Genomic DNA, 72,089 nt, shown 5'->3' with positions numbered 1-72,089 from the left:
AGTTTCCTCAACCCAAAGATGGAGAGGTTGTTGTTTTCACAGATCATATGAACCGGGGTTTCACTCCTCCTGGCTCAAAATTCTTCAAAGACGTGCTGAATTTCTTCGATCTTCACCCACAAGACATCTGACCCAATTCCGTGTCTAATATCTGCAATTTCCAAGTATTCAGTGAAGTATACCTTGGAGAAGAACCCAATCTGTTGCTCTTCAGAGAACTGTTTTATTTGAACCACTAGAATGAATGTGCTAGCGGTCAGAGCTTAAAGCTTGGCGGTGTCTCAATCCAGTGCCGTAGGGATGTGATCTTCCCTTATGCCAATCCGCCAAGCCACCCCAAAGATTGGAACATGACATGGTTTTACCGCAAAGATACCTCTCCAGCTGGTGAAAATCCTCTGCCCGTCTTTCGTGCTCTTCATCTCTGGCCCAACCATCACTTGCCTGACAAGATTACAGCCGCCGAACGCAAATCACTTGCCCCCACTTTGGCCAAGATCAAGGCTCTTCTCGGGAACGGGCTAACATGCATCGATCTGTTCCAGGTTTGGCTTGCCTGGCGGGTTATTCCATTGAGCCGCCACCACGGCTTGATGTGCGAGTACACTGGTGCAAAGAATGATCCTCTGCGTCACAACCCTGATGACTTGCCTGATGATGTCATTGACGATATGACTAAGTCTCTTTTGAACAAAAGCCTGGTGGAATGTGGCAAGGTGGGCTTAGCCCCCTTCTGCAAAGCTAACGCGACTCCAAAGGTAAACAGCCCATGTGAAATGACTACTTTAATTTTTCAATGTTTCACCCATACTCATGCATATGCTAATCTTTGCAGGGCGGTGATAAATTCTGGAAGGTCAAATATGACCATGAAGCTGCCACGAAAGCTAGGAAAGAGAAGAAAGCCGCCAGGAAAGAAGCTGCCAAAAGGAAGTGCAAGAAGGCCACCGCCTCTGACCTGCTTCGGCTAGTAGACTCTTTTGAGTAGGAGGTAGCCCTTGATTCCCTTGGCTCATTTTTTAACCATCTTATTGACACGGATTATTAGCAGGAGGACACAGGAGCAAGCCGTAACAAGGCAGATGAGGTAACTATCCTTTCCTACGACTCGGAGCCTTTGCCAAGACGAAAAATCCGCAGAGTGACCCGAAAAGTAAGGTTTGCCCATCCTTTAGCTCATCACGATCCTCAATTTCTTTTGAAGCGGCAAATTCACGAGAGCCGGAGGCAGACTCGGACCAGCAAGGATGCGGATCTCTCCTCCGGCTTACCAAACACCCCAAGGAAACGCCGAAATGAGGTCACTTTTGTTTTAATTATCTTTTATCCCTTGGTGGGTCTCATTCGTCAACTGCTCAATTCTTCTGACTCAGATTACCAGGACACTTCCCCTTCCTCCGGCGACTCACTGGAGTCCAACCTGCCGACTTTCAAGACTGCACCAGGGTATGATAATTTGCTTATCTTGTATTTACTTTAATCCCTTGCATCTGTACTAACCTTTATTTTGACGCAGTGGACAAGCCAAGCCCAGCAAACGGGTTAGGAAAAGCAAACCAGCTGAAGACACAGTCGTGACTGAGTCGGTTCTTGAAACATCTATGCCGGACTCGACCACTCATGAGCCTCCATCTGAGCCAGCTTAAGACTTACCCACTCCCGCAACTGACCTGCCCACTGAACGAGCTGCCGACGAATCAGAAAACCCAGAAGCCCCTATCCCGGTCAGGATTGATGACCCTCAAAATTTTGATGTTGAGATCACCAGAACCGGCTTTGTTGAGCTGGGAAGACCGACTGTACTGACCAAGTGCCCCGCCAAGGAAGAACTTCTGGACCACCGCCAAGCCAAGCTGGATGTTGCAAACTATGCTCATATGAGTATTGGAGACATCTTTTCTGGCTACATGAGCCAAGTGCACAGCAGCCAGAACCTCGAGATTGATATGGTGAAGCAGATGCACCAAAAATTCGAAGTATAACCTATTTCCTCTTATTCATTAATCTTTACTATGCTAGCCCCCAAGTATACTGCTTATGATGTATATGCTGTATACTTAGAAACAAACTTAATGAGATTAGTAACATAGATGAATAAAACATATAAGAAGTCCGGCTTACTCAGTAGTCCCCAAGGTGCGGCTTAACCAACTTGGTTGAGCCAGTCCTTAATATATAAAAAATACTTACAAATCTTTGAACAACAATATGCATTAGCCCCCAAGTGCCAAGTATTATTGCTCGCAAAATGCTTGGGACTTACTCTTATGAGTTGCCGTCCTATGAACCGCCATTGAAAATAAAATTCTTAGGTAACATTAGCCCCCAAGTGCCAAGTGTTGTTGCTGGCAAAAGACTTGGGACTTTAATATTACATAAAAATTGGCTTGATTTTGACTCTGTATTTGTATAGGCCACCACGAGCCAACTCGAATACGAGGTGACTGATCTGAAGAGCCACCTTGAAGCCCAAGAGACGGAAATCCAAAAGGCGGACACCAAGTTCAAATTCAGCATTTCTGAAGAAGAAAAACTGAAGAAAGAATTTGAAGCTCAAAAGAAAGCCTGGGCTGATGAAAAGACTGCATTGATTAACCGAGCTAAAAAGGCAGAGGCGGCTCTGGAAGAAGCCACCGGTGAATTAACCGGTTTAAAGCGCCATGTCTCTCAGATGGTTTCAGCGATCTTTGGTAAGTCTTCCTGCAAGTGTTTAAATATTTAAGCCTTTCATTTGATTATAAAACTGGAATTAACTCACCTGATCACGCTTATGCAGGCCCCAGAAGCTCAAATTTGAACGAAGATCTGTTGGTCAAACTGAAGGCAGTGTACACCTTGGTGGAGAAATTGTACACCGGGTCTCAACGTGCATTAGCCACGGTGGCTTTGTCGAATGAAGTGCCAACCCTCCTGGTAGAGGTCTTGAAGAAGCTTTCCGTGCTCCCTCAACGGTTCAATGAACTGAGGTGGTCAGCTGCAAGAGCCAGAGCGGTAAATGCTTTAAGTCGGGCTAAGGCTTGGCTACCAGAGTTAGACCCGGGCGACATTGCCCCTGGCTACCCAAGCTTGAAGGATGATGGCACCCCGTTTGAAGAAAACGACTTCACCGCGTGCTTAAAGGAGATACACCCCGTGGCTACCCTTATAGCGAATGAAGTAGATCTTACCAAATACCAGGCGGGTTATGATGAAGAAAACCGGAGAATTCCAACGCCTCATTATGAAGTAACCAGTCTGATCCCCCCACTCCGTAAGCACACCTTCGCCCCTGAAGTTGACCCGACAGACCTAGTTGATGGTGAAGGTGAATTTTAAGCTTTGAGCAACATTGACTGGTCATCGTCAACCTTCCAGGAAAGGGAGCAGGACAAAAACGTGGAGAGGGCTAATTCGGACGCTTCAGGACAATCATGAAGGCTAACCTGCCATGGCGGCTCATAGCTGGGATGTACTGAAAAAACAATGTGAATCATTTGGACTCAGGGAGTCATGTAATAGAATAGAAATAACTTAATTTTGGTCGTGCCATCGTGCATGTTTTAATACTTAACGTCATTAAGCTGCCGTGTTATATCCACCCGTGTTACTTTTCATCTGCTTACCGTATGCTTGATCTGACCTTTTTATCTGTCCTGCATATGAAAATAGACTACAAGATCCCTTGGCGGCTTACCACTAGACGGGTAAAAAGAACTTAAAAAGAGTCATAGATTAACTTGTTGTAAAAACACAACTATGATCTTACACCTGTGACTTCTTAAATTTGCAGCGCTGACTCATATGACCCGGTGGGTAAGGGTGATAACCCAGTCTTCGGACACCCAAAATTTTAAAGGTATAATGATGCTCATATCTCGGTGACTCATCAGTCAATATTAAGCCGGGTTAAAAACAACCCTACTTATACTTGTAAACCTCAGAAAAGTCTCAAGTCGAATAAAGGGTGCTTCCAAAGAAAACTTAAACCAAAATAGAATATAAAAAATTTCAAGGCTGCTGATTTGAATATGATCAGTAAACCGTTCCAAAGGGGTTAAGCTAGGATTCGAATACGATCATGTAGCCCCCAGTGGCTTTGGCATTGCGCCGATCAAGAGGGTACTGATAACTGTGTTCTCTTTGGTTCGAATACGACCTATGTTTGAAAAGGAAGCCCCCTAATGACCTTGAGAGTTTTTTAACGACTCTGATTCGAATACGATCAAAGTCGGTTCCCAAAAGGGGTTAAGCTATGATTCGAATACAATCAAGAAGCCCCGTAGTGAGCTCGGCAGTGTGCCAATCAAAAGGGTACCGATAGCTATGTTCTCTTCGGTTCAAATATGACCTATATTTGAATAGGAAGCCCCCTAATGACCTTGAGAGTTTTTTAACGACTCTAATTCGAATACGATCATAAGCCGGATCAAACGGGTTAAGCCAGATCAAATGTGATTAGCCCCCAAGTGATCATGTTAGATGATAATAATAATGACAAATTTACCTTTGAGGAAGGGAAAAAGGACAGAGGTCCTGCTTTATTATTTATCATAATATATACATTGTCGAAATATGTACATTAGGAGAGCCTATGGCTTAAGTGTGGTAAGGCCGAAGATGAGCGATATTTCACGGCCGGTGGGTCTCCTCCTCCGACTTACGTGAGTCTTTGCACTCTTGAACATCGATAAGGTAATATGACCCATTGTTCAAGTTCTTGCTGACCACAAAGTACCCTTCCCAAGGTGGGGATAACTTGTACGCATCAGTTTGATCCTGGATGAGACGAAGCACCAAATCACCTTCCTGGAAGGTCCTGGACTTAACCCGGTGGCTGTGATATCGGTGTAAGTCCTGTTGGTAAATCACCGAACGAGCTGCTGCTAAGTCCCGCTATTCATCCAATTGGTCAAGAGCATCTTGACGCGCCTTTTCATTGTCTGCTTCGACATAAGCCGCCACGTGAGGTGAGTTATGACGGATGTCACTAGGGAGAACCACCTCAGCTCCGTAGACCATGAGGAAAGGCGTATAACCCGTATATCTGTTAGGAGTAGTGTTGATGCTCCATAACACAGAAGGTAACTCCTCAACCCAGCAACCGGCGTCCGCTGCAGGGGGACCAAAAGCCGGGGCTTGATGCCTTTCAAGATCTCCCGATTGGCTCTCTCGGCTTGATCATTGGACTAGGGGGTGAGCCACTGATGAAACATCAAGCCGAATATGCTCACGTTGACAAAATTCTTCATGGCGCCTTTAGACAGATTAGTACCATTGTCAGTTATAATGCTGTGTGGAAAGCCGAAGCGAAATATCACCATCTTCATGAACTGAACCGCCGTAGCTGCATCACACTTACTGACTGGCTCTGCCTCAACCCACTTTGTAAATTTATCAATCGCCACCAAGAGGTGGGTCTTTTTATCTTTGGACCTCTTAAAAGGCCCAAACATGTCAAGCCCCCAGACTGCAAATGGCCATGTAATTGGAATCATCCTCAATTCTTGAGCCGGCACATGAGCCCGTCTTGAGAACTTCTGACAACCTTCACATTTACTAACCAAGTCCTCTGCATCAACATGAGCCGTCAGCCAATAGAACCCATGACAGAAAGCCTTAGCCACGAGGGATTTTGACCCGGCGTGATGACCACAATCCCCTTCATGAATCTCATGAAGAATTTCTTGGCCTTCTTCAGGAGAGACGCAACGCTGAAACACCCCTGTAACACTGCGATGATGCAACTCGCCACTAACAATCGTCATAGACTTAGGCCGCCAGGTTATCTGCCTGGCCAAGGTTTCATCCTCAGGCAACTCGCCCCGGGTCCAGTCTAGAATGATGTGAAGAGCCGCCACCAATTGTGCTTCCGGGTCAGGAGCAGCCAAGTCCTCCTCTGTGAGTAACCTGACAGAAGGGTTATGGAGAATATCCAAGAAAGTATTAGGCGGCACCGACTTACGCTGAGATCCCAATCGGCTTAAAGCATCAGCCGCCTTGTTCTTTCTCCGGTCAATGTGCTCCACTTGATACCCCTTGAAGTGTCCAGCAATTGCAACGACCTCACGGTGATAAGCCGCCATGAGAGGATCCTTAGAATCCCACTTGCCTGATACCTGCTGAGCCACCAGATCTGAGTCGCCGAAACATCTTACCCGGCTTAAGCTCGTCTCCTTAGCCATTCGGAGACCATGGAGTAAGGCTTCGTACTCAGCTGCATTGTTAGTACAGGGAAACATCAACCGTAGCACATAACAAACTTTGTCACCTCAAGGGGAAGCTAAAACAACTCCAGCCCCCGAGCCCTCCAATTGCCTCGACCCGTAAAGTGAATAGTCTAATATGTGTTGTCCGACTTTTCTTCAGGCATCTGCAGCTCTATCCAATCATTGATGAAATCCACTAGCACTTGTGTAGGATCGAAAGTATGTCTAGAGGGGGGGGGGTGATTAGACTACTTGACCAAATAAAAACTTATCCTTTTCCCAATTTTAGTCTTTGGCAGATTTTAGCTATCTTAGCACAAGTCAAGCAATCTCAACACAATTCAAGCAAGCATGCAAAGAGTATATGAGCAGCGGAAAGTAAAGCATGCAACTTGCAAGAATGTAAAGGGAAGGGTTCGGAGAATTCAAACGCAATTAGAGACACGGATGTTTTTGTCGTGGTTCCGATAGGTGGTGCTATCATACATCCACGTTGATGGAGACTTCAACCCACGAAGGGTAACGGTTGCGCGAGTCCATGGAAGGCTCCACCCACGAAGGGTCCACGAAGAAGCAACCTTGTCTATCCCACCATGGCCGTCGCCCACGAAGGACTTGCCTCACTAGCGGTAGATCTTCACGAAGTAGGCGATCTCCTTGCCCTTACAAACTCCTTGGTTCAACTCCACAATCTTGTTGGAGGCTCCCAAGTGACACCTAGCCAATCTTGGAGACACCACTCTCCAAGAAGTAACAAATGGTGTGTTGATGATGAACTCCTTCCTCTTGTGCTTCAAATGATAGTCTCGCCAACACTCAACTCTCTCTCACAGGATTTGGATTTGGTGGAAAGAAGATTTCAGTGGAAAGCAACCTGGGGAAGGCTAGAGATCAAGATTCATATGGTAGGAATGGAATATCTTGACCTCAACACAAGTGTAGGTGGTTCTCTCTCAGAAAATGTATGCCGGAAGTGTAGGTTCATTCTGATGGCTCTCTCCACGAATGAAGAGGAGGTGGAGGGGTATATATAGCCTCCACACAAAATCTAACTATTACACACAACTTGCCAAACTCGGTGGGACCGAATTGATAAACTCGGTCAGACCGATTCAGCAAATTTAGTGACCGTTAGGATTTTTGGTGGGACCGACATGCAACTCGGTAGGATCGATATGGTTAGGGTTAGGGCATAACATAATCTCGGTGAGACCGATTACACCAACTCGGTAGGACCGATTTTGGTAATAAGCTAACCAGAGAGTTGGTCAGGAAAACTCGGTGAGACCGATTACACAAACTCGGTGGAACCGATTTTGGTAATAAGCTAACCAGAGAGTTTGCATTGTAATCTCGGTAGTACCGATTACTCAAACATGGTGAGACCGATTTTGGTGATGGACATACACAGAGAGATTACAATCCCATCCTGGTGAGACCGAGATCCCTATCGGTGAGACCGATTTGCCTAGGGTTTGTGGCAGTGGCTAAGACATCTGAACTCGGTGGCGCCGGATGGAAAGAATCGGTGGGGCCGAGTTTGACTTTTGGTTGAGGTCATATGTGGATGTGGGAAAGTTATTGAGCGTTTTGGAGCATATCACTAAGCACTATGAAGCAAGAACCTCATTAAGCAACACATCATCCCTCCTTGATTGTATTTACTTTTCCTATAGACTCAATGTGATCTTGGATCACTAAAATATAAAATGTAGAGTCTTGAGCTTTGATCTTGAGCCAATCCTTTTATCCTTGGTATTTTGAGGGGTCCACTTTTCTCATCCATGCCATGCCATTCATTGAGCTTTTCCTGAAGTACTTATCTTGGAATAATGTTAGCTCAATGAGCTATATGTTGTTAGGAATTACCAAAACCAACTAGGGATAGTTGCACTTTCAATCTCCCCCTTTTTGGTAATTGATGACAACATATAGATCAAAGCTTCGACAAATGATAATAAGAGTGAAAAACATTGTCTCTTTGAGAAGTATGTGATAAGCAAGAGCTCCCCCTAAATTTGTGCATAGTTTAAGATTTGCTTTGGACTGCAAATGCACAAAGAGTTAGTCTCATGGGTTACTCTTCCATGTCACATACATCTTCGTGGAGCGCTCAAAATGATAACAATTGAATACATGCACTCATCACCAAGCAAAATGAATGATCATATAGAGATAAAAGGATAATGTCATCCAACAAGCATTAATGTAGCATATGATCAAACACATGATCATCCAAGTATCACACAGACATAAGGTATCTTAATCAAGCAAATAAAGTTTAACCACCAAAGCAAGAGAGAATAAAAAGCAACACTCTCTCTCGAAGCCTATGATCTATATATTTTTCTCCCCCTTTGGCAACAAGTTACCAAAAAGTTCATAGAAAATGCATAGCACTAAATCGTCTCTCAGGCTTGATCTTCAGGTGGTGGTGTAGAGATGGCTCCTTGGACAAAGACTTCAGTAGATGTGGATGGAGCTGGTGGAGTAGGTGCTGGAGCTGGTTGCACTAGGGCTGTAGCTGGTGCAGATGAAGTGGCTCTGGTGTCTGTCACTGGCACTGCAGCTGATCTCTGAGCTCTAGGAACTCTGGCAAAAGCCTCAGTGGTTGTCTTGCCCTTCCTCTCCTGCATATCATCCTAGAATTGCTCAACAACAGATTGGATCTCAGTTACCTTCACATCCAAGTCATAGACCTTCTGCTCCATGATCCTCTCCAGGCTCTCATGGTTTTGAGTCAGGGTGGCCAGCCCCTTCTCAATCCTCAGAGTGGATGCAATGAAGTAGCCAAGCTGATCCTGTTTGCTCTTCAAGAAGTATTGAGATGCCTCTTCCATTTGTTGGCATCTTGGCAGCCTTCCCAATCCTTGCCTTCTCCTTCTTTGCTTGTGCTTGCACAGAAGATGGTTCATCTTCATCCATAACCACTTGGTTGTCCTCAAAGTCTGGATAGATAGGCGTGTGATCCTTGTCCAACAAGTATGTGCCAGTGCCCATCTTGGAGTTAATCAGCTCCTAGATCTGTGGGGCATACCCACAACTTCTCTTTTGGTCAGCAGCTGTCCTCTTGATAGTTTCAACTATAAGACTCATGACCTTGAACTTTTGTGGCACATCAAATAAGTGTAGTAGATTTATTGCATGGCCTCTAATCATGTTGTGATCACCTGACTTGGGCAAGAGAGTGTGCTTGAGGATCCAGTTGATGGTTGGCAGTCCTGACAGAAGGTAATGTACTGATCCAAATTTGTATGTTTCAACAGCAGCATCTGGGATCTTCTTGTACATATGTGCCATAGTGTTGTGATCCATCTTCTTCTTGGCATAGACATCCAAGTCATCCTCTTTCTCCTTAGGTGCATTGATCAGATATATTGCAAACACTGACAACAGACACTGTGAATAGATTTAGTTGAGATAGAGTGGACGAGCATCACAAAATACATAGGTTTTTGCAAAAGAATGAGTCAAAAACTTAGTTTTAGTTTTCCACAGAAAGCATTTCGGATCTACCGATTTGTAAACTCGGTGATACCGAAGCCGCATTTGGAACCTAAACTAGTGAACTCGATCGGACCGAGTCACAGTTCGGTGGCATCGAGACTGCTAGGGTTTCACAAAGTCCTGAACTCGGTAACACCGATTTGCAATTCTCGGTCAGACCGAGAATTACATTTGCAATGGCCTTAGCCGAATCGGTGGTACCGAGTTCTACAACTCGGTTGGTCCGAGATGGTTTTGGCGGAAACCTAACCCTAAATTTTCAATTCATCTCTAATCTACGGAGTGTTTTGACTAGATAAGATAGTTTCAATTGTGGCAAGATTCATGGCGAACACAATGTGCTAGGAATCAGATAGGGATAGCACAGTGATCGAGTCGATACCCTAGTTCGGCGATGAACTCACTACGGTGGCAATGGCGGAGATGATTCCCGTTGACGGCGGCGGAGACCAGTGGCAGGAGGCAGCTGGCGACGAGGAGGACGATCCGGAGACCTTGGAGGCAGAGCGGGCTGAGCGTGGGCGAAAGAGTTCGGAGAAAATTTCCAAAGTTTTGCCCGTGGGTATATATATCCCGACCCTGTTGGTGTGACCGAGTGGAACAACTCGGTGGCACCGAGATGCATAACTGCTAGCATTTACAACAACTCGGTGTGACCGAAAGGTTCAAATCGGTTGCACCAAGATTGAAAACCTAGATCGACTTAGTGATCTCGGTATGACCGAAATGGGAATCGGTCAGACTGAAACGCACAAAGAAGTTTTGGAAGTTTAAGTCTATGACTAATCGGGGACTCCGAGTGCTCATCACACAGAGTGGTTCGAATCTGACTTGATCAAATTTTGTGATGTAGCATGAATAGAGTTTGAGACAAGAAAAGCATAGATAGCTAGAGAAGGTTCTTAGGCATTCTTGTCCATCCACTTGGCAAAATAAAAAGAAACCAATCAATCAAAACAACAAGTGGATGTCCTCGAATGAGTAAAATATGCAACCAACATGCTCACACAATAAGATGGCAAATGAAATATGTGGCAAAGCATGCACAACCAATTCTAGCATCTATCAAGCAATTGGCGATGACTAGGTCATCTATATATGAGTATATTTGACTTAGGAGTCGAATGAGAAAATTTGATCATAGGTCATACTCATCGTTTAAGCTCAAGTGGGTTACCACTTTTACATACTGCATTGATGCGTTCACACCATTAGAGTTGCTTTGACTGAATTCTTAGAGTAAAGCTCCCCCTAGATGTGAGATCCCCCCTTAGAGGGATGAACTAACCTTGGGTTTTTTCGTTGATGACTTCATGTAGGTGTGAAGATGTGGATGCTCAATGTTGATGTAGATCATTTGGAGCAATCCTTTGGAGTGAGTTGCACTTTCAATACCTACACGGGTTAGTCCCACAAGGAATAAACAAGGATATCCATAGATATAGAGTGATGCACACACAAGAGGATGTCCATGAGAGCATTAGGTTACCTTGTCCCTTGTCTTACCAACAAGAGGGTTTGTGACTCCTTGAACTAGTGCAAGATGTGGAAGTTGATTGCACTTGTTATTGCCAAAATGATATGAGTGAAATATGTTGGCAGAGTCACCCTCAAGAACTCTCTAGTTCTTCTTCTTCGGGACCCACACCATGTTGATGGGAATCCTTGGAGTTGTTGTCGTACTTGATGAAGTAGAGCTTGATGTAGTCTTGGGAACCCACTTGACCAAGGCCTTAGGAGCTTCTTCAAATGCATCAATCTCCTCTTAAAGCTTGTCCTTGCCTTTTTGCTTGTGGTCTTGTGGTGGAAGATCATCTTGGGCTTGTGTCCCTTTGAAGTAAGTAGGATCATACTTCTCTTGTTGAGGAAGAAACTTTGTCTTGGGCTATTGATCTTCTTCCCACTCAACTCCATTGGCATTGAACTTTCATTCAAAACCAACACCTTGGTTCTTCCGGTGCCTTCCTTGCTTGCGTACAATTTCCTCAAATTGCTTACTCCCGGCAAGGCTCTTGTAAACACCTTTCTCTATAATTCCCTTCAATAACCTATTTTCTTGCTCAAGTGTAACTTGTTTAAGAGAATCATTAGTGGAATCAAGAGAACTACTAGAAGCAACAACATTGGATTTAGAATGATTATTGTTACTACTAGAGGAAGAATCCTTCTTGTTCTTGTTACTATACTTGACTTGAGGCATGTAAGTAGATAAGAGTAAAGTAAACGCTTGGCAATGTAAGAAGAACTTTTCTTACCAAGATCATCATTTATTGCCTTTAAGAACTCATGCTCTTGCTCAAGGTTGAGCTTTTCAAAGTGTAACTTCTCATGAGTCCTTAAAAGTTCTCGATGATCTTCTAAGATAGTTTCATGAGCTAACTTAAGAGTGTTTAGTTCTTTAGTTAGAAGCTCAATCTTCTCCTTATCATTGTCATTCGTTTTATCTTGATTAGCATGATTAATTGACGTTTCATCATAGTATTCATCACTAGAGTTGTCAACAAGTAAATCATCATCACCTAACAAGTCATCTTCATCATTATTGAAATCAACATACTCGGGGTGTGTTACCTTTGGGCCTTTAGCCATGAAGCATCTTCCAAGTCCTTCATTTGGCGAATCAAATATGTCGTAGGAGTTGGTTGACGCAAGTGCTAGACCGGCAACACCTTCATCTTGAGTATATTCGGAGTCAGAGTGATAGCTTCTCTTAGATTGATTGTCGGAGTCGGAGCCGGATATCCATTCACCAACATGAGCTTGATGTCTTCGTTTTGTGTAGCTCCTTGATGACTTGTCCCACTACAAGAAATATGTCAACTTATGACCTTATGTCAGTGACCCTCAAAGAATTGGTCATAAATTTATGACCATTTTAGACCAATTGGTCAAAAGCTGTCTGGGGGGCTCCAAACCCTAAACCATTGCGACCATTTTGGTCAGAAAGGTCATAATTTCCTTACACGAAATGGTCATAAAGCAAACAGCGCTAGTCTGCTGCCTTATTTCTAGTTGTTAACGACCAATATAGATGGTCATAGCCTTGTAAATTGTGGTGGGTTGCGATGACTAGGCGCCATCTCATCAGTTTTGCCTATGTGTCATGTCCATGTGGCAGTTTTTGCCCTAGGTTGTGAAGCAACCTATATTTCTGTCATGGCCAAAATTCCCAAACAAATCTCATAAATTCTTTGGGTCATATCTTCGTCAAATATGTAAAAACCTTCCTTGCCTAGTTCAAAAATAATTCAAAAATATTCATTTTCCTATTCTGTTCAAAACAACAGTTTGTGAAGGAAGTACCACTTTGGCATGTCCAAATAGCATCCATTTTCTACAGTGCTTTCCTATGCCCAAATAACCATCCTCCACCAAATGCCAGCTCAATCCATTCATTATTTTGAGCCGAGCTTCAACATTCGTAGTTATGTCCAGTGTGGTAGTTTGCAAAGCAAGTACCACCTAGGCTCCTCCTTTTGAGCTGAAAATTTGTGAAAGCGGTCTTCTTAGTAACTGATCATCCTCAGCCAAAACTCACGCCCATTAGCCATGTACATTTCCCGTACCGCTAATCAAACACTTGGCTGCTAATTCATGTTTGAGCATCGATTGGTCTCCTCGTGAGAATCTTATGTTGTAATTTTCTTCCTAGCACCAACCTGGGGAGTGCCCAACCCACTAGACATGCCTAGGCCGCCCAGAACACATGGCAATGCCACGGTCACGCGGTGACCACGCGGCGGGCATGCGAGTTTACGCGCTCTAGAGTTGGGGCCCTCGGCCACCGCCCAAACCTCGACGTATCGCCACCAAACCATGTATTTATGATTAAATAGGTCCTTATGTAACTAGAAATGATTTTTGGAAAAAATAAATAGCAAACTATGAGGCAGCTGCAGTTCAAATTTGACCCGCTTCCAACTGAATCGGCGGAATTTGTCTTTTTCACCGAGAGGTGGATCAAAAATTTTGACACCCAACCATTTTGTCAATTGTGCATTAAATATGGCCTAGTATTTTATAAAAATGATTTGGTCCAATTTTGCAACAATTATTTGGTAGTTCCTTCACAAAAAAACCTCCTTTCGGGTACTCGAAAAATGGAAAATGGTTTTTTCGTCCAACGAAAATGAAAACTTCCTTAGGCAACATTGTTTGCCATTCCAATATGCACCCTTGTGCACAATATGAGATCATTTGAACAAACTATGCCATGAATGTGGCCATAAGATTGATCATTTGGCTTGAAAGCCATGAATCTTCACACTTGATAGCTCATTTCTGAGAACACTTTTTAAAATAATTACCATATTACAATTTTATTTTTTTTCCTGGAAACTTGTTCACATATAATGACACAATGCGAAGGTTTTCCAATTTTTTGATTTTTTTTGAATTTTTTATGCCCGTTTCAACATGCGGTCAAAACGGCGGGCTTGACCGTTCCTAGCTAGTGGTTGAATATTGGATTTTTTGGTGTTTCTCTGATTAAATAGATACTTATGTACCTAGAAATGATTTTTGGAAAAAATAAATAGAAAACTATGAGGCAGCTGCAGTTCAAATTTGACCCGCTTCCACCTGAATCGGCGGGAATTTGTCTTTTTCACCAGAGGTGGATCAAAAATTTTGACACCCAACCATTTTGTCAATTGTGCATTAAATATGGCCTAGTATTTTATAAAAATGATTTGGTCCAATTTTGCAACAATTATTTGGTAGTTCCTTCACAAAAAAACCTCCTTTCGGGCACTCGAAAAATGGAAAATGGTTTTTTCGTCCAACGAAAATGAAAACTTCCTTAGGCAACATTGTTTGCCATTGCAATATGCACCCTTCTGCACAATATGAGATCATTTGAACAAACTATGTCATGAATGTGGCCATAAGATTGATCATTTGGCTTGAAAGCCATGAATCTTCACACTTGATAGCTCATTTCTGAGAACACTTTTTTAAAATAATTACCGTATTACAACTTTTATTATTTTTCCTGGAAACTTGTTCACATATAATGACACAATGCGAAGGTTTTCCAATTTTTTGATTTTTTTTGAATTTTTTATGCCCGTTTCAAAATGCGGTCAAAACGGCGGGCTTCACCGTTCCTAGCTAGTGGTTGAATCTTGGAATTTTTTGGTGTTTCTCTGATTAAATAGATACTTATGTACCTAGAAATGATTTTTTGGAAAAAATAAAGAGAAAACTATGAGGCAGCTACAGTTCAAATTTGACCCGTTTCCAACTGAATCGATGACAATTTGCCTTTTTCACGAGAGGTGGATCAAAACTTTTTACACCCAACCATTTGGTCAATTGTGCATTAAATATGGCCTAGTATTTTAGAAAAATGATTTGGTCCAATTTTGCAACAATTATTTGGGAGGTCCTTCACAAAAAAACCTCCTGTTGGGCACTCGAAAAATAGAAAATGGTTTTTTCGTCCAAAGAAAATGAAAACTTCCTTAGGCAACATTGTTTGCCATTCCAATATGCACCCTTGTGCACAATATGAGATCATTTGAACAAACTATGCTATGAATATGGCCATAAGATTGATCATTTGGCTTGAAAGCCATGAATCTTTAGAGATGATAGCTCATTTCTGAGAACACTTTTTTAAAATAATTGTCGTATTACAAGTTTGTTATTTTTCCTGGGAACTTGGTCACATATGATGACACAATGCGAAGGTTTCCCAATTTTTTGATTTTTTTTGAATTTTTTATGCCCGTTTCAAAATGCGGTCAAAACGGCGGGAATGACCGTTCCTAGCTAGTGGTTGAATCTTGGAATTTTTTTGGTGTTTCTCTGATTAAATAGATACTTATGTACCTAGAAATGATTTTTGACAAAAATAAATAGCAAACTATGAGGCAGCTGCAGTTCAAATTTGACCCGCTTCCAACTGAATCGGCGGAAATTTGCCTTTTTCACGAGAGGTGGATCAAAACTTTTTACACCCAACCATTTGGTCAATTGTGCATTAAATATGGCCTAGTATTTTATAAAAATGATTTGGTCCAATTTTGCAACAAATATATTGTAGATCCTTCACAAAAAAACTTAGTTTGGACACTCAAAAAATGATTAAAAATAGCTAGAAAGATCAGAAATGCATACAAATTGGTGCTCATCCATAAAATGTGGTCTAGCTTGAGTGAAAATTTGTATAATGCCCTTTTGCAAAATATTTTTGATAGTTGCTTCACAAAATAGCTCTATCTTTAGTAGTTGGAAATTATTTTAAATCACAAATTTCTCGGACCAATCAGAACACTTCTCACGGATCACGCCACTCTATGTGATCTGAACCGTCCATACCAGGGGAATCCAACGACTCTCACTCCACTCCTCAGCGGGCCAACCCAAACCCTAACTCCACTCCTCTCCCCTCTCGCCCCCGATTCAGATCCACTCTCTCTCCCCGATCCAGATCGACGTCATCTCCCTCCCTCTCTCTCTCCCCGATCCAAATCGACGTCGTCTCCCTCTCTCTCTCACTTCCCGTCACCAGCGGCGGTGCCCTCCTTCCCTCACCCTCTCCTCTTCCCCACCTCACCCTGCAAATCCAGACCAGAGGACCACACCCTAGCCAGCTCGCTCGCTCGCCCCCCGCCGCGCGCCTCCCCAGATCTCGCCGTTGAGCCCCGACCCCCGATGGCCGCTTCCCCCGCCGGCCGCCTCGCCGGCTTCTAGTTCGCCAGCCGCGCGTAGATCGGGCCGCACACAGCAGGCATGGAGGAGGACGCGGCGGCTACTGCTGCCGCGGCGCCGGACTCGTGGGAGATGACCGACCTCGACGGGAGCACCTCCCCCTCGGCCTCCCCCGCCGCGCGCCGGGTCTCCTCCTCGCCCGACCTCGCCGACGACCGCCAGGCCACGGACGCGCAGTAGGAGCAGGACCCCGCGCGCGAGGACGATCCGGTCGCGCAGGTCGACCAGTTCCTCCACGAGGCCCTCGAGAAGCCCCGCGAGTGCCTCCAAGGTACGGCCTCGTCTCCGTGCTCCTCCTCTTCTTACTAGACACACGGCGTCTGCTCCCTAGTTTTGGTTGCTTCAAGTCGCACTATCTAGCTTTCAGGTGGATTTGTAGCTACTCGTGTGCAGGACGAGGAATTTGGGAACCGTGCAAATTTCTCAATCAGGAGTATTATGCCTAGACAAAGCATGGTTTCTCAATCAAGTTTCTTGCTGCACACACTACATTCTAAATAGATTTATTAACTTGATCTTAGAGCTATTTATGCAACAATATCACAAAACTGACAGTGATGTGAATTTGTTAAGGGAGGTAGCTGCTTTTATGTGATCAGAGGCATAAACAGTGCAGTTTTAATTTTCCAGTATGTCTTTGAGGTAATAACGTCATGGAAGTCCTTGGTAATACTCATATGAGTGCTTAGTATACTCACATCATGGTCTACACGGTGTCGGTTATCAACTAGCTGTAACCCATATTACTGCTTAGTATACTCATGAAAAGGGTTATTTCTCCACCTGGAGTTCACGGTTTATGCAACAGCTGTTCTTCTACCAATATGTTGCTCGATTGTGTCGCAGATTCATATGATATTGGTGTACACTCAATTTGGTTATTTCTTGCTAGTTCTGCTACTAGTTGCTGTGTAATCCTAGTACTACAGGTGGATCAATCTCCCCCTCCCTCTCACCCCCGTCTTTGTCTCTGCAGGTAGGACAGGAGGAACAACGACAACCGACGGGATGAAGCCCGGCCATGGAAACCCACCGCATTGCACTCTTCCTCTTGCTCTGTTCTTGGGCTGATGCTAGCGGCGGTGCAGGGGATCCTGATCAACATGCAGTTCCCGGGGCCGCAGATCGACGCCGTCACCAACGACAACATCGTCATCAACGTCTTCAACAACCTGATCTGATATTGTTCTAAGATCCAGTGGCATCTCTATCCTCTTACAACTAATAACATTTTTTTAACTTCTTTTGGCTGTGCTTTCACTTTCACTATAGACCAGATCAGTGGTGAACGAAAGAAAAAAGTGCACAACTAGTATCAGTGGGCTTGTATTTTTCTTGTGTAGCTGCTCTGCACTTGTTGTACAACAAGTTGATCACTATCTACCTTGCTGGGAATTTTCACTTTATATAAAAATTTAAGAGGCAAATGCTGGGAGTTCCAGTCTTGTCTGATGGCTAGGAACTCAACTCTGCTTCTTGTTGTTGGAGTTTCAGGCTTGTTGCATAGTTCGTAGCTTCAAGTGTACTCTGGCTTCTAGCCGCAGTGCACTACAAATTATTATAGAATTACAAAGTGTACACAACATTGCACCTTACACATTCTTCTCTTGTGAAATCAAATGCCATGACTGGGCATTCTTTTATCAACTTGCTGTACACTTGCTCTGCTTTAGGTTACTGTATAACTTGTGCCTTTTAACTTGATGTACATAGCATGCAATTTTTTACTGTATCACATTCACACTTGCTGTACACTTGCTCTGCTTTAGGTTAATGTTGGTGGTTTTGTTCTACTTGGATGCATTGGTACCCATCATCGAGCGAACGGATGCAACAGCGGCAAGAAGCTCATGGCTGTGTGCATCTAAAGCACACCATGGACACCATCCACTTCCTCATCAATGCTAACTCAATCCAGATCATCGTCGACACTATCATCCACAGGTATCTTCCTTGGTTCCCTTTATTCTCTCCTGCCTTTGTGAAGTTTAGTATGCGTGTGCTGACGAGTATTGTTAGATCTTGCCAGTTGAATGTATGGTCGTGATAGTAGAGTGGTATTTTGTTTTAGGCGCAATGTGTTGTAGTGCAGTTTTTTGCACAACCTGCATATGTGCCATGCATATTCATATTGTGTCTCTGTTTCTTATATGAACTACTATCTCATTTTAACTAGCTCGACAACAAAAAACATGGTACTAGCTGAATGTTGAATGGTCTGTTCTTGAATGGTCTGTTCATAATATATTTGCCCCAGTTTTTCTCATTCTTTTCTGATTCATGTAACAGGATGACAGAGGAAGCCATGTTGCTGTTTTGTTTGGTCTCAGCCCTGACTATCGCCGTCGAGCGAGTCCGGCGTGTTGTTCATCTGATTATGGTTCCAACGCTGACTACCAAAGTTTTTGTCCTGTTGAAGTTGCATAGAAATATGAGAGAGTCCGGCGAGTCCAGGAGCTTGTGAAGTAGTACTATATTACACTTGTAGAGCTTGTAAAGTATTGTATTATACATGGCCCTTTGTAATGGCACGGATAGAGCTTGTAAAGTATTGTGTTATGTGATCTGGTTGCTCTTCTTTAAGTATTATGTGTGTTTTTTGTCTCTGTGAATCTAAATACTGCTTGATAGATGGATGGGACCTACTTACCTGACAAATGGAAACCTGTTACCAGAACCTAACAATTGGGACCCATCTGACTAGTGGACCCATTTAATAAAAAAGAAATGAAATTGTTTAGCCAAAATGGCCGCGGCCCAATAATAAAAAAGGCTGCCATATTGGGCTTGGCCCATGATCCTGACCAAAAATTGATGGAAAAAATATAAAAAAGGCCGAATTGTTGGGCTCGGCCCATGTAGAAAATCGAATTGGACCGGGCTGAATCTTGTGCCACGTCAGCTTGCCATGCTGGATGCCTACGTGGCCTGGGGGAGGTTGCTAGTGACCAAAACGCCACAGTAGGAATATTTTGGTCATAAACGTCTTTGACCATTCCAGAAGAAAGGTCGCTATAGTCAGTTTACGACCGCCAGCTTTTGACCTTCTGTTTTTGGTCACAAAAAGGTCGTAAATGGAAATTTGTGACCTTTCAGTGACCAATAGTGGTGGTCACAAGTTGACATATTTCTTGTAGTGTCCTTACTTTCTGAATCCTTGCTTCTCCGGGATGTTCTTTGTTCATAACGATCATCTCTACTCCTTCTCTCTCTCTTGGTGGTGATTCTTCTCTTCTACTTCTCCTCTTAGGTGATTCTTCTCTTCTTTTGTAGGGTTTCGTACACTCATTGGAATAGTGTCCAGGTCTTCCACAATTGTAGCAATTACTCTCTCGACTAGAAGATCTTTTGTCATTGTAGGACCTTGACTTGGAGCTTTTCTCTTTGCTTCTACTCTTGTAGAACTTGTTGAAGTTCTTCACCATTAAGCTCAATTCTTCATTGAAGGTTTGTTTCTCACTTGATGATGTGGGGGCTTCACATGAGGCTTTGTAAGCACCACTTGACTTGTTGTGAAGTTCTTCCTTATCCTTGAGTGACATCTCATGAGCAACAATTCTTCCAATGACTTCCATTGGCTTGAGATCTTTGTAATTGGGCATGATTTGGATCAATGTGCACACGGTATCATATTTTCCGTCCAATGGTCTTAGGATATTCTGGATGATGAATTTTTCAGTCATCTCTTCACTTCCTAAGCCGGCAATCTCATTTGTGATAAGAGCAAGCCTAGAGTACATTTCAGCGACACCTTCACCATCCTTCATTTTGAACTTGTCAACTTGACTTTGAAGCACATCCAACTTGGATTCCTTGATGGAGTCGGTACCTTCATGCATATCAATCAAAGTATCCCAAATTTCCTTTGCATTCTCAAGACGGCTAATTTTGTTGAATTCTTCGGGGCACAATCCGTTGAAGAGGATATCACAAGCTTGAGCGTTGTATTGCAGCATATTCAACTCTTCCGCACTAGCTTCACGGTTCAGTTCTCTCCCATCAAAGAATTCACCTTGCAAGCCAATACACACCATAGCCCAAACGGTGGGGTTATGTCCAAGAATATGCATTTTCATCTTATGCTTCCAACTAGCAAAATTAGTACCATCAAAGAAAGGACCTCTATGGTGATAATTTCCCTCGCTAGACGCCATACTCTCCTAGGTTGTGAAACCAAGGCTATGACCACCAAAAGCTATGGAAATCAAAGCTAATGGAGACCAAAGCTCTGATACCACTTGTAGGTTCGAAAGTATGTCTAGAGGGGGGTGATTAGACTACTTGACCAAATAAAAACTTATCCTTTTCCCAATTTTAGTCTTTGGCAGATTTTAGGTATCTTAGCACAAGTCAAGCAATCTCAACACAATTCAAGCAAGCATGCAAAGAGTATATGAGTAGCGGAAAGTAAAGCATGCAACTTGCAAGAATGTAAAGGGAAGGGTTTGGAGAATTCAAATGCAATTGGAGACATGGATGTTTTTGTCATGGTTCCGATAGGTGGTGCTATCGTACATCCACGTTGATGGAGACTTCAACCCACGAAGGGTAACAGTTGCGCGAGTCCACGGAATTCTCCACCCACGAAGGGTCCACGAAGAAGCAACCTTGTCTATCCCACCATGTCCGTCGCCCACGATGGACTTGCCTCACTAGCGGTAGATCTTCACGAATTAGGTGATCTCCTTGCCCTTACAAACTCCTTGGTTCAACTCCACAATCTTGTCGGAGGCTCCCAAATGACACCTAGCCAATCTAGGAGACACCACTCTCCAAGAAGTAACAAATGGTGTGTTGATGATGAACTCCTTGCTCTTGTGCTTCAAATGATAGCCTCCCCAACACTCAACTCCCTCTCATAGGATTTGGATTTGGTGGAAAGAAGATTTGAGTGGAAAGCAACTTGCTAGACATCAAGATTCATATGGTAGGAATGGAATATCTTGACCTCAACACAAGTGTAGGTGGTTCTCTCTCAGAAAATGTATGCTGGAAGTGCAGATTCGTTCTGATGGCTCTCTCCACGAATGGAGAGGAGGTGGAGGGGTATATATAGCCTCCACACAAAATCTAACCGTTACACACAACTTGCCAAACTCGGTGGGACCGAATTGATAAACTCGGTTAGACCGATTCAGCAAATTTAGTGACCATTACGATTTTAGGTGGGACCGACATGCAACTCGGTAGGACCGATATGGTTAGGGTTAGGGCATAACGTAATCTCGGTGAGACCGATTACACAAACTCGGTAGGATCGATTTTGGTAATAAGCTAACCAGAGAGTTGGTCAGGCAAACTCGGTGAGACCGATTACACAAACTCGGTGGGACCGATTTTGGTAATAAGCTAACCAGAGAGTTTGCATTGTAATCTCGATAGTACCGATGACTCAAACTCGGTGAGACCGATTTTGGTAATGGACATACACAGAGAGATTACAATCCCATCTCGGTGAGACCAAGATCCCTATCGGTGAGACCGATTTGCCTAGGGTTTGTGGCAGTGGCTAAGACATCTGAACTCGGTTGCGCCGGATGGAAAGAATCGGTGGGGCCGAGTTTGACTTTTGGTTTAGGTCATATGTGGATGTGGGAAAGTAGTTGAGGGTTTTGGAGCATATCACTAAGCACTATGAAGCAAGAACCTCATTAAGCAAGACATCATCTCTCCTTGATAGTATTTACTTTTCCTATAGACTCAATGTGATCTTGGATCACTAAAATATAAAATGTAGAGTCTTGAGCTTTGAGCTTGAGCCAATCCTTTTATCCTTAGTATTTTGAGGGGTCCACTTTTCTCATCCATGCCATGCCATTCATTGAGATTTTCCTGAAATATTTATCTTGGAATAATGTTAGCTCAATGAGCTATATGTTGTTAGGAATTACCAAAACCACCTAGGGATAGTTGCACTTTCAGCTTGAGATTTGATAGCAGTGCGTGGCACATATCATAACCCATGAGACCCAAGTTCAATGGCCCACTTGGCGACTTATCCTGTGGCTTCTCTGTTTTGAATGATATCCCCGAAAGGAGCAGAACTAACCAAAGTGATGGCGTGGCCTAGGAAGTATTGCTTAAGCTTCTGGCTTGCCATGAACACCCCATAAACAAGCTTCTGCCAATGCGGATACCGTTGCTTTGTAACACCCCGAATGTAACTTTCCATATTTGTAACTCCAACTCTTGCCATTTTCGGCTATGTGTGATATTCTCTCCGTGGTTGGGTTTTTGTCTTTCGTTTTGCTTTTGTTCATGTCATGCATCTCATATCATGTCATCATGTGCATCTCATTTGCATATGTGCTCGTCTCATGCATCCGAGCATTTTCCCTGTTGTCCGTTTTGTAATCCGACACTCCCACATGCACCGGCGCACCCCTCTTGTCTCTTTTCGTGAGCGGGCGTTAAACATTCTCGGAATGGACCGAGGCTTGCCAAGTGGCCTTGGTACACCACCGGTAGACCACCTGTCAAGTTTCGTTCCATTTGGAGATCGTTTCATGCTCCAACGGTTAACCGGGTAACCGCAAAGGCCTTTTGTGTGTTGCAGCCCAACACCCCTCCAAAACAGCCCAATAACCCATCTAAGTCACTTCCATGCTCTCCGTCGTTGGATCACAATCGTTTGGGCGAAAACCGCACCTCAATTAGAGCCTCCTAGCTCCGTCTACCTATAAATATGTGCTTTCCCCCGGATTTTTCGCGCAGTCCAACCCTAGCGCCGTTCCCTCTCCGCGGCCGGACACGTCCGGCCCGAGCCGGACGAAACCACCGCCGCGCCTGCACCAACCGCCACCTGCCACGTGGCCTCAGCCAGCCGCCCACCGCCGCAGCTGGCAGGGCCCGCGGGAGGCCCTCCCGGCCTGGATCGGCCACCGCCTCCGCCAGGATCCGCCGCCGCATTTCGCCCTCGGCTGCCGCCTCCGCCGACCCACCGCCGTCCGCCACCGCCGGTCGCCGCCGGTCGCCGCCCTGCCGCGGCACGACGCCGCCGCCTGACCCGGCGCCCACCGCGCCCGAGGCGCGACTCCCGCTGCCGGCCGGCGCCGGATCCACGCCGACCTGACCCCGGCAACCTCCCACAAGCCCTTCTCCGGCCGCCGCGCGCCCCATCTCTGGCGAGGACCCGGCCCCGCCTCGATCCGCGCCCGATCCAGATCTGGAGACGGTTGACTTCTTTCCCCCTCTATTTTTCTGCTAAGTCCCGAACTTATCATATTATGTGGTTCTGTTCGTTGCATCATATCTCCTTGCATACTGATCAGTTTCATGCGCATGATATGTCAGAATGTTCACCAGGTTATCCTCTTCATTTTCTTCCACTGAGCAATGTTCATTTGAGGTTATCTCGATGCCCAAATCTCTGACACAAAAGTGCTATATGATGTTTACTACTGTGTGTTAACAGAACTTGATGTTTTGTCATTTTTGTTGCATTTGATGTGTGCGTCTTATGAGCATGAGATCTACATATGTTTTTTACTATGCCATGTCTTCTTTACAGAGGTTCTTTCCATGTATTTTTTTGATTTATGTGGTGACTAGAACAAGCATGCAAACTGGGCTTCATGGTGTTGCTGATTTCAGTCCCTGTTCTGCTGTTATTTTGATGCCATGTAAACTTGATGCTACAGAGAGATCCATGCTTATTTTGAGATACTTCAGTAAGGATGTTTTGAACATATGGTTATGCTCTATACATCCTTTCCCCTGTTTGCAGTTATGGAGTAATCTAGCATGTCATTTTCTTGCTCTACTTTTGCTATAAAATGTTTCTTGGCAGATTGTTTACATGTTATTCAATTTTGCCAAGGTTGTTGTAGTTGATCCTTGCGTGCTATGAGCTTGTTCTTGCCATGTTTAGTTTCATAAACATGTCTTATTGCTGGGGCTATGCTTATCTTGTCATGCAATGACTTGTGATGGGTGAATCAAGCTCGCAAAGATGCCTTCATGATTCTGTTAACGCCATGCTCTGTTTGCTGAATCTGTTAACGAAACTTGCTATGTTTAGATGGGTGCCATCATATCTTAGGATCCTTTTTGGCTCATGGTCAGTAAGGGACTTTTGTTCTATGCTTTGAGTAGAATCATACCGTGCCTTGCTTTGCTATTATAAGTTCCCATAGCATGTTGATTAATTGCTCTGAACATTGCTACCTGATGTTGTTTCTGCCATGTTCAGTATTTGCACCAAGTCTGTGAAGCTGATATCTTTTGCACTTTTGCCATGTTTGTTTGAACCTGTTAATGTGTGAATTAGCCGTAGGTCAGTGTTCATCTTTTGTCAAGAATCTCTTGTAGATCACTGTCCTATGCTTTGTTGTTATGTTGGGGTTCTGTAGCATAGTTTGTTGATGTATTCCAAGTGCTATCATGCTGTTAATCACAGAATTGTGCCATCCTTGTTTTGCTTGCCATTTGCAAACCGTGCATCCGATTCTGGTGATCTTTATATCGATTTCAACCAAAATCATATCATCTTTCCAGCAGCATACTTGGGTTGCCAAGTTGATGCCCTGCTCATCATTTTTCTTCTGGAGCACGCATATGCATTGCATATCACATCTCGCATATCATGCCATGTATTGCGTCATGTTGCTTGTGCATTGCACCGTGGTTGATTATGATTCCATTGCTTGTGTTCTTGCTTTGGGTAGAGCCGGGAGACGAGTACGTGCACGAGGAACCTGTTGAGTACGCTAACGAGGATCAAGCTTTTGACAACTCTGAGAACCTTGCAGGCAAGATGACCATACCCTCGATATCACTTCTATCTTTGCTTTGCTAGTTGCTCACTCTATCGCTATGGTTGCTCAACCTACCATTTGTTTATCATGCCTCCCATATTGCCATGTCAAGCCACTAACAATCCTTTCCTAGCAAACCGTTGTTTGGCTATGTCACCGCTTTTGCTCAGCCCCTTTTATAGCGTTGCTAGTTGCAGGCGAAGGTGAAGTTTGTTCCTTGTTGGAACATGGATATTTTGGGATATCACAATATCTCTTGTTTAATTAATGCACCTATATACTTGGTAAAGGGTGGAAGGCTCGGCCTTATGCCTGGTGTTTTGTTCCACTCTTGCCGCCCTAGTTTCCGTCATACCGGTGTTATGTTCCTTGATTTTGCGTTCCTTACGCGGTTGAGTGATTTATGGGACCCCCTTGACAGTTCGATTTGAATAAAACTCCTCCAGCAAGGCCCAACATTGGTTTTACCATTTGCCACCTAAGCTTTTTTCCCTTGGGTTTTCATGAGCCCGAGGGTCATCTTTATTTTAACCCCCCCGGGCCAGTGCTCCTTCGAGTGTTGGTCCGAACTAGACCCACTTGCAGCGCCAACTCAGGGAAACTTGGGGTCTAGTTTTAGTTGTACGTAGTGTTCATCCGGTGTGCCCTGAGAACGAGCTATGTGCAGCTCCTATCGGGATTTGTCGGCACATCGGGCGGTCTTGCTAGTCTTGTTTTACCATTGTCGAAATGTCTTGTAAACCGAGATTCCGAGACTGATCGGGTCTTCCTGGGAGAAGGAATATCCTTCATTGACCGTGAGAGCTTGTGATGGGCTAAGTTGGGACACCCCTGCAGGGTATTATCTTTCGAAAGCCGTGCCCGCGGTTATGAGGCAGATGGGAATTTGTTAATGTCCGGTTGTAGAGTACTTGACACTTGACTACATTAAAATGCATCAACCGCGTGTGTAGCCATGATGGTTTCTTTTCGGTGGAGTCAGGGAAGTGAACACGGTTTGGGTTATGTATGAACGTAAGTAGTTTCAGGATCAGTTCTTGATCACTTCTAGCATCTTGATCGATGCGTTGCTTCTCTTCTCTCTCTCACTTGCGTATGTTAGCCACCATATATGATTAGTGCTTGCTGCAGCTCCACCACCTTACTCCTTTCCTACCCATGAGCTTAAATAGTCTTGATCTCCTGGGTGTGAGATTGCTGAGTCCTCGTGACTCACAAATTCTACCAAAACAGATGCAGGTGCCGAGGATACCAGTGCAATTGGCACAATAGATCTCAAGTGGGATTTTCACGAGGACCTTGGTCGTTACTATGTTTCGTTTCCTGATGATCAGTACTGGAGGCCAGTTGGGACGATCGGGGATCTAGCATTTGAGGTTATCTTCTTTTCATTTGGATTTGACCGTAGTCGGTCTATGACTGTATTTTGGATGATGTATGAATCTATTTATGTATTGTGTGAAGTGGCGATTGTAAGCCAACTCTCTTTATCCCATTCTTGTTCATTACATGGGATTGTGTGAAGATGGCCCTTCTTGCGACAAAACCTACAATGCGGTTATGTCTCTAAGTCGTGCCTCGACACATGAGAGATATAGACGCATCGTGGGCGTTACAAGTTGGTAATCAGAGCCATCCCTGACTTAGGAGCGCCTGCTTGATTGAATCGCTGGCGTTGTTGAGTCTAGAACAAAAATGTTTTGAGTCTTAGGATTATATATATCGGAGAGTAGGATTCTTTTTACTCCTCAATCCCTTCGTCGCTCTGGTGAGGTCTCCTGACATAGATGTTTTGACTTTGCTCTCCTCAAATTTCACTAATTTTTTTAGGATCACGTGGGTATCTTGGAATCGTTCCGATGGTTTTGTGACGAGAACATTGTTCTTGGTGCCTCCTGACATTTAGGGGTTGTGGCAGTGTCCCGGGGAGTTGAGCTCCGAGGTGTTGTCGTCACAATTTTATCGTTGCAGTTCTGGAATCCCTGAGTTTTGCCGACATCGAAAATCTCTTTTATGCAGTTGTTGGTGAGATAACCTCGACGTCACCCAGTACTGGGGAGTTTGGGAGTATTGCCATAACTTGTATAACGGATGCTTTTTGAAGGTTGAGGTACACGATTTCCGAAGGTTTCTTGGTTATGTGTTGACGGATGGATACAGTTGGATGTAGGGATTGTTAGTTTGGGTGAGATATATTGCTTCCCCTGTATCCCCAACACCTGATTATATAACCAGAAAGTTTCGCGAGTTTATAGGTGGGATTCAAGTAGCTCTATCATTTCTTCCCGCAGATATTTGGTTTGTGATTGGGTAATCCTTACCACTTATTTGTTCCACTCATACCTTGTTTTTTTCTTTCATCAATCTCTTATCAAGTGGCTTCTCACCTTAATGGACGTGTGATGTTAGCTTTGGAATTCATTTGTTCATCCTTGTTCGAATGTTTATTGTGAAGAATATATGTTGCAATTTCTATCCGTTGATTCAACTTGTCTATGTGTCTATCAAGATGCTAACGGATGTCACCCTCTTCAAGATGGCTCCGCCAACGCTCAGAATCCGGAACACAATGATGGGAGTCAGGCGAACCCTCCACCTCCACCTCCGCCTCCGGAGGCATGGCAAGCTTTGATGGCAGCCACAAACGCCAACGCTTAGATGGTGATTTAGCTCATGCAAGAGCGCAACCGAGGCCAAGGCAACCAAGGGAATCAAGGTCAAGTGCAGTTCAATCATCAGCCTCAGTTTCCTACCCTCAACCTGTTCCTTGCAAATCAGCCGAAGTCATTCAGCTACTGTGCCGAGGCCACAGACGCCGATGATTGGCTCGTGGATATCAACAAGCATTTTGAATGTAGCAATGTTAGGCCTGAGGACTACATTAAGTTCGCTTCTTTTCAGCTCAAGGACCAAGCAGCTGATTGGTTCCAGCAATACAGAGATTCCAGAGGAGGTAGAGTGATTACTTGAACTGACTTCTGTCGGGACTTTAAAGCTCACCACATTCCTACCAGTGTTGTTGAGAGCAAGCGTGAGGAGTTCCGCAATCTCAAGCAAGGCAGCATGTCTGTGTACGAATACAACAAGCAGTTTCAGAAACTTGCTCACTTCGCTAAACAAGACGTTCCTGATGAAAAGAGTATGATCTATCAATTCAGAGGTGGCCTTAGAGAGGATCTGCAGTTATCTCTCTTTCTTGTTGAGCCTACTCAGTTTGATCAATTCTACAATATGGCCCTCAAGGAAGAAGGTGCTCAGCTCAAGTGTGAGGCTTCTAAGAAGAGAATCAGGGATGCAGTTCAGTCTTCGTCTTCCTCACAAGTGGCAGCTAAGCAGCAGAAGTTCTACCTTCCTCCTCCTCCGTTTCGTCAGCCGTACCAGCAGAAGAACTTAGGTGGTCATGGATCTTCCCACCCACCCAACCCAGGCTATCAGAACAAGTCAAATTCTCAAGCTCCAAGGTCAAATGCTCCTTATCGTCGTCCGCTCTCAGAGGTGACTTGCAACAAGTGCCAGCAGAAAGGTCACTACGCAAACAAGTGCTTCAACCAAAGGCGCCTTCCGCTTCCTCCTCCTGTGAGATCTTCAAGCAATGCAGTGGTCAAGCATAATCCAAAGCATGGAAAGGTGAACATGATGAATGCAGCTCAGGCAAAGGATTCTTTAGATGTGATCATGGGTAACCTTCCAGTTAACTCTATTCCTGCAAAAGTCTTATTCGATACTGGTGCATCACTTTCTTTCATTTCAAGACCTTTTGTTGTCAAGCATGAGTTTGTGACGGAAAAGATTCCTATCCCGTTGAAGATTGTGTCCCCGGGTAAGAAAATGTCATCTAATAATTGCATCCCGGATGTTTCTATCAAGATGGGGAACTATAAATTTCTGGCTAAACCAATTGTCCTTGGTGACTCGTATATTGATCTAATTCTCGGGATGGACTGGCTTTCTCAGCACAAAGCTCAACTTGATTGTCCTGCCAGAGAGATTCAATTGACACACTCTTCTGAGGATGTTATCATCTATGCCGCTCATGATGAAACCATTCGGTTGTTTTCTCTCAATGAGAAGGGCGAGCTAGACGCTATCTCTCATATTCCAGTCGTTTGTGAGTACCAAGATGTCTTTCCGGAAGAGCTTCCGGGTATGCCTCCGCACCGGCCAGTCGAGTTCGTTATCGATCTTGAGCCTGGTACTGAACCCGTTTGCAAGGGTCCATACAAGCTTGGACCTGAAGAGCTGAAGGAATTGAAGAAACAGCTCGATGAACAAGAGCATCTTGGTTTGATCAGAGCGAGTTCATCTCCATGGGGTTGTGGAGTTCTTTTTGTCCACAAGAAGGATGGCACGGACCGACTGTGTGTCGATTACCGTCCATTGAACAAGAAGACAATCAAGAACAAGTATCCACTTCCCAACATCAATGAGATATTCAAGCAACTCAAAGGTGCTAAAGTTTTCTCCAAGCTTGACCTCCGTATGGGTTATCATCAGATTCGCATTCGTGAACAAGATATTCCCAAGACAACTTTCAGAACAAGCTATGGTTCTTATGAATATATGGTCATGTCTTTCGGCCTTGTCAATGCTCCTCCAACATTTTCTCGAATGATGAACTTCATCTTCAACCCCTACACCAATGAATTCATTCTGGTGTATCTCGATGATATTTTGGTCTTCTCCAAGAATAAGAAGGATCATGCCAAACATTTGCGATTGGTGCTCAACAAGCTCAGAGAGCATCAATTCTATGTGAAGTTTTCCAACTGTGAGTTCTGGCTTGATGAAGTTCTTTATCTTGGTCACATCATCTCCGCCAAGGGCATTGTTGTTAATCCTGAGAAGGTGTCTGTAATTGTGAATTGGGAACCTCCTCAGAATGTCAAGCAGCTCCGCAGTTTTCTTGGTCTTGCAAGCTATTGCCGAAGATTCATTGAGACTTTCTCTAAGATTGCAAAGCCTCTTTCCAACCTCCTCTAGAAGCATGTCAAGTATGTCTAGACGCCTGAGTGTGATGTTGCTTTCAACACCCTCAAAGAGAAGCTAGTCACAGCTCCTGTCTTGACTCCTCCTGATGAATCCAAGCCATTCGAAGTTTTCTGTGATGCTTCTCTTCAAGGTCTCGGTGCCGTGTTAATGCAAGAGAAGAAAATTGTGGCCTATACCTCTCATCAGTTGAAGCCCAACGAAAAGAACTACCCCACTCACGATCTTAAGTTTGTGGCAGTTGTCCATGCATCAATAACATGGAGACATCTCTTGTTGGGAAGGAAAGTGGACATATTCACCGATCACAAGAGCCTCAAGTATATCTTCACTCAACCCAACCTCAACCTCAGGCAAACTCGATGGGTCGAAATGATTCAAGAGTACAATCCAAGTATTGAATATACTCTAGGCAAGGCAAATGTGATTGCAGATGCTCTGAGCAGAAAGGCTTATTGCAACAGCTTAATTCTCAAGCCCTTCCAACCAAACCTTTGTGCAGCTTTCTGCAAACTGAATCTTCAAGTTGTTCCTCAAGGCTTTCTTGCCAATCTCATAGTCTCTCCTACTTTGGAAGATCAAATTCGTGAGGCACAACTCCTGGATACCATGGTGAAAAAGGTGAACGTGGTATCGACAAGGGCATTTCCAAATACAAGTGCTTCCACATTGATGGCAAAGATACTCTTTTCTTCGAGGATTGTATTGTGGTTCCTAAAGGCGATCTGAGAAAAGTCATTATGAACGAGGCACACAATTCCCTTCTATCCATTCATCCTGGAAGTACGAAGATGTACCATGACCTCAAGCAGTCGTATTGGTGGACTCGAATGAAGCGAGAAATTGCTCAATTCGTGAATGAATGTGACGTCTGCAGAAGGGTGAAAGCAGAACACCAATGACCAGCTGGTCTCCTCCAACCTCTTGCTATTTCAGAATGGAAGTTTGATCATATCGAGATGGACTTCGTGACTCGATTTCCTAAGTCCAAGCGTGGAAATGATCCTATCTTCATTGTCATTGACAAGCTTACCAAAATGGCTCATTTCCTTCCTATCAAAGAATCTATCACAGCAGCTCAGCTGGCAGAGTTATACACCTCTAGAATTGTCTCCTTGCACGGTATTCCGCAATTGATCTCTTCAGACCATGGAAGCATTTTCACCTCTAAGTTTTGGGACTCCACTCAGAAGGCCATGGGCACCAACATTCGCTTCAGCACAGCTTTCCATCTTCAAACAAGCGGCCAAGTCGAGCGAGTCAAGCAAATCCTTGAAGACATGCTCAGGACTTGTGTCATCTCTTTGGGTATGAAGTGGGAAGATTGTCTTCCATATGTCGAGTTCTCCTACAACAACAGCTTCCAAGCGAGTTCGGGCAAGGCCCCATTCGAAATTCTCTATGGGGCCCCATTCGAAATTCTCTATGGTAGAAAGTGCCGTACTCCTCTCATTTGGTCCGAGACAGGTGAACGCCAACTTCTTGGCAACGACTTGATCACAGAAGCTGAAGAAATGTGCAAAGTCATACGTGAGAATCTCAAGGCTGCACAATCGCGCCAGAAGAGCTATTATGATGACAAGCACCGTGATGTGGCTTTTGAAATCGGAGACCATGTCTACCTCTAGGTCTCTCCAATGAAAGGCACTCGTCGCTTCGGTATCAAAGGGAAGCTTGCCCCTAGATACGTGGGTCCTATCAAGATCATTGGCAAAAGAGACGATCTCACCTATCAACTTGAGCTTCCGTCCAACTATGCAAATGTGCATGATGTGTTTCACGTGTCACAGCTTCAGAAGTGCTTCAAGACTCCTGAGCGCACTATCAAGTTCGAAGAAATTGACCTCCAAGAAGATTTCTCTTATCATGAGCACCCCATTGCTATTCTTGAAGAAACCGAGCGCAAGAATCGTAACAAGTCAATCAAATTCCTGAAAGTGAAGTGGTCACACCATTCCGGCCGAGAAGCCACCTGGGAGCGCGAGGATAACCTCCGTTCCGAATATTCGGAGTTCTTTCAGTCCTAGATCTCGGGACGAGATCCTCTTGTAGTGGTGGAGTGTTGTAACACCCAGGATGTAACTTTCCATATTTGTAACTCCAACTCTTGCCATTTTCGGCTATGTGTTATGATATTCTCTCCGTCGTTGGGTGTTTGTCTTTCATTTTTCTTTTGTTCATGTCATGCATCTCATATCATGTCATCATGTGCATCTCATTTGTATACGTGCTCGTCTCATGCATCCGAGCATTTTCCCCGTTGTCCGTTTTGCAATCCGACACTCCCACATGCACAGGCGCACCCCTCTTGTCTCTTTTCGTGGGCGGGTGTTAAACGTTCTTGGAATGGACCGAGGCTTGCCAAGTGGCCTTGGTACACCACCGGTAGACCACCTGTCAAGTTTCGTTCTATTTCGAGGTCGTTTGATGCTCCAACGGTTAACCGGGTAACCGCAAAGGCCTTTCGTGTGTTTCAGCCCAACACCCCTCCAAAACAGCCCAATAACCCATCTAACTCACTTCCATGCTCTCCGTCGTTGGATCACGATCGTGTGGGCGAAAACCGCACCTCAATTGGAGCCTCCTAGCTCCCTCTACCTATAAATATTTGCTTTCCCCCGGATTTTTCGCGCAGTCCAACCCTAGCGCCGCTCCCTTTCCGCGGACGGACACGTCGGGCCCGAGCCGGAAGAAACCACCGCCGTGCCCGCACCAACCGTCGCCCGCCATGTGGCCTCCGCCGGCCGCCCGCCACCGCAGCCTGCAGGGCTCGCGGGAGGCCCTCCCGGCCCGGATCGGCCACCGCCTCCGCCCGGATCCGCCACCGCCCGTCACCCTCGGCCGCCGCCTCCGCCGACCCGCCGCCGTCCGCCACCGCTCGTCACCGCCGGACGACGCCTTGCCACGGCACGCTGCCGCCGCCCGACCCGGCGCGCCCCGCACCCGAGCCGCGACACCCGCCGCCGGCCGGCGCCGGCCCGACCCCGGCAACCTCCCCCAAGCCCTTCTCCCGCCGCCGCTCGCCCCATCTCCAGCGAGGGCCCGATCCAGATCTGGAGACAGTTGACTTCTTTCCCCCTCTATTTTTCTGCCAAGTCCCGAATTTATCATATTATGTGGCTCTGTTCATCACATCATATCTCCTTGCATACTGCTCCGTTTCGTGCGCATCATATATCAGAATGTTTATCAGGTTGTGCTATTCATTTTGTTTCATTGGGCCATGTTCATTTGAGGTCATCTAGGTGCCCAAATCTTTGATGCAAGAGTGCTATATGATGTTTACTGCTGTCTGTTAACAGAACTTGATGTTTTGTCATTTTTGTTGCATTTGATGTGTGCGTCTTATGAGCATGACCTCTACATGTGTTTTGAACTATGACATGTCTTATTTAAGGTGGTGCTTGACATGTATTTTTTTGATTTATGTGGTGACTAGGACAAGCATGCAAATTAGGCTTTGTGGTGTTGCTGATTTCTGTCCCTGTTCTGCTGTTATTTTGATGTCATGTAAACTTGACGCTACAGAGATATCCATGCTTATTTTCAGATACTTCAGTAAGGATGTTTTGAACATATGGTTATGATCTATACATCGATGCCCATTTTTGCAATTATGGAGTAGTCTAGCATGTCATTTTCTTGACCTACTTTTGCTATAAAATGTTTCCTGGCAGATTGTTTACATATTATTCAATTTTGCCAAGGTTGTGGTAGTTGATACTTGCATGCTATGAGCTTGTTCTTGCAATATTTTGTTTCATAAACATGTCTTCTTGCTGGGGCTATGCTTATCTTGTCATTCAATGACTTTTGATGAGTGAATCGAGCTCGCAAAGATGCCTTCATGATTCTGTTAACGCCATGCTCTGTTTGCTGAATCTGTTAATGAAACTTGCTATGTTTTCATGGGTGCCATCATATCTTCGTGTCCTTTTTGGCTCATGGTCAGTAAGGGACTTTTGTTCTATGCTTTGAGTAGAATCATGCCATGCCTTGCTTTTCTATTATAAGTTCCTATAGCATGTTGATTTCTTGCTCTGAACATTGCTACCTGATGCTGTTTCTGCCATGTTCAGTATTTGCACTGTCTGTGAAGCTGATATCTTTTGCACTTTTTCCATGTTTGTTTGAACCTGTTAATGTATGAATTAGCCGTAGCTCAGTGTTCATCTTTTGTCAAGTATCTCTTGTAGATCACTGTCATATGCTTTGTTGTTATGTTGGGGTGTTGTAGCATATTTTCTTGATGTATTCCAAGTGCTATCATGCTATTAATCGCAGAGTTGTGCCATCCTTGTTTTGCTTGCCATTTGCAAACCGTGCATCCGATTCCGGTGATCTTTATATCGATTTCAACCAAAATCATATCATCTTTCCAGCGGCATACTTGGTTTGCCAAGTTGATGCCTTGTTCATCATTTTCCTTCTGGAGCACGCATATGCATTGCATATCACATCTCGCATATCATGCCATGTATTGCATCATGTTGCTTGTGTATTGCACCGTGGTTGTTGTGATTCCATTGCTTGTGTTCTTGCTTTGGGTAGAGCCGGGAGAGAAGTGCGTGCATGAGGAACCTGTTGATTACGCTAACGTGGATCAAGCTTTCGACAACTCCGAGAACCTTGCAGGCAAGATGACCATACCCTCGATATCACTTCTATCTTTGTTTTGCTAGTTGCTCGCTCTATCGCTATGGTTGCTCTACCTACCATTTGTTTATCATGCCTCCCATATTTCCATGTCAAGCCTCTAACCATCCTTTCCTAGCAAACCGTTGTTTGGCTATCTCACCGCTTTTGCTCAGCCCCTATTATAGCGTTGCTAGTTGCAGGCGAAGGTGAAGTTTGTTCCTTGTTGGAACATGGATATTTTGGGATATCACAATATATCTTGTTTAATTAATGCACCTATATACTTGGTAAAGGGTGGAAGGCTCGGCCTTATGCCTGGTGTTTTGTTCCACTCTTGCCGCCCTAGTTTCCATCATACCGGTGTTATGTTCCTTGATTTTGCGTTCCTTACGCGGTTGGGTGATTTATGGGACCCCCTTGATAGTTCTCTTTGAATAAAACTCCTCCAGCAAGGCCCAACCTTGGTTTTACCATTTGCCACCTAAGCTTTTTTCCTTTGGTGTTTTGCATGCCCGAGGGTCATCTTTATTTTAATCCTCCCGGGCCAGTGCTCCTTCGAGTGTTGGTCTGAACTAGAGCCACTTGCAGCGCCACCTCGGGGAAACTTGGGGTCTAGTTTTAGTTGTACGTAGTGTTCATCCGGTGTGCCCTGAGAACGAGATATGTGCAACTCCTATCGGGATTTGTCGGCACATCGGGCGGTCTTGCTGGTCTTGTTTTACCATTGTTGAAATGTCTTGTAAACCGGGATTCCGAGACTGATCGGGTCTTCCTGGGAGAAGGAATATCCTTCGTTGACCATGAGAGCTTGTGATGGGCTAAGTTGGGACACCCCTACAGGGTATTATCTTTCGAAAGCCGTGCCCGCGGTTATGAGGCAGATGAGAATTTGTTAATATCTGGTTGTAGAGTACTTGACACTTGACTACATTAAAATGCATCAACCGCGTGTGTAGCCGTGATGGTCTCTTTTCGGCGGAGTCCGGGAAGTGAACACGGTTTGGGTTATGTATGAACATAAGTAGTTTCAGGATCACTTCTTGATCACTTCTAGCGTCTCGACCGATGCGTTGCTTCTCTTCTCGCTCTCACTTGCGTATGTTAGCCACCATATATGCTTAGTGCTTGCTGCAGCTCCACCACCTTACTCCTTTCCTACCCATGAGCTTAAATAGTCTTGATCTCCCGGGTGTGAGATTACTGAGTCCTCGTGACTCATAGATTCTACCAAAACAGATGCAGGTGTCGAGGATACCAGTGCAAGTGGCGCAATCGAGCTCAAGTGGGAGTTTGACGAGGACCTTGGTCGTTACTATGTTTCATTTCCTGATGATCAGTAGTGGAGCCCAGTTGGGATGATCGGGGATCTAGTATTTGGGTTTATCTTCTTTTCATTTGGATTTGATCGTAGTCGGTCTATGAGTGTATTTTGGATGATGTATGAATCTATTTATGTATTGTGTGAAGTGGCGATTGTAAGCCAACTCTCTTTATACCATTCTTGTTCATTACATGGGATTGTGTGAAGATGACCCTTCTTGCAACAAAACCTACAATGCGGTTATGCCTCTAAGTCGTGCCTCGACACGTGAGAGATATAGTCGCATCGTGGGCGTTACATGCTTGGACTCAATCAGCACCTCACTGATGTAGTAAACCGGCCGCTGAACCCGGTGTTCCTTGCCAGCCTCCTTGCTCTCCACCAAGATGGCCACGCTGACGGCACGCGTGTTAGCAGCCACATATAATAACAAGGGCTCCTTATCAATTGGAGCAGCAAGAACCGGCGGCTCAACCAGCTGTCTCTTCAGATCTTCAAAAGCAGTGTTGGCAGCGTCACTCCAGACGAAGTTATCTGTCTTCTTCATCATTTGATACAGTGGTATGGCCTTCTCACCTAACCAGCTTATGAACAGACTTAAAGCAGCGATACGACCCACCAAACGCTGAATGTCATTGACACATGCTGGTTTGGCCAGAGAGGTGATGGCCTTGATCTTGTCCGGGTTAGCCTCGATGCCCTTGTTAGAAACCAGAAAACCCAAAAGCTTACCTGCAGGCACACCAAAAACACACTTCGTCAGGTTAAGCATCATCTTGTAAACCCAAATATTGTGAAAGGTTTCCTTGAGATCATCGATCAAGGTCTCCTTCTCTCTGGATTTCACCACTATGTCATCCACACAAGCATGAACATTGCGCCCAATTTGATTATGAAGACAATTCTGCAAACTTCGCTGATAAGTCGCCTGGGCACTCTTGAGCCCAAAAGGCATTGATACATAGCAGAAGGCTCCAAACAGAGTAATGAACGCCGTCTTCTCCTGGTCCTTAACTGCCATCATGATCTGATGATAACCAGAGTAAGCATCCAAAAAACTCAATACGAGGGAGAGCAAAAGGATCAGCCATCACAACCCGCTGTAGCATCAATGATTTGATCAATACGAGGGAGAGCAAAAGGATCAGCTAGACAAGCCTTGTTTAAATCCGTGTAATCCACACACATACGCCAAGTGTCGTTTTTCTTAAGCACAAGTACTGGGTTAGCCAACCACTCTAGAAGAAAAACTTCAATGATGCACCCAGCTGCTAAGAGCCAGGCCACCTCCTCACCAATGTCCTTCCGCCTTTCCTCATTGAACCACCGAAGAAATTTCTTGACCGGCTTAAACTTTGGATCAATATTAACAGTGTGCTCAATGAGTTCTCTCGCTACACCTTGCATGTTAGAAGGTTTCCATGCAAAGATATCCCGGTTCTCACGGATGAACTCAATGACCGCGCTTTCCTATTTGGGATCCAAATTAGCACTGATAATGAACTGCTTGGATGAGTCGCCTGGAACAAAGTCAACAAGCTTAGTATCATCGGCCGACTTAAACTTCATGACCGGCTCATGCTTTCTGGTTGGCTTCTTCAAAGATGTCATATACGCTGGATCAACATTATCCTAGTAGAATTTTAACTCTTCTGTTGCACAGACCGACTCAGCATAAGCCACATCACCTTCTTCGCATTCCAAGCCTACCTTCCGGCTTCCATGCACCGTAATGGTTCCCTTATGACCCGACATTTTGAGCTGCAAATACACATAACACGGCCGTGCCATGAACTTGGCATAATCCGGCCGCCCAAACAGAGCATGATATGGGCTATTGATCTTGACTACTTCAAATGTCAATTTCTCAGCCCTGGAGTCATATTCATCCCCAAAGGCTACCTCCAATTCGATCTTACCAACTGGATATGCCGACTTACCGGGCACGACGCCACGGAAGACAGTGCTGGACTGCTTAAGGATTTTATCAGTTAACCCCGTGCGACGGAAGGTCTGATAATATAGGATGTTGATGCTGCTGCCTCCATCCATGAGTACCTTGGTGAATTTATATCCACCCACCGGAGGGGCCACCACCAAGGCTAAGTGACCCGGATTATCAACCCGAGGAGGGTGATCTTCCCTACTCAATAGAATAGGCTGCTTAGACCATCTCAAATAACGAAGAACTTCTGGCTCAATAGCATTCACAGTCCTCTTATGAAGCTTTTGGTCTCGTTTGCATAAACTGGTGGTAAATACGTGATATTGCCCACTATTCAGCTGCTTCGGATTGCTCTGGTATCCACCTTGCTGCTGCTGTTGCCGACCACTCTGGCTAGATTGCTGGTTATATCCACCTTGACTGCCTTGAGAATTTTGAAAGTTGTGATTTGAACCGCCGCCCGGGCCATGAAAACCACCGCCGCCTGAGCTGCCGCCCTGCCCATTGTTACCATCAAACATGTTGGAATTCTTGAAGGACTTCATGATCGTACAGTCCTTCCATAGATGGGTAGCTGGTTTCTGCTGAGTGTCGTGCCTTGGACAGGGCTCGTTCAATAACTGCTCAAGTGTGGGGCCTGACCCGCCAGACCGGGGAGGTGGTCTCCCCTTACGCCGTTGGTTGTTACCCTGCGCACTAGTGTTAGCCACAAAATCCAAACTACCGCCAGCCTTACGTTTATGACCTCCTTGATTTGCCAGGTTGTGGTGAGGGCCGTTGCCGTTCTTCTTTCCCTTCCCTGTCTTGTCATCATGAGACTCGTGATCCTTGGTACTATCAGAGTCGGCGTACTTGACCAGAGCCGCCATCAGCGTACCCATATCATTACAATCGCGCTTGAGCCGCCCCAGTTTTTGCTTCAGAGGCAAAAAACGGCAATTTTTCTCCAACATTAAGACTGCAGAGCCGGCATCCATCTTATCAGATGAATGTATTATGGCTTTAACCCGGCGCAGCCAATGGGTTGTAGACTCCCCCTCCTCTTGCTTGCAATTTGTCAAATCCACAATTGACATGGGCTGCTTGCATGTATCCTTAAAATTCTAGATGAACCGGGCTTTTAACTCCGCCCATGAACTGATTGAATTTGGTGGCAGGCCTTTCAACCAAGTGCGAGCGGTCCCATCCAACATCATGGTAAAGTACTTGGCCATCGCGGCATCACTGACCTCCAATAACTCCATAGCCATCTCGTAACTTTCAATCCATGCCCCGGGCTGTAAGTCGGCCGTGTAATTCGGCACCTTCCTAGGTCCCTTAAAATCCTTGGGCAAACTTTCATTACATAGAGCTGGCACTAGACAGGGGACACCTCCGGTCCTGGTGGCCAAACCTGCCTCGATAGAAGTCGTTGGATAAACCGGATACGGCTGGTAAGCCGTCAGCTGAGCCGCCTATTCAGCTGCCTGCTGAGCCGCCGCCCTCTCAGCCTCTTGACGTATTCTATCTTGATCTACCAAGTTAAAGGCCCCATGGCGCGCCGGGTCATGCCCACCTGGCTGGTTACGGCGCTGGACATTGCTTGAAACGGCCGCTGAATCCATGTGCCTGCTATAACTCGGGCTTCAGCTTGGACGAGGGTTCGAATGGATCCTGTCCCGGCTGTATGAGTACGCCTCCTGTTGTGCTAAGGCCATCTGAAGAAGTTCACTGACCCGGCGGGTATCAACCACCGCCGGAGAGTCGCCATTAGTTGGGAGAGCCGCCAACCGTGCCGCCGCTGCTATCATGTTCTCCAACGGGTTAGAATAGTGACCCGGAGGTGTTGGTACATACTGAGGTGGAGCCGGGTGTCAGGACCCCGACTCAATGCCACATCGATCTAGCATGTAACACCTCATATCACTTTGCGGCCTCACGCACGGTATTCCCACGGGTGTCGCCTTACCTTTGCCCGGGACCGTTTGCGCCTTTTGGCACACGTATATGATAGTGTCGCTAGCATCCATATGGTAAGGAGCCCGGGCTGACATGGCTAGTCGTAAACCCAATGTGGCACAAACGTACAGGGACAGGCATCCATGACCCAGCATTGAATGTGTCGGTCATCAGCGAGTGAATCCAGGCTGTAGCACTAGGCTAGCAGGACTCCGATATTCATCGCGTGACATTTCCCCGAGGAGACAGGCACAGGAACGAAGAAGGACACATGTCGGCCAGCCTAAGTGTTCCGGAGCAGTAGCAAGCTACCATGGCTCGGTGGAAACACTAGGAGACATTTCCCGATAAGAGAGGCTACTAAGGATAAACAACTAGATAGTCAGATCCCACACATACCAAGCATTTCAATAACATACACACAATATGCTCGATATGTGCAAATACAACATGGCATCACCACATGACTCTACGACTCAAGTATTTATACATTAGGCTCCGAGGAGCGAGATATTACAAACATGGGTCTCACGACCCAACATTCAGAGCATACAAGTCAAGCACAAGCGGAAGCTTAACATGTCCGAGTACATACATCTACAAATGAAAAAGGCTGAGAAGCCTGACTATCTACCAGATCCTGCCGAGGGCACAAGATCGTAGCTGAGGAATCAAGCTAAACGCCGAAGTCCACGCGGAACTACTAACGAGACCGAAGTCTCTCTGCAAAAACATAAAATAGGCAAACATGAGTACAAATGTACCCAGCAAGACTTACATCAGAACTAACTACATATGCATCATTATCAACAAAGGGGATGGTGGGGTTTAACTGCGGCAAGCCAGCTTTGACTCAGTGGCATTCCTAAACTACGATTGCAAGTAACTCTTTTGAGGTGGCGCACACGAGTCCACATATTCACCATATCAATACACCACTATGGATCCGCTCCCGTCTCCCTACGAAAACGCCATCCATAGCACTCACGCTTATCTTGCGTATTTTAGAGTATCCACTTTCACTTGTCTTTGAACTGTACAGGCAACCCAGAAGTCCTTTTCCGCAGACACGGCTATTCGAATAGATGATGTTAACCCTGCAGGGGTGTATTTCTTCACACACGCTCTCACCACTTACCGCCGTTTACACGACATGTACTCGGCAACCTTCAAGCGGAAGCCCAACGAGGGTGTCGGCCACGACCTACCTAAACACTCAAGTCTCTACTCCAGGTTTATCGCCTATTCAGGTTCCATCCGTAGGGAGTCCGGCCGAGGTTTCCACATACGGCCCCGAACGATGTGAACAGGGTTCCATGACACCAAACGGGCACCCGGTATACCCAGCCACGTGCCTACCGCATCACAGCCCACCCCTCCGGTCAGCGCTGCCCACGGCCTCTAGCATACTACAAACACCAGAAACTACTTGCAACTCCTGGACAAAGGACAAGGGTGATTAAGAAGCCGAGAGGGTCCATTGGTTTCGGTCCCAATGCGCGGTAGTATCTATTTCATGGATCACAAACACAGAACTCAGTTCCTGAGGACGGCTTGAATGAGACAACCCACCATGTACTCCTACATGGCCTCTCACCGCTACCTTTACCAAATCGTGTTCACACACTTAGCTCACACACAGTAGGACATGTTCACGCACCTCTGATTCATCCCCGATGAATCAGACCTGACTCAACTCTAAGCAGTAGCAGGCATGACGAACAAGCATGAATGAGTAGGCACAACAGGGCTCAAACAACTCCTACTCATGCTAGTGGGTTTCATCTATTTACTGTGGAATGACAGGTCATGTAAAGGATAAAGGGGTTCAGCTACCGCAGCAAGTAACAGTTGAATCGTTGTTGTCCTAATGCAGTAAAAGAGAGCATGAGCGAGAGAGTGGGATTGTATCGGAATGAACAAGGGGGTTTTGCTTGCCTGGCACTTCTGAAGATAGCATTGAGTCTTCATCAGTGTCAACGATCACAACATCGGTACAACGTCTATCGAGGGGGAACAACACCGATAAACAGAGAAGAAACATGATCAATGCAATGCACAATATGATGCATGCTATGACATGGCAATATGAATGTGTTTTGGGCTAATGCAAGCTAGAACAGATTGAAATGAGTCCATTTGAACCAAAGATTCAAACGCAAACCCATTATATGAAGTCATAAAGGTGCATTAACTTGTTTCACCTAAACAGCAAGGTTAAAGTGTTCTAACATGCATGAAACCAGTACAGATGGATAGATTGGATTTTTCTGATCATTTTTCATATATAATTTGTTTCATTTGGAGTTACGGTTGATTTTCTATGAATTTTAGAAGTTTGTGCTATTTTCTGGAATTTCCTGTATAAGAATAATTCCAGTAATTGAATTAATGCGTCAGCAGTGCGTCAGGGTGACGTCAGCAGGTCAAAGGCGCCAGCCCAGGTCAAACCTGATGGCTGGGACCCACATGTCAGTGTAACAACTAACTAACAAAGTTAGTTAGCGTTAGGTTAGCACTAACCTAGGTTAATTAGAGCCTGGGCCCACTTTTCAGTGAGTCAACTAATTAACTAAGTTAATTAGTGCTAATTGAACTCACACCTAAACTAAATAGGGGCATGGCCCACGCATCATTGACCCTGGGAGGGTCAAACCCCAGGTCAAATGAGTTAACCCCGCCGGACTTGGTCCACGGCTCGTCGCCGGCGATGCCAGAGACGGCGGAGGTGCTCGGATTATGTCCACGGTCGACCAAGTCGACCGCGGTTTGGTCCTACAAGTAGCTGGGGCTCGCGCGCAGCTTTTAGAGCAAACGGGAGGAGCTAGGGTGGAGTGAGCTCGCCGGAGTCAAGCTCGTGGCGGCGACCGGAGTTCGGGCGCAAGTGGCGCGGCGGCTCCGGGGTGCGAGAGGAAAAACGGATGGAGGGAGAAGAGTCAGTGGCTCACGGCGGTTGCGATGGCCGTCGAAGTGGGCTCGGGGAAGTGTCGGAGGCGACGTACGGGCGGCAGCGATTTCCGGTGGCCGACGAGGGAAACGGCGATGTTGGCGGCGTCCAGGGGTTCCGGCGTCTTGAGGATCGGTGAGGAGGAAGAGGGCATCGGGCGGAGCTCGTAGACTGCTCGGGGTGTCGTTGGGACGGCGGTAGTCGCGGCAACGGCGAACGGCAGCGATGGGCGGGTTCAGTGGCGTCGTAGGGAGGGAGCACACGAGGGAGAGAGGCCCAGGGAGAGAGGAGAGGGGCCAGGGGGTTCTGCGGGGTGGCGTGGCGTCGTCCAGGGCGAGGGGGAGCAGCTGCGTGGCTAGCAGGAGGTGGCCGCGGCTCGGCTGTGCGCGTGCCATGCACAACGCCAGTAGGCGCGAGGAAGACGACAGGGCAGGTGGAGGTGGGCTGGGCCGGCACAGGTGGGCCAACACAGGAGCTGGGCCGGTTACTGGCGCCAGGTAAGTCCTTCTCTCCCTCTCTTCTAATTGTTTTTGTTTTTCTATTATTCTATAACTTCAGGGTTTTATTAAAAATACTTCAACGGATCCAGAAATCATGAAACTGCTCAATGCCACTGTTTGGAATATAACCAACAGCAAACATTTTAGTTTATGATTATTTGAGCATTTAATATAATGTATAGCATTTAAATGCCCAAATGCAAATAGAGTATGATTTAATTCAGAGCCCAATATGTCCTGCAAAAATATATACCATTTTTGGTAGATGCTTCCACCTCAAACCAGAAATGTTGAACATTTTTAGAGGGCATTTTGAGTTCAATGAAAAAGATTTTATTTTGACCCTGGTTGAATTCATTTGGTGCTAGGGTTTAAGCATCCCCATTTCAGAATTAATAGAAATTGAAATGATGCATGGATGCAATGCCACTAATTACAAAAATATTCTAGGGCTGTGACAACTCACCCCCACTAATCAAGAATCTCGTCCCAAGATTCAAGCGTAGGGTGAGATGAAGGGGGAACGCAAACTAACACAATCTGCACCATCCAGGTTGCATCTCATAAGAACGTTGATTCGATCACCATCTTTGTCTCAATGTCTTGCTCTGAGAACTCCAGCTATCATGACAACAAGAGGAAGGGGAAAAACTCTAGAAGGATCGATCTTCTTGAAGATCGAATGACTCAAGATCAACTCACCAGATGAGACATAGCAACATCTCTCGAGCTGAGACACGAGGCACACATCCAAAGGGATGGAGTGGAACAGATGACAAAGGTTCACTAGGTAGGCAACAATTTCACGCTTAAGAAGGTGGTGAACGGTTGTCAACGTAGCTAGGAGTTGAGTTGCCATGATACCATAATGGAACATCTTGGAGGAGGGTGTGATTCGTGGAGTTATTACCCTAAGTGGCAAAAAGAATTACCTTTGATATAGAGATCATTAATACTCGCTAAACCAGCCTAGGGTAATTCTCGAGCGATCGTGTGAACGGATTCGAAAGAATGGCATACTCATACCAGAATAGATGATGTGGACTACCTTGTTGAAGACAACGTTATGGATGACTTTTGCTTATCACCGGAAATGAATGAGACCCATGATAGGACCACTTTTGAAGATGATCCTGGACAGCAACTGCTAAGAAGGACAACCCATGGAAAATTGGCCCTATGGGGTGCAAGCGGGGAACAACATGCAAATGTTGGAAATGTTCCAACCATCATATCTGCCCGAGATTCAGATCTGGTTGGAAACAAGATATTTCAGACAGCATGTCTGGAAAAGAAAGTTTGCAACACAACAGACGAGACGGAGTTGCGAGATTCTCGAGAATGAACTACGATAGCAAGCTCCAAAACATGAGCTGGTTCTGCTACAAACCTGTGAACACGCTGTCCTAGACAAGCATGATCACATGGTAGTCTTGCGATAAAACACTACCGAGTTCTGATTGGGAACCATCATTGAGATAACGAAGTCTTGTGCATAACCGTCCGGGCCCTTCAGGATTAGCGCATGAACTTCTTTTCTTTGAACAAATCAATCAGTGGCTTGGTGTGCTAAGAATACATATAGAATAAAGGTTGCAAGTCTCCAGACCACAGAATACTTCGCACGTATGCATGACTGACTTGGGATGATTCCAGGGGAGGCAAAAAAGCTTTCTCAAATTCACGCCGGCAACTTGCATCATATGCACATGAATTAGAGGAAGTCACTTCTTACATCCGAACATATGCTTCATGAGCTAGCATGAGCAAATGCTTTCAAAATTTTCCAACACTAGCTTAATGTTCAACAAAATTATGGAGAAGGCAAGGATGTTGTCGATGGGCTCAATCAACAAGAATTCATCCAGGTTTCCATAAAAATGGAATTCCAGAATTATGAGAACAAGTGATAGTATTGGTCAGACCTAAGGAAATGATGGTGTATGCTCGAGGGATCAACCACGAGTAAGACAACATTAAGAACATCGTTGGTTCTGATTTGATTCGAGGATAGCCCACTCTCAAATCAAAGCTTTGGTAAGACAATAGGTCCAACAACTGGTCTCGAGGATCAATCGAAGAAGATATCATGTTTCTTCAACACACATACAAGATATCCCTTAAGATGAACTAAATCGGACAAGCTTCCATCTTCCAACTCTCCAAGTTGTTGTTTTAGCTTAACCAACTAGCTCAGGGGTATCCAACACAGATCCTTGGAGAAGGGGTGGTTACAAGAAACCAACTTGATCACGAGCTCAATATAACGGTCAGGGGACAACCTGGTAATACTTCCGAGAAGATATTCGTTAAATCACGAACCACCGGTATGTTACTAAGCTCGAGAACAACCTTGCTTTTCAGGGCAAGATGATATGATCAAAAGACTGAGGGATTGACACAATCCTAACTCATTGATCGAAGAGTGCACCAGGAAAATGGACTAGGTAGCACAATCAATCTCAGGATGATGATTTAATAACCAACACGCTAAGAATGAGAATATTGTCCATTTACTACCAAGCAACGAGTTGCTCGGAGTATAGATTTCACACATCACAATTCACTTGTCGGCATTCCGGTTACAACAACACGAGGACCGAGGAATGAATGATGATGGTGAGAAGTATCACTACGTCAAGAATTCATGAGAGTTGGTGCAGTTCTCATGACAATTCTGACATAAAGGGGGTAATACTCCAAGGTAGAACAGAACAAAGCTGGATTGGCATTTTCATCTGCGAGATACAACTACTTTGATCCAATCCTAGAAATGGATGAGGTACTGGAGTTTGTTTCTCCTAGTCATTCCAGAATAGAATGGCTTGACGGACCACAAGAATAATAGGCATCGATGAACGGATGCACGCATACTCTTGATTATCAATTGAAAGATGGAGGTCAGAAAACAACTAAAGAGGGACAACTCAAAGGAACATATATTTTTCTGAGTTGTGGATGCATAGATTAGTATGTCGAGCGAAGCTCAACATTTCTTCCGGATAACCCATGCGGAAAGGATAGAACTGGCATATTCACAATTATGAATGGAGAACTCCTCAAGAGTACTCTGATTGTGATCCTTCGGTTCAGCGAGGAACTTCTGCCATAAGCGGTTCATAGTATTTGGAAGAAGGAAATACCATGGACCTTGAGGACTAACACAAAGGTTACTAATAACCTAAGGGAGCTAGCAATTACTACCAACATGAAGTAAGTAGGGTGAATATCGGGTCCAAAACCCAGGGTTAGAATACCTACTAACTAAATTGCATCACAGGATGCTATCGGGAATAAAGGCCAGAGTCATCACACTGGGACACAAATCATAGCTAGATTACTAGATGATCCCCTAAGACACCTAGGGTCATAATATTAACTCCAACATATATGTCGAGGTAATAGAATACCTCAACTCAGCAATTAGTGTGATTAACATGTCCCAAAGGAACATCAAAACCAGAGGGAAAGGATTTGCAAGTGCAACGGATTGTTTAGAAACCTGGGATGACTCGGACAGCATAACGATTGTAAATGCTTAAGAGGATTTAAGACATGCTGCAAAATGGTGGCATAGACACTCGATCGTCACAATATCAAGGTTCTGAGATCAATTGTCAACACATAGAAGTAGTAGAGACTGAACTGAGGCTTAAACCCATCAATCCTATAAGTCTACAGATTAGTAACACGTCATCCTGATAGATAGATGAGAAGGCCTAGTTCTTAATCCCCGTAGAAGAGAACAGGTTGACTCAAATCAGAAGGCCATGAGGTATAAGGAGTAAAAAGAGCCTTACGTTCCCTTTCACAATCAATTCCCTTACATAACTAAACATTTCTAGACACAACTTCGACCGGTTTGGCTTGGTAATCCTACAGGCAGTCAGGCTCTGATACCAAAGCTGTCAGGACCCCGACTCAATGCCACATCGATCTAGCATGTAACACCTCATATCACTTTGCGGCCTCACCCACGGTATTCCCACGGATGTTGCCTTACCTTTTCCCGGGACCGTTTGCGCCTTTTGGCACACGTATATGATAGTGTCGCTAGCATCCATATGGTAAGGAGCCCGGGCTGACATGGCTAGTTGTAAACCCAAAGTGGCACAAACTTACAGGGACAGGCATCCATGACCCAGCATCGAACGTGTCAGTCATTAGCGAGTGAATCCAGGCTGTAGCACTGGGCTAGCAGGACTCCGGTATTCATCGCGTGACATTTCCCCGAGGGGACAGGCACATGAACAAAGAAGGACACATGCCGACCAGCCTAAGTGTTCCGGAGCAGTAGCAAGCTACCATGGCTCGGTGGAAACACTAGGAGACATTTCCCGGTAAGAGAGGCTACTAAGGATAAACAACTAGATAGTCAGATCCCACACATACCAAGCATTTCAATAACATACACACAATATGCTCGATATGTGCAAATACAACATGGCATCACCACATGACTCTACGACTCAAGTATTTATACATTAGGCTCCGAGGAGCGAGATATTACAAACATGGGTCTCATGACCCAACATTCAGAGCATACAAGTCAAGCACAAGCGGAAGCTTAACATGTCTGAGTACAGACATCTACAAATGAAAAAGGCTGAGAAGCCTAACTATCTACCAGATCCTGCCGAGGGCACAAGATCGTTGCTGAGGAATCAAGCTAAACATCGAAGTCCACGCGGAACTACTAACAAGACCGAAGTCTCTCTGCAAAAACATAAAGTAGGCAAACGTGAGTACAAATGTACCCAGCAAGACTTACATCAGAACTAACTACATATGCATCATTATCAACAAAGGGGATGGTGGGGTTTAACTGCAGCAAGCCAGCTTTGACTCAGTGGCTATCCTAAACTACAACTGCAAGTAACTCTTTTGAGGTGGCGCACACGAGTCCACATTCCCGTCTCCCTACGAGAACGCCATCCATAGCACTCACGCTTATCTTGCATATTTTAGAGTATCCACTTTCACTTGTCTAGGAACTGCACAGGCAACCCAGAGGTCCTTTTCCACGGACACGGCTATTCGAATAGATGATGTTAACCCTGCAGGGGTGTACTTCTTCACACACGCTCTCACCACTTACCGCCGTTTACACGACATGTACTCGGCAACCTTCAAGCGGAAGCCCAACGAGGGTGTCGGCCATGACCTACCTAAACACTCAAGTCTCTAGTCCAGGTTTATCGCCTATTCAGGTTCCATCCGCAGGGAGTCTGGCCGAGGTTTCCACATACGGCCCCGAACGATGTGAACAGGGTTCCGTGACAGCAAACGGGCGCCCGGTATACCCGGCCACGTGCCTACCGCATCACAGCCCACCCCTCCGGTCAGCACTGCCCACGGTCTCCAGCATACTACAAACACCAGAAACTACTTGCAACTCCTGGACAGAGGACAAGGGTGATTAAGAAGCCGAGAGGGTCCATTGGTTTCGGGCCCAATGCGTGGTAGTATCTATTTCATGGATCACAAACACATAACTTAGTTCCTGAGGATGGCTTCAATGAGACAACCCACCATGTACTCCTACATGGCCTCTCACCGCTACCTTTACCAAATCATGTTCACACACTTAGCTCACACACAGTAGGACATGTTCACGCACCTCTGATTCATCCCCGATGAATCAGACCTGACTCAACTCTAAGCAGTAGCAGGTATGACAAACAAGCATGAATGAGTAGGCACAACAGGGCTCAAACAACTCCTACTCATGCTAGCGGGTTTCATCTATTTACTGTGGAATGACAGGTCATGCAAAGGATAAAGGGGTTCAGCTACCGCAGCAAGTAACAGTTGAATCGTTGTTGTCCTAATGCAGTAAAAGAGAGCAGGAGCGAGAGAGTGGGATTGTATCGGAATGAACAAGGGGGTTTTGCTTGCCTGGCACTTCTGAAGATAGCATTGAGTCTTCATCAGTGTCAACGATCACAACGTCGGTACAACGTCTATCAAGGGGGAACAACACCGACAAACAGAGAAGAAACACGATCAATGCAATGCACAATATGATGCATGCTATGACATGGAAATATGAATGTGTTTTGGGCTAATGCAAGCTAGAACAGATTGAAATGAGTCCATTTGAACCAAAGATTCAAATGCAAACCCATTATATGAAGTCATAAAGGTGCATTAACTTGTTTCACCTAAAGAGCAAGGTTAAAGTGTTCTAACATGCATGAAACCAGTACAGATGGATATATTGGATTTTTCTGATGATTTTTCATATATAATTTGTTTCATTTGGAGTTACGGTTGATTTTCTATGAATTTTAGAAGTTTGTGCTATTTTCTGGAATTTCCTGTATAAGAATAATTCCAGTAATTGAATTAATGCGTCAGCATTGCGTCAGGGTGACGTCAGCAGGTCAAAGGCGCCATCCCAAGTCAAACCTGACGGCTGGGACCCACATGTCAGTGTAACAACTAACTAACAGAGTTAGTTAGTGTTAGGTTAGCACTAACCTAGGTTAATTAGAGCCTAGGCCCACTTGTCAGTGAGTCAACTAATTAACTAAGTTAATTAGTGCTAATTAAACTCACACCTAAACTAAATAGGGGCATGGCCCACATGTCAGTGACCCTGGGGGGGGGGTCAAACCCCAGGTCAAATGAGTTAACCCCGCCAGACTTGGTCCACGGCTCGTCACCGACGACGCCAGAGACGGCGGAGGTGCTCGGATTTTGTCCACGGTCGACCAAATCGACCACGGTTTGGTCCTACAAGTAGCTGGGGCTCGCGCGCAGCTGTTAGAGCAAACGAGAGGAGCTAGGGTGGAGTGAGCTTGCCGGAGTCAAGCTCACGGCGGCGACCGGAGTTCGGGCGCAAGTGGCGCGGCGGCTACGGGGTGCGAGAGGAAAAACGGATGGAGGGAGAAGAGTTAGTGGCTCATGGCGGTTGCGACGGCTGTCGAAGTGGGCTCGGGGAGGCGTCGAAGGTGACGTACGGGCGGCAGCGATCTCCAGTGGCCGACGAGGGAAACGGCGATGTTGGCAGCGTCCAGGGGCTTCCGGCGTCTTGAGGATCGGTGAGGAGGAAGAGGGCATCGGGCGGAGCTCGTAGACTGCTCGGCGAATCGTCGGGACGGCGGTGGTCGCGGCAACGGCGAACGGCGGCGATGGGCGGGTTCGGTGGCGTCGTAGGGAGAGAGCAGAGGAGGGAGAGAGGTCCAAGGAGAGAGGAGAGGGGCCAGGGGGTTCTGCAGGGTGGCGTGGCGTCGTCTAGGGCGAGGGGGAGCAGCTGCGTGGCTAGCAGGAGGTGGCCGCGGCTCGGCTGTGCGCGCGCCACGCACAACGCCAGTAGGCGTGAGGAAGATGACACGACAGGTGGAGGTGGGCTGGGCCGGCACAGGTGGGCCAGCACAGGAGCTGGGCCAGTTGCTGGCGCCAGGTAAGTCCTTCTCTCCCTCTCTTCTAATTGTTTTTGTTTTTCTATTATTCTGTAACTTCAGGGCTTTATTAAAAATACTTCAATGGATCCAGAAATCATGAAACTGCTCAATTCACTGTTTGGAATATAACCAACAGCAAACATTTTAGTTTATGATTATTTGAGCATTTAAAATGTTGTATAGCATTTAAAGGCCCAAATGCAAATAGAGGATGATTTAATTCAGAGCCCAATATGTCCTGCAAAAATATAAACCATTTTTGGTAGATGCTTCCACCTCAAACCAGAAATGTTGAACATTTTTAGAGGGCATTTTGAGTTCAATGAAAAAGATTTTATTTTGACCCTAGTTGAATTCATTTGGTGCTAGGGTTTAAGCATCCCCATTTCAGAATTAATAGAAATTGAAATGATGCATGGATGCAATGCCACTAATTACAAAAATATTCTAGGGCTGTGACACCAGGTTTACGCGGGCAGGCCCCATCACCTTTGGCTGAACTGGCGCCCCGACTCCGGGTGTTGCAATGCAGTCCGCCTCAGTACGCGGGCAGAGCCACGATGGGTTACTGGGCCCTGCACCGGGTGTGTGAAAGAGGTTTCGAGGATCATAAACCGGGGGGAGTCGAGACTAAGTCTTCTGATATCTTCTCCTCATGACCTCATTAGACGCGTTCGGATCTTGCATGAGCCAGAAAGTCTGTGCATGAATCCACTGAGCCTGAACATCCAGAGCTGCCTACTCTACGGTTATCCTGACATCTTTTGCTGCTAGGTCTTCCTTAGCTTGCACCATATCCAACTTTAATTGTGCCACTTCCGCATCATGCCGAGCTTGATCCGCCGGGTTGACCATGGCGGTTAACAGAGTGGTCAGCTTATCTGTGAGATCCATCAACACCTGAGCCGGCGAGTGCACAGGGCCTCCTGCCCCGGCCGCTGCTGACCCGGAGGTCACAACTGCCGCAGTTGTGGAGACTTGGATAGGTTGTGTGCTGGCCATGAAGATCCCAACCCTGCTTGGCGGCTCGAAGCAATCCGGAATACTGCTGCCGTCGAACAGCCCCCAAGCCCGCCATCTTGCAGTTGATACAATGAATCTATCTCACCTGTGGATGACCCGCCATCAGAGTAGATGGCCATCTCACCGCCAGATGCAGATCCTTCGGAGAGCCCTTCATGGATGCATCCCACGAAGGCACGCTTCATGGCAGGCGGAGCCCGGGCGGGTCTCGCATGCTGAGCCGTCTCAACGAGGTCAACACAGATGTCCGACTCAGGGCCCGACTCGCAGATCTTGCCGATGAAGACGTGAATTCCGCCGAAGGGGACCCGGTACCCGTACTCAATTGAGCCGGCGGTTGGGCCCTAGCCTGCGTCGTCGATGTAGAGCTTGCCGCGACAACTCTTGGTCATCCGGCCCACAGCATATCCCTTGAGCCCTTTGAAACTACCCTTCAAGAACTCAAATCCACTGTGCGCTGGCCCCATGATGGGCCAACTGCCGTGGAATTGTCACGGCAGATGTCCTAGCGAAAGGACTTAGTCGTGGAGCCATCGCAACGAGATTAGCTTAAAGGGGTTAAACCGGACAAAGGACACGGGGAGTTTATACTGGTTCAGCCCCTTACGGTGAAGGTAAAAGCCTACGATCTAGTTGTGGTGGAATTGATGGGGTCTCGATGAGCAGGGAGTGTATCCGCTTTACCTGTCTCTTGAGTTGTCGTTTCTTGTCCCTGAAGCACCACCAGGTCGTCCCTTTATATACACAGGTTGATGCCCGGCGGTTTACAGAACACCGAGGCCGGCTCATACAAGTATCCGGCTCGGTTTCTACCTTTCCTAACTTACAACACAAGTTTACACATCTCATGATGGTTTACGTTTATGGGCTCTAAACCGCCTTTGGGCTCTGGGCCTCTAAACTCCAATGGTAGAGAGCCATACTCCTTGTCTTCATGGGCTTCAATACGGATGAGCATAAACCGGCCCCACCTGGGCGGTTGAAACTCAGTAGTTATATCCCCAATATTAGGCCCCAGATTGATTTGAACCTGTTCATGTCAGTCTTAAACACTTAGATAAAGCTCCTTGAACATCCTCATATGATCCTAGTAAACCGCCATGACATCTCCCCCATATGAACTTGATAAACCGCCATGACGTCATCTCCTAAAATTGCAGCGAATCGTCATGACATCATCTCTGTATAAAAACCTGTAAATACTTCTTTTATTAATTAAACTCCGAAGATCGAGACGACAGCTGTATCAGATATCCAATTTTTGGCTCCTCGATTCTCGCGCCTATCACTTATCCCTTTGCCTTTATAAATAAGACCGGGGGTCCTTTCCATCCTCCCCCTTGCCTCTTCATCTCTTCTTGTTCCTCGCGACAACGAAGAGCCCGAGCTCCGCCGCCGCCGTCGACCTTCACGTCTGCACCAACAAGGCCGCTGCATCAACCAGTTCTTGACCAGATAAATTGCGACGCACCTCCGCTGCCTCGCAACATCAGTAAGTACTCCTCTTTCCAAACATCAGATCTGCATTAGGGTTCCGCTGTTTGTCGGTGTTCTTCATTGTTAGTCCTTTTCCTCTCCTAGATCTCATGGCTTGATCTGAAACTGATAGTAAAGGTGAGCGGTAATAGTTCAGTGCCCCTAGTCACCCTTAGAAACCACTTTTTACTGCATGAAATCCTGTCCGAGCATATGCGTTCTTCTGCTGTCGCGACCTTTTTAGATTTAAAATTTTAGCCCCTTCTGTAGAACTGCGGTAGATCCGGAATTATCACACCAACTTGTAAAACCTGTTTGTGCAATACTTAGGAATTATTCTGATCTGTCACTTCCGCACCATTGTAGGTGGTTTAACCGTTAAAAGTTGATAATCCGCCAGGTACCATTAGCCCTCTCTTAAACCGCCAATTTTACCTAAGCATCAGTATCTGGTTTAACATGTACATTTCCTTGGTTGATTCCTTCCCCCGGCCTGGCACCGGTTTATGCATATCAATCTTGAACAGTAATCCGGCGTTTGAAGTTCTTTTACAGCTTGTTATCAAAAATGGCCAAACAGTTCTTCTCGTGCAATTGGGCTCCCTCCCGGGTTACGGAAGAGCAACTTACTGGGTATGTTGTGGCTGGCGCTTCAGCAAAGCAAGAAACCATCCATTGGAGAGCCCCGGGTACTGAAAATCCTCCTGAGCCACAAGATGGAGAAGTAGTTGTTTTTGTACATCATCTAGACCGAGGGTTTAGCCCTCCCAGATCAATTTTTTTTTCGGGATGTCCTTGCCAGCTTCCAACTCCACCCTCAAGATATTGGACTAAACTTTGTGTCCAACATTTGCAATTTCCAAGTGTTTTTTGAGGTTTATCTGCAAGAAGAACCGACCATTGAATTTTTTAGAGACTTCTTCCACTTGAACCGCCGTACTGAATTTACTGACGGCCCCAACACTGAACTTGGCGGGGTATCAATTCAAAAACGGAAAGAAGTCAATTTTCCTCACGCCAAACATCACAGCCACCCCAAGGATTGGAATCAAACGTGGTTTTACTGCCGGAATACCGCTCCTGATGATGAAAATCCTCTGCCGGGTTATCATGCTCACCGGCTCAATAATGAACATCCATTGCCTCAATGACTTACTGCCAAGGAACGATCGAAATATGCACCACAAATTTCTAAGATCCGGGCTTTTATGGCAAACGCTTTAACCGGTATTGACCTTGTCTGTTGCTGGGTTTCATGGAGTATCTTGCCCTTAAGCCAGCGTCCCGGTTTAATGTGCAAGTACACAGGAGACTTGAAAGATCCTCAACGTCATATTGATATTCAGCTAACTGATGAAGAGATGACTAAAGCTGTCAAAAAGATGTTGGATGAACCGATATCTGAGTGCAGCAAGACTGGGCTGCGTCCCTTTTATACCTCCAATAAACCGCCAGCTGTAAGAATTGTAACTTTCTGCTTTTAATTCGCCCCCCCTGTTGACACTTTCTGATGACCTTCTGTTTATCTTTGCAGAGCAATGACCCGTTCTGGAAGAGGAAATCTCAAGACAAGCCGGCGAAATCACAAGACAAACCGGTGAGAGCGCCTCGTGCTAAGAGTAAGGCCTCAAAGAAGCCAGCAAAGAAGAGAACCGCCGAATCCCCTGATCTGGCCGAAGATGTTGATGACTCGGAATCATAGGTAGAACTTGATTCCCTTGGTTCATTTTTCATGCACCTTATTGACAATGATCATTATCAGGATGATGCGGAAGCCAGCCGCGCTGATCATGTAGAGGTAATTTCCCTTTCTTCCGATTTAGATCATGTGCCAGTACAAAAATTCCGTCGCGCAGTCCAGAAAGTAAAACGTTCACATCCTCTCGCTTATTTGGATCCGCACTTTTCTTTGAAGACACAACAACATGAAGCTCGTCGCACAACCCGGCATAGTGGCCAACAAGTTACTTCCTCCGGTTTACCGGACACCCCGGTTTGAAAACGCCGTCCAGAGATCTCTTGTACTTCTAATACATCTTATCCCAAGGTGGGTTACTTCCAATACCCTCTTAATCCATCTAATTCAAAATATCAGGGTACATCCAATTCCTCCTCTGGTGATTCATCGACTACCTAGATGCCTCCTCTCAAGACCTTCCCTGGGTAAGCATAGTAATTTTAGTTTTGCTCTCTTGCACCAGTTTATTATACTAACCTCTGTTTGTTACTTGCAGTGCCAAAGCCAGAATTAGCAAAAAGGCTAAGCTGACTACACCAACTGATGATAATCCGGCTACTGAACCGGAGAAGGCCGCGGAGGCTGTTGATCAAAATGCTGATATTGATCTAGATGATCCGGCACCTCAAGGCCAGGATACCTTTGCTGATCCACCAGAGACAAATCAACCAAGCCCACACGCTGATCCGCCAAGCCCAGCTGCCGGTCCACCAAGCCCAGCAAAGGCCTCTGATAAACCGTCGAGCCCAAATAAAACAGATGAAGGCACAACAGATGATGTCGTGATTACTGGCTTTGGCCATAGCACTCCTGGTAACCCTGTCGCTTTATCAAAGCACAGTGCCAAAGAAGAATTTGCTACTGTGGACAAAGGCAGGTGGAATACTGATCTGTCAAGCTATGATCATCTCAATGCTCAAGACATCCACTCTGGATATTTGAACCGGCTGTATACAAGTCGTGACTATGAAGCCGGTTTGGTAAACCTGATGAAAGAGCGATATGAGGTAAACACTTGTTCCTTTGAATAACTTTCTTTGTTTCGTTATATCCTACTTCAATGATCAAGTCTAGTAGCCCCCAAGGGCCGCTTCATCAATATGAATGTGAACCGAGACTTATAGTAGGAGAATATTTGAATGTTGCTTGCGTAGCCCTTGTAGACCGATTTATACCTTTAGGATGAACCGGTATATCTTTTGTAACGTAGCTTCCAAAATTCATTCCAGTTATCAATATGATCCGGTTTATTGTAAAAACCTAGATGACCTTGAATTGAACCGATATGCATTAGCCCCCAAGTTCCAAGTATATAACTTGTTGTATGCTTGGGACTTAAAATATCAGTTGATAAAAGCAATCCGCATTAGCCCCCAAGTGCCAAGTGTATAACTTGTTATGTGCTTGGGACTTTAAGAAAATATTGATAACTTTATTGTCTGTCTTTTGCAGGTTGACTTGAGCAACAAGGATTCCCAAATCGCCGATCTTCAAGAAAATATCAAGTTCCAGCAAGCAGAAACTTCCAAGGCCAAAGATGAGTTGAAGGGCGCTTTAACCATCATGGAGCAATTGAAGGATGGCTTCCAAGGCGAGTGGGCAGACTGGGAGACTAAGAAGGCCACTCCATTAAAACAGGCTGAGGATGCTGAAGCGGCCCTTAAACCAGTGGCGGAAGAGCTAACTGGTTTAAAGCGGCAGATCAATGCTATGACTTCTGCTATCTTTGGTAAGTAGCTTTATAATGAACTGTACTTCATCAGCCTTGAAACCACCGGTTTAACAACAATATTGGAACCATTACAGGCAGCCGTGTCGCCCATCTTGGCTCAAATATGCGCAAGAAGTTGAAGGCTACTTATACCTTAATTGAGAAGCTATATACCGATGCTCAATGAGTTATCTGCACTGCTTCATACAACAAACCGGCGCCAACCTTAATCAAAGATACATTGGCCAAGCTCTCCATGACACCGGCCCAGCTAGAAGAAATGAAGAGATCTACTGCAAGGGCTAGTGCTTTATCTGCACTGACTCGGGCTAAGGCTTGGACAGCTGACCTTGATCCGGAGGATATTGGAAATGGTTATCCGAGTCAAAAAGAAGATGAGTCAGATTTTGACGAGGATGCCCTTAAAGCTTTGACAAAGGAAATGTGCCCACTTGCTAGCAAACTGGCCGAAGAGACTGATCTGTCTTATCACTGGTCCATCTATGATGCAGACAATAGACAGATTGCTGCGTCGGTTTATGAAGCCCAAAATCTAATCCCGCCAACTCGTAAGCATACTTATGCTCCTGACCTTGAACCGTCAGATCTTATAAGTGATGAAGCTGTCTTCCGAGCTTTGTGTGGAATTGACTGGGCCACCATTGACTTTCAGCCAGTGGATGGGGAGGCAGAGGTTGAACAGCGCAGGACGATCCACAGTCTTCACATCAAGCTGAAGAGGAATCATAATCCGGAAGCCAGTTTATCATGTGTGCACCACCCTCTGTAAGAAAAAACAATTATCCTTTTGGGAAGTTAAAACACCTTGTAATAGGCTAGCTTGAAACACTTGGTCTGCTATGCCATCGTGCATAATCACTTTCCTGAGACTGCCACTTTGTCATAATATGCAATGTCTGCTTATGATCTTTATTAGTGTTATGCAATCCTGTTTTCTGCATAAAATAAACTAAAAACTTGTCCTGGCAGTTTACCGCCGAATGGGTTATGATGCCCAATATGAAGCCAGAGTTTATAACAAAGGCTTGTAAAGATAATGAAATATGAAAATACCTCATACCTGTGATTTAAATCACATCGTTGGTTTACCAATCATTTTTGTGTAAGGGTGATAACCCAAATCTTGAGTGTTGATAACTCCCACCATGCCGTGCTGGTATATAATAAGCCGTGCCGGGTTATGATAAACACTGGATGATCATCCTTGCGACTTATAGTCAATGCCAGACCGGGCTAAGAAACACCGGTTCATAATTGATTATGTGCTAACAACTGATAGTTGAAAGCTGCGTCGGGTTAAGAAACACCGGGTTGATGTAATGACTTATAGTCAGGCCGGGTCAATTGACACCGGTTTATCTTAAAACCTTATCAAAGGAAAGAAAACTTGCAAAAAACAAAATCCAATAAAAACTTGTAGTCGAGGCTTTTCAAGGGCTGCCAGGCCCAAATTCAAGGCTTTTCATGGGCTGCCAGGCCGCTGAGTTAAACCATTTGACAAAGCCTTTTAAGATGGGCCTCCAATTAACCAATCGTCATTTTAACTTTGACAAGTTCAGGGTCTGTATAAGATTGACTTGTCAAATGTTCGGCGGATCATACCAGGATTACTTGGACGGAGTGGCTTACTTCATGAAGGCAGGTTAACTTGGGGTTTTAGGTGAATACACCTGGCTTCCAAGCCTGGCTTGATAGCCTATTATGTAACACCCACGATGCGGCTATATCTCCCACGTGTCAAAGCACGACTTAGAGGCATAACCGCATGGTGGTTTTGTCGCAAGATGGGTCATCTTCACACAATCCCTTGTAATGAACAAGAATGGGATAAAGAGAGTTGGCTTACAATCGCCACTTCACACAATACATGAATAAGTTCATACATCATCCAAAATACACTCATAGACCGACTACGGTCAAATCCAAATGAAAAGAAGACAACCCCAAATGCTAGATCCCCGATCATCCCAACTGGGCCCCTCTACTGATCATCTGGAAACGAAACATAGTAACAACCAAGGTCCTCGTCAAACTCCCACTTGAGCTCGATTGCGCCACTTGCGCTGGTATCATCGGTACCTGCATCTGTTTTGGTAGAATCTGTGAGCCACGGGGACTCAGCAATCTCACACCCGTGAAATCAAGACTATTTAAGCTTGTAGGTAGGAAAGGGGTAATATGGTGGAGCTGCAGCAAACACTAAGCATATATGGTGGCTAACATACGCAAGTGAGAGCGAGAAGAGAAGCAACGCATCAGTCGAGAAGCTAGAAGTGATCAAGAAGTGATCCTGAAACTACTTACGTGCATACATAACCCAAACCGTGTTCACTTCCCGGACTCCGCCAAGAAGAGACCATCACGGCTACACACACGGTTGATGCATTTTAATGAAGTCAAGTGTCAAGTTATCTACAACCGGACATTAACAAATTCCCATCTGCCTCATAACTGCGGGCATGGCTTTCGAAAGATAATACCCTGCAGGGGTGTCCCAACTTAGCCCATCATAAGCTCTCATGGTCAACGAAGGATATACCTTATCCAGGGAAGACCCGATCAGTCTCCGAATCCCGGTTCATAAGACATTTCGACAATGGTAAAACAAGACTATCAAGACCACCCGCTGTGCCGACAAATCCCGATAGGAGCTGCACATATCTCGTTCTCAGGGCACACCGGATGAGCCAGACGTCGGGTTGGCATAGACCCTGGTTGCCCAAGGGGCGCCGGACATCGCTCAGGTTGGACCAACACTCGAAGGAGCACTGGCCCGGGGGGGGGGGGTAAATAAAGATGACCCTCGGGCTCGCGAAAACGCAAGGGAAAAAGGCTTAGGTGGCAAATGGTAAAACCAAGTTTGGGCCTTGCTGGAGGAGTTTTATTCAAAGCAAACTATCAAGGGGGTCCCATAAATCACCCAACCGCGTAAGGAACACAAAATCAAGGAACATAACACCGGTATGACGGAAACTAGGGCGGCAAGAGTGGAACAAAACACCAGGCATAAGGCCGAGCCTTCCACCCTTTACCAAGTATATAGGTGCATTAATTAAACAAGAGACATTGTGATATCCCAAAGTATCCATGTTCGAACAAGGAACAAACTTCATCTTCACCTGCAACTAGCGGTGACATAGCCAAACAACGGTTTGCTAGGAAAGGATGGTTAGAGGCTTGACATGGCAATATGGGAGGCATGATAAACAAGTGATAGGTAGAGCTAACATAGCGATAGAGCGAGCAACTAGCAAAGCAAAGATAGAAGTGATATCGAGGGTATGGTCATCTTGCCTGCAAAGTTCTCAGAGTTGTCGAAAGCTTGATCCTCGTAAGCGTTCTCAACAGGTTCCTCGTGGACGTACTCATCTCCCAGCTCTACCAAAGGCGAGAACACAAGCAACAGAAACACAATAAATCACGGTGCAATGCACAAGCAACATGATGCAATACATGACATGATATGCGAGATGCGATATGCAATGCATATGCGGGCTCCGGAAGGGAAAATGATGAACAAGGCATCAACTTGGCAAACCAATTATGCGGCTGGAAAGATGAGATGATTTCGGTTGAAATCGATATAAAGATCACCGGAATCGGATGCACGGTTTGCAAATGGCAAGCAAAACAAGAATGACACAAATCTGCGATTAACAACACGATGCTACTTAGCATGCAACAAGAAACTATGCTACAGCACCGCAACATAATAACAAAGCATATGGCAGTGATCTACAGGAGATGCTTGCCAAAAGAGGAACACTGAGCTACGGCTAAATCACACCATAGCAGGTTCAAACAAGCATGGCAAAAGTATAAAAAAATATCAGCTTGGACATGGCATAAACAACATCAGGTAGCAATGTTCAGAGCAAGCAATCGACATGCTACCAGAACTTATAATATCAAAACAAGACATGTCATGATTCTACTCAAAGCATAGAACAAAAGTCCCTTACTGACCATGAGCCAAAAAGGATCAGAGAATAAGATGGCACCCATGTAAACGTAGCAAGTTTCGTTAACAGATTCAGGAAACAGAGCATGGCATTTACAGCATTATGAAAGCATCTTTGCGAGCTCAATTCACTCACCACAAGTCATTGCATGACAAGATAAGCATAGCACCAGCAAGAATACATGTTTATGGAACTAAACATGGCAAGAACAAGTTCAGAGCATGCAAGGATCAACTACAACAACCTTGGCAAAATTGAATAACATGTAAACAATCTGCCTGCAAACATTTTATAGCAAAAGTAGAGCAAGAAACTGACATGCTAGACTACTCCATAATTGCCAACAGGGGCATGGATGGATAGAGCATAACCATATGTTCAAAACATCCTTACTGAAGTATCCCAAAATATCCATGGATCTCTCTATAGCATCAAGTTTACATGGCATCAAAATAACAGCAGAACAGGGACTAAAATCAGCAACATCACGAGGCCTAGTTTGCATGCTTGTGCTAGTCATCACATTGATCACAAAAATACATAGTAAGCACCTATGTAAATATGGCATGGCATAGAACAAAACACCTGTAGGGCTCAAGTTCATAAGATGCACACCTCAATCATGGCAAAAATGACAAAAGTGCATGTTCTGATAAGAATCTGAAACTAACATCACATAGCCCTCTTCCAACAGAATTTCGGGCATCAAGATGAGCTCAAATGAAAATGATGCAATGAGATAAAATTATGTACTCATCGAGGCGAACAATTCGGTATGCTGCACGCCCAAAATGGAGCCACGGGTGCAAAGTTATGACGCGATGAATATGGCAAAATAATGTGACACAAAATGACTTGGAGGATTTTCGGGGTCAACCTAGGGTTTGACCTGATATGGATCTAGATCCGGGCGCGGGCACGCGGATCGAGGCGGGCCGGAGCAAGCTCGCCGGAGTTGGGGCGACGCAGTCGCCGGAGTTGGACGGGGGAGGCGGAGCCGGCCGGATCCGGCACCGGTGGAGGCGGTGGCGGGGCCGGGTGGCACGGGGCGGCGTCTGGACGGCAGGGCACGGCGCCGGAGGTGCGGGACGGCGGCGGCCTGCCGCGGCAGGGCGGCGACCGGCGGAGGTGGTGCAGGAGCGGGCGGCGGCGGCGCGTGGCCGAGCATCGAGCGCTCGGGCCGCGGGGCGGCGACGGCGGAGGCGGGCCGCGGGGGCCCCGCGCGGGCCTCGGCAGGCCGGCGGCGCGACGATGTGGGCGCGGCCACTGGCGGCGCGCGGTTCGCCGGGGGCGGCGGGCGGATGTGTCCGGCCCAGTCCGGATGCGTCTGGTGGCGGCGGGAAGGAGTTCGTCCAGGGTTTGCCCGGAATTTCGGAGGGGGAGGTGTTTTTATAGGTATAGGGAGCTAGGAGGCTCCAAATGGAGTGTAGTTTTCGCCCACACGATCGTGATCCGACGACGGAGAGCATGGAGGTGACTTAGGTGGGTTGTTGGGCTGTTTTGGAGGGGTGTTGGGGTGCAACCCAAAAGAGGCTTTTGCGGATACCCGGTTAACCGTTGGAGTATCAAACGACCTCCAAATGGCACGAAACTTGACAGGTGGTCTACCGATGGTGTACCAAGGCCACTTGGCAAGCCTCGGTCCATTCCGAGAACGTTTAACACCCGCTCATGAAAAGAGACAAGAGGGGTACGCCGGTGCATGTGGGAGTGTCGGATTGCAAAACGGACAACGGGGAAAATGCTCGGATGCATGAGACGAACATGTATGCAAATGAGATGCACATGATGAAATGATATGAGATGCATAACATGAACAAAATGCAAGACGAAAGACAAAACCCAACCACGAAGGAAATACCATAGCACATAGCCGAAAATGGCAAGAGTTGGAGTTACAAAGATGGAAAGTTACATCTGGGGTGTTACATATTACAAGGGTCCTTTCAAACTCTTTGTTGCTGTGCACAAAGAGCCCCCAAGTAACACTGTGAGTTGTGCTCAATGGGTACCTATGTTTGAGCTGTGCATGGCAACAAACTCTCTTTGGTCTGTTGGGTGTAAGCTCCCAAGCTATGTTGTGGCTTTATAAGCCGGTTTAATGGAAAACTCCGCTTATAAGCATGAGTCCCCATGTAACCAAGAAGATATGTAAGACGAAACGGCAGAGGCCCCGCTTTAGCAAGGATGCCGGTTTTTTATTGATCATAATTTGTACATTGTCAAAAATATATACATAGTAGGAGCCTGTGGCTCAGGTGTTGTAAGGCCTAAGATGAGCTATATTCCATGGTCGTCGAGTCTCCTCCTCTGACTTGCGTGAGTCTTTGTGTTCTCGAACGTCGATGAGGTAGTATGACCCGTTGTTCAAATTCTTGCTGACCACAAAGGGTCCTTCCCAAGGTGGAGACAACTTGTGCATGTCAGTCTGATCTTGGATGAGTTGGAGCACCAAGTCGCCTTCTTGGAAAGTCCTGGTTTTAACCCGGCGGCTGTGATAACGCCGCAGGTCTTGCTGATAAATCGCCGAGCGAGCTGTCGCAATATCTCATTGTTCATCTAACAGATCCAATGCATCCTGGCGTGCTCTCTCATTATCCGCTTCAACGTAAGCTGCCACTCGGGGCGAGTCATGGCGAATATCACTTGGGAGAACTGCTTCCGCTCCATAAACCATGAAGAAGGGTGTGTAACCCGTAGATCTATTGGGGGTGGTATTAATACTCCATAAAACGGAAGGCAACTCCTCCACCCAACAACCTGGCGTCCGCTTCAAAGGGACCATAAGCCGGGGCTTGATACCCTTTAGGATTTCCTGATTAGCTCTCTCCGCTTGACCATTAGATTGGGGGTGGGCCACTGATGACACATCAAGCCGGATGTGCTCACATTGACAGAACTCTTCCATAGCTCCCTTGGAGAGATTCGTGCCATTATCTGTTATAATGCTATGTGGAAAGCCAAAAAGGAAGACCACCTTTTTCATGAACTGAACCGCCGTGGCCGCATCACACTTGCTCACTGGCTCTGCCTCCACCCACTCGGTGAATTTATCAACCGCCACCAGTAGGTGGGTCTTCTTATCCTTGGACCTCTTAAAAGGCCCAACCATATCCAACCCCCAAGTTGCAAACGGCCAGGTAATTGGAATCATCCTCAACTCCTGAGCCGTAACATGAGCTCGACGTGCAAACTTCTGACAGCCGTCACACCTTCAGACCAGATCTTCCGCATCAGCATGAGCCGTTAACCAGTAAAAACCGTGCCGGAAAGCCTTAGCCACCAAGGATTTTGAACCGGCATGATATCCACAATCTCCTTCGTGGATTTCACGCAAGATCTCACAACCTTCTTTAGAAGAAACACAACGCTGAAACGCCCCTGAGACACTGCGGCGGTGTAACTCGCCATTGACAATAGTCATGGACTTAGACCACCAGATAATCTGCTTGGCCAAAACTTCATCCTCTAGTAACTCGCCCTGGTTCATATACGCCATGTATGGCAATGTCCAATCAGGGATAGCATGAAGAACCACCACCAATTGAGTTTCCGGGTCAGGAATCGCCAGATCCTCCTCCGTTGGTATCTTGACCGACGGATTATGTAGAACATCCAGAAAAATATTAGGCGGCACCGGTTTACGCTGGGATCCGAGCCGGCTTAAAGCGTCTGCCGCTTCATTTTTGTGCCGGTCAATGTGCTCGACTTGATAACCCTTGAAGTGACCTGCAATCACGTCCACCTCCCGCCAATAAGCCGCCATGAGTGGATCCTTGGAATCCCATGTACCTGATACTTGCTGAGCCACTAAATCGGAGTCACCAAAGCAACATACCCGGATTAAGTTCATCTCCTTAGCCATCCGCAGACCATGGAGTAAGGCCTCATACTCAGCTGCATTGTTAGTACAGGGAAACATTAAGCGGAGAACATAACAAAATTTGTCACCTCGTGGGGAAGTAAGAACCACTCCAGCCCCCGAGCCCTCCAATTGTCTGGATCCATCAAAGTGAATAGTCCAGTATGTGTTATCCGGTTTATCCTCCGGTGCCTGCAACTCTGTCCAGTCGTTGATGAAGTCTACGAGTGCTTGGGACTTGATATTAGTGTGAGGCATGTATTTCAACCCGTGAGGCCCAAGCTCAATAGCCCACTTAGCAACCCGGCCACTTGCCTCCTTGTTTTGAATGATGTCTCCCAATGGAGCAGAACTGACCATAGTGATGGGATGGCCTTGAAAGTATCGCTTAAGCTCCTGGCTTTCCATAAACACTCCATACACCAGCTTCTACCAATGGGGATACCTCTATTTGGACTTGATAAGTAGCTCACTGATATAATAAATCGGCCGTTGAACCGGATATTCCTTACCAGCCTCCTTGCGCTCCACCACAATAGCCACCCTGACAGCCCGGGCATTAGCAGCCACGTATAACAACAATGGTTCCTTATCAATGGGGGCAGCAAGGACGGGCGGTTCGGCCAACTGCTTCTTCAAATCCTCAAATGCCGCATCAGCAACACCACTCCAAACAAAGTTGTCTATTTTCTTCATCATCTGATAAAGCGGGATCGCCTTCTCCCCCAACCAGCTGATAAATTGGCTCAATGCTGCAATCCGACCCGCCAGTCTTTGAACGTCATTGATACACGCCGGTTTAGCCAGGGATGTGATAGCCTTGATCTTTTCCGGATTAGCCTCAATGCCCCTGTTAGACACCAGAAACCCAAGAGCTTGCCAGCTGGCACACCAAAAACACATTTGGCCGGATTAAGCATCATGTTATAAACCCTTATATTATTAGAAGTTTCCTGTAAGTCAGTTATAAGTGTTTCTGACTTCCTGGATTTCACCATGATATCGTCCACATAAGCATGAACATTACGCCCAATCTAATTATGAAGGCAGTTTTGCACACACCGCTGATAAGTCACCTGGGCACTCTTGAGCCCAAAAGGCATAGAAACATAGCAGAAGGCTCCAAAAGGAGTTATAAAGGTTGTCTTCTCCTGGTCCTTAACTGCCATTTTGACCTGATGGTAACCCGAATAAGCATCCAGAAAACTCAAACGCTCGCAACCCGCCATAGCATCAATAATTTGATCAATACGAGGGAGGGCAAAGGGATCAGTTGGACAAGCTTTGCTCAAATCAGTGTAGTCCACACACATACGCCAAGTGCCGTTCTTCTTAAGTACCAGCACTGGGTTAGACAACCACTCGGGGTGAAAAACCACCACAATAAACCCTGCTGCCAATAGCCAGGCTACCTCTTCACCGATGGCCTTGCGTCTCTCTTCATTAAAGCGGCGAAGAAACTGTTTGACCGGTTTAAACTTGGGATCGATATTAAGAGTGTGCTCAGTGAGCTCCCTCGGTACACCTGGCATGTCAGAAGGTTTCCATGCAAAGATGTCCCGGTTCTCATGGATGAACTCGATGAGCGCGCTTTCCTATTTTGAATCCAAGTTAACACTGATGTTGAACTGTTTGGATGAATCACCAAGAACAAAATCAACCAACTTAGTCTCATCAGCCGATTTAAACTTCAAAGCCGGATCATGCTCTGTAGTGTGCTTCTTTAGAGAAGTCATATATGCCGGATCAATATTATCCTTATAAAACTTCAATTCCTCCGTCGCGCAAACCGACTCAGCATAAGCCGCATCACCTTCCTCGCACTCCGGAGCAATCTTGCGGCTGCCATGAACCGTGATGGTCCCCTTATGACCCGTCATCTTGAGCTGCAGATAAACATAACACGGCCTTTCCATGAACTTAGCATAAACTGACCGTCCAAACAGGGCATGGTACAGACTTCTGATTTTGACCAATTCAAAGGTCAATGTCTTGGACCTTGAATCATGATCATCTCCAAAAACCACTTCCAGAGCTATCTTACCAACTGGGTAAGCCGATTTACCAGGTACTACACCGTGAAAAACGGTGTTCGACGGTTTAAGATTCTTATCCGTTAACCCCATACGCCGGAAGGTTTCATAATACAAAATGTTGATACTGCTCCCTCCATCCATGAGCACTTTGGTGAACTTATAACCTCCAACCTGTGGTGCGACCACTAACGCCAGATGACCCGGATTATCAACCCGGGGCGGATGGTCTTCTCGACTCCACACAATAGGCTGCTCAGACCAGCGCAGATAACGAGGAACCACCAGTTCAACGGAGTTCACTGCCCTCTTATGGAGCTTCTGATCGCGCTTGCCCATGCTAGTAGTGACGACATGATACTGCCCACCATTTAACTGCTTTGGGTTACTCTGATAGCCCGACTGCTGCTGTTGTTGATTCCCTTGTTGATTATAACCACCTTGGTTGCCCTGATTGCCTTGATTGCCCTGTCCACCTTGGTTGCCTTGAAAACCTGAACCGGAATTACCTCCGCCATAACCCGGCCCGTGAAACCCAGGTCCTGAACCGCCAGACGGTCCATGATCATACCGGAAGAGATCTAAATTTTTGAACTCTCGTGTAATGAAGCAATCCTTCCATAAGTGCGTAGCCGGTTTATCTTGCGTCCCGTGCTTTGGGCAGGGCTGTTTCAGCAGACGCTCCAGATTCATACCTGATCCTCCGCCACGTGGGGGTGGTTTACCCTTAAGGTGCTGATTATTACCTTGAATATTGGTGTTAGCTAAAAAATCATAATTATCGTCTGCTTTGCGCTTACCGTTATTCCCATGGCCAGCCTGGTTATGCTGCTGTCCTTTTGCACCGACATTCTTCTTTCCCTTCTCTGGCTTCTCTTCGTCAGACTCGGGATCCTTGTTATTATCAGAATCGGCATACTTAACCAAAGGTGCCATGAGCGTTCCCATGTCATTGCAGTGACGCTTGAACCGTCCCAATTTCATCTTCGGCGACTTAAACCGGCAATTGCCCTCCAATGTTATAATTGCCGAATCGGCATTGATGCGGTCCGACGAATGCAGGATTTCTGAAACCCGGCGCACCCAATGAGTCTTTGACTCCTTTTCTCCTTGGACACAAGCAGCCAGATCCACGATCGACATGGGTTGTTTGCACGTGTCTTTGAAGTTCACTAGAAACCGGGCTTTCAACTCGTCCAAGAACTGATCGAGTTAATGGGCAGACTCTTTAACCAAGTGCAAGCCGTTCCGTCTAACATCATGGTGAAGTACTTCAAACACACCGCTTCGTCCACATCCAGCATCTCCATTGCCATCTCATAACTCCCAACCCACGCCTCGGGTGGTAAATTAGCGGTATAATTAGGCACCTTACGCTACGCGGGCCCTTGAAATCCTTGGGTAACCGCACATTACGTAGAGCTCGGGTAAGACACGACACCCCCAAGAGCTGAAAGCCAGTTCCCACTCAACTGATGCTATCGGTTGAACCGGAGCGGGTTGAAGATTCGCATACTGTGCTGCCAACTGTGCTGCTAACTCTGCCTCTCGTTGAGCTCTGCCATTGTTTACCACATCCTGAGCATTCATACCATCGCACGTTGAATTAGGCCCTCAAGGGGTGTCTCGGTGCCGCGCACTGCTTGACATAGCCGGTTCGTCGATCTGCCTGCTGTAACTGTTGCTCGGACGAGGGGTTGAATGTATTCTGTCTCAGCTCTATGAATAAGCCTGCTGGTGCACCATAGCGGTTTGAACAAGATCCCTGGCCCATCGGGTTTCAACCACCGCCGGTGATTCGCCCTCCATCGGAATAGCTGCCAAACGAGACGCCACAACAATCATGTTATCCAAAGGGCTAGAGAAGTGACTCGGCGGTGTCGGTATGTACTGCGGCGGGTTATATGTCCATCAAGGCGGGTCCGTCACCCGTGGCTGACCCGGCGCTGTCCCGGGTGCCTCGGTCCGGTTCACCGCTGCCGGATCACTTGGCCCGGCTCCTGGTGTATTGAAGAGATTCATTCCTTCGTAAACCGGCGAAAGACGAGACCGGTGTCTCCTCCTTAGTACTTCATTTGACGCATTCTGATCTAACATAAGCCGGTAATTCTGCGCCTGGATCTGCTGTGACTGGGCATCTAAAGCGGCCCATTCTTCAGTCATCCTGGCTTCCTCGGCCACCATGTCCTCCTTGGCCTGAGTTATCTGATCCCTCAGCTTTGTAACCTCCGTGTTATGCTGATCCTAAGTCTCCGAGGTAACTGTCGTGGTCAACAACATCGTCCAGGCGTCCAATAAACCGGATAGAACTTGAGCCTGCCGGCGCGCAGGGCCTCCTGCCCCAGCTGCCGATCCGGAAATCATTGCTGCTGGAGTTGAAGATTGCAACGTGGGCTGCGTACCGGCCACGAAGATTGCAACCCGGTTTGGTGGTTCAAAGGGGTCCAGAATACTGTCTCCATCGGAATAGCCCCCGATCCGGCCATCTTGCAATTGGTACAGTGACTCGGTTTCGCCGTGGATGACTTGCCATCTGAGTAGACGGCCGTCTCACCGCCGGACACTGGTTCAGATTCCGCACCATGGATGAATCCTACGAACGCACGCTTCATGGTAGGCCAAACCTGGGCAGGACTCGCACGCTGAGCCGTCTCGACGAGGTCGGTGGAGATGTCCGGCTCAGGGCCCGGTTCACCGATCTTGCCGATGAAAACATGAATTCCGCCAAAGGGGACCCGGTACCTGTACTCAATTGTGTCGGCCTCGGGGCCCCAGCCTGCGTCATTGATGTAGAGCTTGTCGCGATGACTCTTGGTCATCCGGCCAACCGTGTATCCCTTGGGCCCTTCGAAGTTTCCCTTCAAGAAGTCGAAACCATCGTGCGATAGCCCCACGGTGGGCGCCAACTGTCGTGGAATTAACACGTCAGATGTCCTAGTGAGAGGACTTAGTCGTTGAGCCATCGCAACGAGATTAGCTTAAAGGGGTTAAACCGGACAAAGGACACGAGGAGTTTATACTGGTTCGGCCCCTTGCGGTGAAGGTAAAAGCCTACGATCCAGTTGTGGTGGAATTGATGGGGTCTCGATGAGCAGGGAGCGAATCCGCTTTACCTGTCTCTTGAGTTGTCATTTCTTGTCCCTGAACCGCTGCCTGGTCATCCCTTTATATACACAGGTTGACGTCCGGCGGTTCACAGAACACCGAGGCTGGCTCATACAAGTGTCTGGCTCAGTTTCTACCTTTCCTAACTTACAACACAAGTTTACACATCTCATGACGGTTTACATTTATGGGCTCCAAACCGCCTTTGGGCTATGGGCCTCTAAAATCCAATGGTAGAGCGCCATACTCCTTGTCTTCATTGGCTTCAATACGAATGAGCATAAATCGGCCCCTCCTGGGCGATTTATACTCAGTAGTTATATCCCCAACAAAGCTACCCTTCAAGAACTCAAATCCACTGTGCGCTGGCCCCACTATGGGCGCCAACTGTCATGGAATTGTCACGGCAGATGTCCTAGCGAAAGGACTTAGTCATGGAGCCATCGCAACAAGGAAGCTTAAAGGGGTTAATCGGGACAAATGACATGAGGGTTATACTTGTTCGGCCCCTTATGGTGAAGGTAAAAGCCTACGATCCAGTTTTGAGTGGGATTGCTTATGTCTTGATAACCAGGGAGCGAAGCGCTTGACCTAGCTCTCGAGTTGATGTTACCTGCCCTGAACCGCCACCGGGTCGTCCCTTTATATACTGAGGTTGACGCCCAGCGGCTCTGTGGAGTCCCGGCCGGCTCATAAACAATGTCCGGCTCGGTCTCTTAACTATTCGTGCCTTACAATACAAGTCACGCATACATGGCGGTTTATCACTACGGGCCTTAAGTCGCCTCTGGGCCTTGGGCCCTTAACTAAACCGCCATCTATATCCTGGGTCTTAGGGCTTCAAGAATATTTGCAAGTATAACCCGGCCCCTCCTGGGCGGGTCATACCAATAGTTATATCCCCAACACTATACATTTTCGCTCACTGTCGGTGTACTAGAGTAGGGGTACCCTAGTATCCCGAACTTGTGCACGGGCAATTGCAGCACCCCGCGGCAAGGCTCCCCAGGTCACCGCCAAGATCCTCTGTGGCTCTTCAGAAGACAAGACCCCGGCAAGAGGAGCTTGCCGGGAAGCCATTCAAGAACAAAGTATTCAACCCGGGAAGACAAGGCCCCGGCAAGGGGAGCTTGCCGGGAAGGCCAACCAAGGCATCTCAAGAACGCTTGCCGCGACGCGCCACGCGTCCCGGCAAGGCACGATGAGCGACAAGCTATCGGGCCCGACAAGACGACAACTGCGGCAAGGCGCTTGCCTCAGCAAGCGGTCGCTTCGCGCCCAGGCTCCAGCACATCCACCAACGTGTCGCCCTGGGACCCTCCTAGGCACGCGTGGCGGGAGGCTGTGCAGCCAGCGGTGCGCGGTGGCAAGCGGCGCTGACAAGAAGGCCCTCGTGGCGATCGGTGGCGCCCCTGGCGGTCTCTTCTCGCACTGTTTAGACGACACAGACGGGCATTTAATGCCCTTGTCCCCTGCCGTCAGGGTTAGGTATGATACACTGTATCTACAGTAGAGGTAGCTGTACCTACCGCACTCTTTTTCCATTTTTACCCCTCTAGTCTGCGTTGCCACCTGTCGGTGACCCCTTGAGCGTATAAAAGGAGGCCCATGCGCAACGTAGAAGAGGTTCGGCTCATTCGAAACACCAAGAACACTCTCACGCTCGGTCTGGTAGCGCTGATCGCTCCTGAGCAAGAACTCAATACAATCCAACAAGCAGCAGTAGGAGTGTTATCTCTCCGGAGAGCTCCGAAGCTGGGTAAACTGCTCATGTGCATCGCCTCGATCCGCTCTTCGTGCGACCTCCGCCCCCCTCCGAACCGAAAGGGGCTCGGTCCGCCGGTCCCCATAGGTGTTCGTGGATTAGTTTCCCCGACATCTTTGGCGCGCCAGGTAGCTCAACCCTGAGAAGTGCTTGTTTGGAGTTCCATCCGGCAAGCTTCTCGGGTTCTTTGTGTCTCAGCGGGGAATCAAAGCCAATCCCGACAAGATGAAGGCCATCGAGCAGATTGAAGCACCAAAGCGCGTCAATGATGTGCGAAGGCTTGCCGGTTGCGTGGCTGCTCTCAGCAGGTTTATCTCTAAGTCTGCTGAGCACGCCCTGCCGTTTTTCAAAATATTGAAAAAGGCAGGTCCAATGAAATGGACTCCGGAAGCGGAGGCTACGCTGCAGGACTTGAAGAGGTACCTGTCCTCCACTCCAATACTTGTCGCACCTAAGCCACAAGAGAAGTTACTGCTGTACCTAGCAGCAACCAATCAAGTGGTTAGTGCTGCGTTAGTAGCGGAGAGGGAGGCGGATGATGAGC

Source organism: Triticum aestivum, chromosome 5B, assembly GCF_018294505.1.
Source record: "Triticum aestivum cultivar Chinese Spring chromosome 5B, IWGSC CS RefSeq v2.1, whole genome shotgun sequence".
NCBI lineage: Eukaryota > Viridiplantae > Streptophyta > Magnoliopsida > Poales > Poaceae > Triticum > Triticum aestivum.
This window is presented reverse-complemented; position numbering follows the sequence as displayed.